Here is a 72,089-nt window from a genome sequence, read left to right as displayed (position 1 = left end):
TCAGGGCCCGGGGGTGGGGGGAGGGGCTCTCACCAGTTCATTACGTGTGTGCCCTTCCAAAGGGCCTGCCCATGGGCCATCACACCCCACAGGGGGAGGGGAGCTTTTGTAGTTTGGGATTCTGATGCTTCTAGAATTTAACCTAAAGAAATGAGATGAACACAAAGATTTGCACAAATGATTCACTGCCTCATTATTCACAAAAGCAAAAAACGGCAACAAAGAGGAGATTGATCAATTATGGTGCAAATGTGCCCTGAGTTCCTACAGAGCTCTCAATCTCATATTCCAAATACTTCTGAACAATTTAAGAAAATGCTTGTGCTTCCCTGACCAGTTAGCTCAGTTGGTTAGAGCATTGTCTGGATACACAGAGGTTGCTGGTTTGATCCCTGGTCAGGGCACATAGAAGAACAGATCAATATTTCTCTCTCTTTCTCTCTTCCTCTCTCCCTAAAATCAATCAATAAATTTTTAAAAATAAGAAAAAAAATCTTAAAAAAGAAAATGCTACGTGTTAAGTATAAAAAGGTTACAAAACAGTGCCAAGAGTTGGTCCCTATTTTGGAAAAAGTATTTTAAAAAACCCAGGAAGATATTTACCAAAATATTAACAGTAGTTATCTCTGGCTGGTAGGTAATGAGTGAATTCATTTTTGATGAATATATACTATTTTTATACTATAGTACACTTATATTACCTTGATAATCAGGGAAAAAGTGTAACTGAGAACTTTCAAAGCTGCTTGGACAGTGCTTCTCATATAGAAAGTCCCTGGAGATGATGTAAGTGCACAGTTGTGACTCAGTGGGTCGAGATCAGGGCCTGAGATTCTGCATCTCTAACTGCCACTCCATGGACCACTCTTTGAGTGGCAAGGGACTGGACCACGTCCCAACAGAGGCCAATGAGAGCTTTATCTGAGGTGGATCAGACTCAGGCTGAGACCACTCTCCAGACTCTGTGACCTTGTTTCTAGGAAAAATGAGAGAATACACCAGGCCTGAGGCACAATCCCTCTCCCAGATTTCCAACAAGAGCTGTTTCCCTGCTTGTATGTTCTCTCTTCTACGGCCCAACCAAGCCCAGGAAGAGGCAAGGGGCCAGGCCCACAGCAGAGCTGCCAGCATTCCAAGGAGGTTCTGATCATGCAGATTCAAGGTCAAGGACCTCTGACAGGAGCTTTGTCTAAGGCCTAACTCAATGGCACCCTCTCTCAGAAGCTTCCCTGATCTCCTGAGGCCAGACTCCTGGGCACCTTACCTGGACCCTGGCACTCACCCAGCTGTGGGGGGAATGCTTCTCATCTCACCTGGACCCTACGTTTCTACATGGAGATGGCTCAACGGGAGGGCAGCTTGAAGCAGTGCTCTCCTGGCCAAAGGGTGGAAACTCTGTGTATGCAGTTACTCAGCAAGTATGCAGAACCTCCAGGGACCTAGACTTTTCTTTTTTTTTTTTAGATTTTATTTATTCATTTTGAGAGAGAGAGAGAGAGAGAAGGGGGAGGCGCAAGAAGCATCAACTCCCATATGTACCTTGACCAGGCAAGCCCAGGGTTTCAAACTGGAGACCTCAGCATTCCAGCTCAACACTGTATCCACTGTGCCACCACAGGTCAGGCTGAGACCTGGATTTTAAAACTTTATAGGAATGTGAGCACACAGAATCTGACTCTGAGCTCACATGGGCACCTTCCACAAAGAGAACAGATTGAGTCATGTTTAGGAAATGGACCTGGGCATTAGCCAGATGGTTCTCCACTCAAACCCTCACACTGTCATTTCCTTATAGTAGTTGAGTGACCTTATTCAGATACCCTTTCAGTAAAACCCTCTAAAACAGGCTTCCCCAAACTACGGCCCGCGGGCCACATGTGGCCCCGAGGCCATTTATCCGGCCCCCCACCACACTTCCAGAAGGGGCTCCTCTTTCATTGGTGGTCAGTGAGAGGAGCACTGTATGTGGCGGCCCTCCAATGATCTGAGGGACAGTGAACTGGTCCCCTGTGTAAAAAGTTTGGGGACCCCTGCAAAAAGAAATTGGGAACTTAGAGAAAAAAGCTGCTACATTTGCAGATAATTGGGAGAGGTTGTTTATAGGGGTTTACGGCTGTTGGGGCAGCCCATTGTTCACATTGTGGAAACCCCTGAATATCCAATCCACAGTTGAGCTAACCTACCTTCACCACTTGTCTTCCTGGAAAAAAGAAACCGGAAAAATGTCTCCCATGTTTGAAACATGGAGCTAGTAGACAACGATCTGGTATTTTTCTTTCTAGAACACAGCTGAGAAGGACACCTTCTGCAGGGCCATGAAGGTGATTCGGCAGGTCTACAGTAACCATAGATGCTGGAGCAATAACACCCTGTACAAACTCGACAGGAACCTCAACGTCATGGCTAACAAGGTAAGCAGCGTAGTGCTGACAGCGTGGCTCTTGGCGTAGGGCACCCTCACGTCTGGATGTTCGTCCTTCTGAGGGGTGGCACCGCGTTAAATCAACCCACTCACTCACCACGGCTCTGAGTGCCAGGTGCTGTTCTAGGCACTAGGGATACAGTGCTCAAGAGCAGAAGGCAGGGTCCTTGCTCTCACAGAGTGTTCTAGTGGGGGAGACAGAGAAGCAAACTAACATGTCATATGATGTTCTGCAGTAAAAAGTGCTATGAAGAAAAATATAGAAATAAAAAACATAGGGGTGATGAGGAAGAGGGCTGATTCAGCAGCTGGGAACATCATTGGAGAAGATATATAAATGAGGTGAAGGAGCAGGCCTCGGAACTAACTGCAGAACGAATGCTCCTGGCAGAGGGAACAGCTGTGCAAAGGCCCTCTGGTAGAAATGAGCTTTGTGTGTGCAAAGATCAGCAGGAAGACCAGTGTGGCTGGGCCAGTGAGCAGGGGGTTTGAGCAGAAATGTGGTGGGAAATGGCCGAAGGGCTCTGAGCAGGGCCGAGATTTGGTCTGTCCTTGTGCTATAAAGTGACCGCTTCCCATGTGGCAAGTAGCCTGAGTGAGGACAGAGCAGAAGACAGCCTGCGAGAGGCGACTGCAGCCTCTCAGGCTGCCGGTGTCGGTGTCGGCGCTGGTGGTTTTGAAAGGTGGGAGTAGCAGAGCTGGTCAGATCTGGGACACAGTTGAAAGTACAGCCAGAAGGACTTGCTGATAGGTCCACTGTGAGGGGTGTGAGAGAATGTTAAAGGTGACCTGAGGTTCCTGGCCCGTCCCCTGGGGGGATGGTTGGTGTTTAGATATGGAAGACAAGAAAGGGGGGGGGGGGCAAGCCTGGCTAGAGGCTGAGCAGATCAGGAGTTTAATTTTCTTTTTTTTTTTTTTTATTAATTTTTAATTTATTGTGTTTACATGGATTCAAGTGTCCCCTGAATATAACTCCTGGAGTTTAATTTTCTAATAGTAAGTTTGAGGTAGTTATTGGACAGCCAAGTGGAGGTGTTGAGAAGATTGTTGCAAAAGTCTGAAGCTTAGGGGAGAGGTCAGAACTTGTGCTATAAAATGAAGAGTCCTTAGAAAGATGTCATTTAAAGTCACAAACCTGAATGACATAGAGAAAGGAGATCCAAGTTCCGAGCCTGGAGGCAGGAACAGGAGAGCTCCTGCTGGAAGGAGGCTGAGGAGCTGGAAGTAGCAGGAAACTGAGGAGGGTGTGGAGCCCCAGGAGGCATGTGAGGAAACTATTAAGAAGGAGGGAGTGACAAAGTATGTCAACTGTACTGAAGGTTATGTAAGATGAAGACAGATATGACCATTGGATGTGGCATGACATTGGGCATCGGTGATGCTGATATAAATGAAGAGGTCAGAATGAAAGGCTGACTGAAGCCTGACCTGTGGTGGCACAGTGGATGAAACGTCAGCCTGGAACGCTGAGGTTGCTGGTTCGAAACCCTGGGCTTGCCTGGTCAGGACACATACAAGAAGCAACTATGAGTTGCTCCTCCCCCCCTTCTTTCTCTCTCTAAAATTAATAAAATCTTTTAAAAAAAGAAAAGGCTGCCTGATGTGGGTTCCAGAGAGAAGGGGTTGGGGAGGAGGGAAAAGGGAGGGGCAATAAGCAAAGAAAACTCTTTTGAGGTGTCCTGCTATGCAACTGCAGAAAAATGGGCCAGCAGCTGAAGGCCAGGCATGATGTGAGGGCAGCTCTTTGAAGGCGGGGCATCCACTCAGTGTGTTACTGCACCAGTGGGAAGAGTCCTGTGGAGAGGGCTGACTGTGTGGGAGAGATGGGGAGCCATGCACGGATGCTAGCTACCACCAAGATGAACTGGGGACATCCTCCCCTCCCTGGGCTCCCTCTTTACCTCTAAGGTAACAGAATAAGAAGCTGACATTATACTCATTCTCTACATTGTTTTTAATTGATTTTAGAGAGGAGGGAGAGAGAGAGAAATATCAATCTGTTTCTGTATGTGCCCTGACCTGGGATTGAACCAGCAGCTTAAAAAAAATTTTTTTTCAAAAAGAGAGAACTGGACAGAGGATTTATTTTTTCTTGATTTTTAGAGAAACAGAGAGAAGCATTCATCTGTTGTTCCACTTAGTTGTGCATTCACTGGCTGCTGCCCACCCCTGACCAGGGCTCACACCCACCACCTTGGTGTTTGGGGACGGTGCTCTGACTGAGCTAACCCGCCAGGGCTGAAACAGCAACTTTTGTGTTAACAGGATGATGCTCTAACCCACCGACCTATCCGGCCAGGGCTACAGTCATTCTCTTTTAATTGTCTTTATCATCTTATAAAATCAACACTATCGTTCCCATTTCACAAAAGAGGAAACTGAAGCATTTTATAAATGAAGTGGTCTCTCATGAGCAAGGCAATTGTTAAATTGGTACAGCGGAGATCCACACTGAAGCAGTGGCCTGGTGGCAGGTACCTGGAATCCTTCTGCCTTCTGCTCTCCCAAGATGTCATGCTGCTATTTAACGGGCAGGACTGAACCCCTCGCAGCAGTCCGGGCAGCTCCACAGAAGGCTCAGGACAGCAGTGGACAGGTCTCAACTTCCACCTTCACGTGACGCCCCTGAGCAGCACCCAGCTGTGTGTGACACACCTTTCCAGACACTGAGGCGCCCTCAAAGGCGGACATTTAGTGATGGTACAGTAACAGTTTCTAGGAGAGGAAGCAGTATGCCCTGAAAACAGGCAAACCCTGGCGTAGTGGCAGAGCCAGAGTCCCCATCAGGTTAGACTGGAGGCCCTGATCTGATCACTGCTCAGTGGTCAGAGCCACCATAGGCTTGACTCCAGCAGACAGGCCTGACAACAAGACCCAAACATTAGCATGCAAGCTAATGCAATGTTTCTTTTGTAGAACTGTTCTGTGAACGAAGCCGAGCATAGCACATTCAAAGAATTCTTGGACAAGTTGACAACAATCATGCAAGAGAAATACTCCAAGAGTTGAAGCTGAATATTTTAATTTATGAGTTTTTTAATAGCCTTATTTTAAAAATATTTATATATTTATGACTCATCACAAAATAAAGTATATATAGAACCTGACAGCATGACTTCACTTTACTAGCATTGGTGCTTTACTTGACAACTTTGGGGGAAACCGATTTAATATACTGAGAAATGAGTATGGAAGTCAAGAAGAAAAGACTGCATTCCTCCCTCTAGTTGGGGACAAAAAGCACAAGATGATTAAAGACTATAAGTCCACATAAGATGTAGATGACAAGAGCAAACTTGCAGAGGGGACCCATGCATCCTACTGGATAGAAAGGTGCCAACTGGGTGACTAGAACATTCTTCTCCCATTGGCGCAAGAATACAGGGAAGAAAGTAATTCTGGCATACGGCATGGCTCTGCAGTAAACAATGTTTAAAGTCTTAATGTAAATTCCCTTGATTCTCAAGTCAGAACCAGCAGAAAAAGCACAGAGGAGTTATGATCACAGCACAGACTGTGACTATCAGCCCGATACTTCAAAAGGTACAGCTGAGAACGACTGAGAGGGAAGAGCAGAAGGAAAGAGAGAGGGGATCTAACATCTAGCTCACTCAGCCATGGGGTCAGCTAGCAATACTAAAGGTGATGGAATAAGCACAAGAGATCTAAGTATTTATTCAAAATTGTAAAGGTGATAGATCTTTTTTTTTTTTAAATTAAATTGAGAGGCAGGGAGATAGACTCCCACATGCGCCCCAACCGGGATCCACCTGGCAAACCCTATATTGGACGATGCTTTGCCCATTTTGGGCTGCTGCTCTGTTGCTTGGCACGAAGTTATTTTAGTGCCTGAGGTGAGGCCATAGAGCCATCCTCAGTGCCTGGGACCAACTCGCTTAAACCATTCGAGCTACGGCTGCAGGAGAGGAAAAGAGAGAGAGAAGCAAAACAGGGAGGGGTGGAGAAGCAGATGGGTGCTTCCCCTGTGTGCCCTGACTGGGAACTGAACCCAGGACATCCACATGCTGGGCTGATGCTCTACTGCTGAGCCAACTAGCCAGGGCCAATAGAAGATCTAAAAATAATTTATTACAAAACATTTAAAAAGGATAAATCAATGAGTTAAATCCTCAATTTCCAATAGGGAAATTGACACACAATATTTCAAGCTGATAAATTAAAAAAATAGTTGGCAAGAGTCACGAGTTGGTGGTGGTGGCTTGGAAATGGGGACACGGGGATTGACTGTACTACTCTGCTTTTATACATGTTTGAAAGTTATAATAAAATGTGAAAACCCAATAGCTAATGAATCAACAGATCTTTAGTCATAAAAACGAAAACTAAAAACAAAGGAAGGTGGCTTGCTGGGAATAGGACTTGGAATGAGAATGGGTGAAGGAAGGCAGGAGGCTGGTAGCTTTCCATTTTCAATCAGTGAGTGGCGGCGCACACAAATAAGGAATGTTTTTAAAAATTAAAAGAAAAAAACTGGCCTTGGTCAGCTGGCTCAGCAGTAGAGCGTCAGCCTGGAGTGTGGAAATCGCAGGTTCAATTCCCAGCCAGGGCACACAGGAGAAGTAACCATTTGCTTCTCCAGCCCTCCCCCCTTCTCAATCTTTCTTCCCCCTCTCCCTCTGCAGCAGCCATGGCTTGAATGGTTTGAGCAAGTTAGCCCCGGGCACTGAGGATGGCTCCATGGCCTGGCCCTCAGGTGCTGAAATAGCTTGGTTGCCAAGCAACAGAACATTGGCCCCAAATGGGCAGAGCATTGCCCTATATGGGGCTTGCAAGGTGGATCCCAGTCATGGCACATGCAGGAGCCTGTCTCTCTGCCTCCCTGACTCTCAATAAAAAACACAAACTAAAAAGATAGAAGATCACAAATGTCGGCAAAGATGTGGAAAAACTGGAATTCTCAGACATTGTGACTGGAAAACTGTGACGGCTCCTGAGAAGGCTAAAGGGAGTTCCTGCAGGGGCAGCAGTTCCACTGCTGAGTGTCTATCCAGAGAACTGAACAAACTGAACACATGTGTCCTCACACACACGCCTGCAGATGGCCATGGCAGCATGATAGCAAAAAAGCAGAAACCCAACTGTCAATCAACTGATGAATGGATAGTCAAATGTGGTTTATTTATATCATGAAATATTATTCAGTGATCAAAAAAAAAAAAAAAAGAAATACTGATACATGTTACAATATGGGTGAACCTTGGAAATGTTATGCTAAGTGGAAACCAGACACAAAAGGCCAAATATAGTATGATCCTATTCATACGAAATGTCTGGAAGAGGCAAATCCATAGAGGCAAAAAGTAGACTGACTATTCATTGCTAGGGAATGGGGGGATGCCAAAGGAGGGAGTGACTGCTAATGGACACAGGGTTTCCTTCGGGAATGATAAAATGCTCTGGTGTTCAATAGTGGCGACAGCTGTACAACTCTGTGACTACTATACTAAAAACCACTGAAGTGTACACTTTAAAAGGATGAATTTTATAGTATCAGTGATATCTCAATAAATCTGTCACTTAAAAAGATTAAAGGGGAAAAAAACGAGTGTCAAGTCATTGAAACATGCCTTTTGAAGCATGTTCTGTGCAAGAATACGAATCTAGTAACCGTGAATGAGCACTCTTCATCTTTGCTTACACATGTGACAAAACTTAATACTATTACTAAAATTATACCAAAACATGTAACTTCTTTTTAACCCTTTCAAAACAAGGGAACAAATCAAAAGCTTAGAGTCTCACCCTGACCACAGCCAGTTTCAGCCTGCCCACATAAAATACCAGCATGCCAAGGGCAACAGGTAACTAAGAGTCATGGAGCCTTCTAAGGCCACACCGAAAATTTTTAGTTTCCTTTCTTCTTTGATTGAGACTCATATGCATTCAATGGCTAATGTGAGCTGTTGTCTGCCACAGGATATGAGCTGTGGGTAACAGTTGGCGTATGAGGCCAGGAAGGTAAAGGAAAGGCTGTAGGGAAGAAATATTCAGAACAGGCCATAGAGGGGACATGCCGGCTCCAGGAAGATCTGTCATAAGATGAGCTTCAATGGTTAAGATGCAACTATTTACTTCCAGACAGGTGATGCTGGGCTCCTGGTGGAAACACATAACAAGCTCTTGAGTTTACCAAGGGAGTGAGACAACATGAATCCAGGTCACACATAGAACAAGTGAAGAAATTTCAGGATTAAGTGAACTTGAGATGCTTCTCATTTAAATGCATTCATTTAGGAAATGCAACCAGAGCCCGTGCCTGCTTCATGGGATGTGCCTCTTGCCACCTGTGCACGGAATGAGTGACAGTGACAGTGAAGGCCAACCCCCTCTCTCTCTGTTATCAGCTACCTCTTTTACCTAAGAATCTATTTTATCTCTAATTGGCATTAGTAGGTAATAAATGCTTACTGAATAAATGAATGAAAGAAAAAAGTTTCAATTTCACTTATATGTGGAATCTAAAGAACAAAATAAATGAGCAACATAATGCAAGACTCACAGACACAGAGAACAGACTGACGGTCGCTGGATGGAAGGGTGTTGGGGCAATGGGCAAAACAAGGTGAAGAGATTGAGAAGCACAGATTGGTAGTTACAGAGTAGTCACAGGATGTACAGTGCAGCACAGGGAATATAGTCAATAATATTGTAACATCCATCTATGATGCCGGGTGGGTTCTGGAAACACGAGGGGGGCACTTTATAAAGTTAATAACTGTCTAACCACCACGCTGTTCACCTGAAACTAATACAAAATAATATTGAATATAAACAGTAATTTAAAACTAAATAAATAAAGTCTGACCCATGTAAGTGTAAAAAAGGAAAATCATTTCACTCAAATCTTTGTCTCTTACTGAAATGTCTTTGGGCCCCAGAAATGCTAGCCTCTGACAAAAACGCAGCAAGGGCTCTCTTGCTGCTGCTACTGATTGGTGTGTCCACGCCAGCACCTGCCCTGCTTTTCTCCCACCTGCCATGACCGTTGGCCTGTCGGGATGGCCCAATCACCCGACAGGGGGGAGTTTGGGGACGGAGGGCAGCGCATAGCTGTCTCCTGCAGCAAGGCCCGGCCAGGCCTCCCAGCGCACCTGCTTAGCAGCAGAGTCCTGCCAGCTTCCTGAGGGCGAGGCAGCACTTACTCTAATCTCGAGGCTGATTGCCTGCTTCACTTTGTCACCCCCTTAGAGTCCCCATTCCTAGGCAGGAACCTCCAGTTCCTGCCAACCTCCTAGCATGGTGGCTGGGAATCAATAAATACTTGTCAAAAGGACCCATGTTAATCTCAATCCAAGCAATGTTTTAGAGATACAATACGCTCATTAACATTTTTTGAAAGAGATCATGGTATCTTTACCACTCAGCAGTACCTCCTTTCACCTTTTAGTGAAATGAGGTTTCCTGAATGGGCCTCTGCCCCAAGCACTCAGACACTCTCTCTCCAGCTCTCTGAAGTGTTTGTCTGCTAATCCACCCTTCCTGTCCACTTCTTCCTAGTTCAACTTCCAGTGTCTAATTGGTCTGTTCCTTTCTTGCTTCCAACAGCCAGTGGTTAACCAAACAGAAGTATGTGCTGACGCTCTGTGTGCGGATTGCACTCCTGGGAGCCTGCGAGGCAATACCAGTACAGAGAAGTAAAGACAGACGTTTTGTCAGTCGAAGTACTGGCCATGAGTGCAAGAGAGCCAGCTAGGGAGGGGGAGGCTGGCTCCTCTGGCTGCCAACCAGTTCAGCCTCCAGGACACAGTGTGACACCATCTGCTCCCCCCAGCACCCACCTAATCCTTCAGTCTTTCCAGTAGTCATTTCTTTAAAACACAAACAATATGAGTGACCCACTTAAAATTCTCTGTGGCTTCCCACTGCTCACAGAAAACTCACAGAGGGATTGTGGCCTCTCTTTTCTCATCAGGCTCCATGGTCCCCACCACTGCACGTGGCATCTAGAGTCAGGGTACTCCCTTCTTCCTGGAATGCCTTCCCCATGTGCTGGACTGTTTTAACACTTCCAGGGGGAGCACCCCCCGAGAAGCCATCTCTGAGCCTTGGTCGGTAGGTGCTGGGCACCATGTTAGCTGCTAGAGAAGGTGCCATGCCTTCACTACGGCCCTCAACACGCTGTGCTGTCATTCTCCACTGATGTGGCTGCCGCTCCTCATGAGGGAGGCTGTGAGCTTGGCTCAGTGCAGGGCCGGCTCACAGTAAATCTATCCACAAGACACCTACCTGATGACTGAATGGCACAACTCACGATGAAGTAGAAATCAAGGTCAGCATAGTATTTCTGTAATAACTGGGGTACTTTTAGGTTGGGTTAGGCAATATCCTCTTGCTAAAGATTGGTATCAACCCTGAGACAAAATGTATTCAGTTGAAAAGTCCCATTTAAATTCCTTTGTACAACTGGAGAAATATAGCCTTTGACTAAAAACTAAAATTTCCCCAGCCCTCAAAAAAGGGATGGGGGAGGGGAGCAGGTGTGGAAGGATGTCTGATCTATCATATTCTTTAGTCAGAGCCATAAACGTGCTTGGGTAAGACAAAGTGATGTTCTGATAACGTTGATAAAAGTAAGAAGATTGGGTCACAGGAAGCCCATATAAATGCTGAGAGGAAACAGGCTCTTTTTGAAGTAGCCTCTTCATAATCATTTTCCCACACATTTGTTAACTTCTGAAGGAGGACTGAATATCTGATTTGCTTTGCAAATGAAATGGCTTAAGAATGTGACATTCAGATAATGTTATAACAACTGTTTTGGAAGGCTCTCCAGCTTGCTGTAAGTTGTGGCTTCAGAGCCACATTCACTGTTCCCTAGGCACAGGCTAACCATGCTCCCTTCGGCTAACACTGGGGTTGTTGTTCTGAGTTAGTTTATACATGGTATTAAAAGAAGTTTCTGGAGTGTGTTCATGAGAAAATGGGATGGACAACATGTTGCCTGATGATAGTATCAGTGCTCCAAAGCTCAACTGAGAAAGGAGGCAGAGGGCGCAGGCAGCCCTGTGTACTATCTTGCTTACGCCAGGGCAGGCCTTTAATTTTGTCTCCATGTTCGACACACATGCTGGAGTTTTCCACAGCCAGCAGTTGGGAAAAGGAAGGGAATAAGCCCTGAGGTGGCCAAAGGTGTCTCCGCTCCTACGCAAAATGTGCTAAGTCCTTTGAAACCTGCCAACAAATCAAAACTTATGGTACCCCTTATGAATTGAAGACCTCCTAGCATGGTGGCTGGGAATCAATAAATACTTGTCAAAAGGACCCATGTTAACCTCAATCCAAGCAATGTTTTAGAGATACAATACGCTCGTTAACATTTTTTGAAAGAGATCATGGTATCTTTACCACTCAGCAGTACCTCCTTTCACCTTTTAGTGAGATACATTCTGCATGCACACTTCAAGTTTGTTCTCAAACATCTAATGAAAAGGATAATAAAACTTGGATAAAAATATTTTTGGTGAAAACAAATATTATCAATGAGAAACAGCACATTTAAAAACCTCTCTCCCTGGTTTCTGTTGAAAGACCCACATCAGTATGAGTTCCTGATGAAATTAAACAGGTCTCTCTTATTCACATATTCCGAGATACCAAACACAAAAAACCTGCCTATTAATATCAAGATGGATACAAACACAAATAGTTCAGTAAAGAAGCAGACCACTACTAAAGGCATTAGGTAAGCATTTTTATTTCTTCTGTAACCATGCTGCACATATATATACAATATCAATATGTACAACTTAAAACAAATACAATTTATACATAAAATATAATGGAAGTTTGGCTTTTGAAATTAATGTAACAAGCTCATGGTATAATTTGTAATTTTCGCCAGTATACAGTATTATAGTAATACTACTGAAGTTATTAATGATTTAAACTAGTCAGACTACAGAGTAAGTTCAAAGGCACTAGGAAGACCTATGTTTTCTTTTACTATTTTAAACCAAGAATAACTAAAAAGGAAAACAAGTGTGTACATTAAGAAATTGGTTAGCCCTGCTTGGCTGGCTAAGTGGTAGAGTGTCAGCCCAGTATGTGGATGTCCCAGGTTTGATTCCTAGTCAGGGCACACGGGAGAAGCGACCATCTGCTTCTCTACCTTTCCCCTTCCTCCTTCTCTCTCTCTCTCTCTTCTCCTCCCACAGCCATAGCTTGATTGTTTTGAGCAAGTTGGCCCCGGGTGCTGAAGATGGCTCCATGGCCTCACCTCATGCACTGAGATGGCTTGGTTGCCAAGCAACAAAGCAATGGCCCCAGATGGGCAGAACATTACCCGGTAGAGGGCTTGCCAGGTGGATCCCGGTCGGGGCGCATGCGGGAGTCTGTCTCTGCCTCCCTGCCTCTCACTTCGCTAAAAATAAAAATTATAAAAAGTAATTGGGAGCACTGGTGTGTTTAAATGTACATCCTACCCATTCCTTAATTCACAAGCCCGATAGGAAAGAGAGGGACTTTTCTTAAGAGATAAGGGGAAAGACAATTTCAAGAGACCAAAAGAAACAAAACAATAAAACTCCCCAAACCATATTATAATTTAAAATAAAGTGTTACAGATAAAGTGGTACCACCCCCCAATCCCAGTGACCTTAAATTTCTTGCTGCAAACAAAGGTTCCCCTTTACTAGAAAGATGACCCAGCTTATCAAATGGATTACATCTGTGGGACAAACACATAGATGCAGACCATCCCTGATTAATCTTATCCTCCACGAGAACAGAAACAATGGGACTACTGTTATATTTTAATATCCTAATTATCAATATATATAATTACAGGATTAAAGACATACAACAAACAAATAACATTCTACCAAGGTTCCCTTTAGTAAATAAATATTACTTTTTTAAATTAAAGAGAGAAGAAAATACTCATTCAAAAACCTATTTCTATGTGACACTCATTTTAAATCTATTTCATATAATGAACAAGTCTTCTCAGCTATATCCTTATATGAAATTAACACTGAAGTTATTACAAAATATTCCATTTGTGCACAAAGACATAGTAAATGTGAAGAAGCCACAGAACTGCCCTGCTGGAGCGAGCTGAGCAGCTGTCCAGTCAGTGTCCTGTGTTTCCACATGGATTATTCAGGCCTGCCTCAAATATCGAGTTTTTCTATAAAATTAAAAAATGTTATCTCATAAGACAGCAGTTCTCAACCTGTGGGTCACAACCCCGGCGGGGGTCGAACAACCAAAACACAGGGGTCGCTTCTCCTGTGCGCCCTGGATATTTGTCCATCTGGATATTTATTGTCCATAATCAGTTCTAATGTAAATGCTTTTTTAAAAAAACTGCTAAAGCAGCCTGTTTTTTAAATTTCTCAATGCTTTGACTTTTTTTTTTTTTTTTGCATTTTTCTGAAGCTGGAAACAGGGAGAGACAGTCAGACAGACTCCCGCATGCGCCCGACCGGGATCCACCCGGCACACCCACCAGGGGCGATGCTCTGCCCACCAGGGGGCGATGCTCTGCCCATCCTGGGCGTCGCCATGTTGCGACCAGAGCCACTCTAGCGCCTGAGGCAGAGGCCACAGAGCCATCCCCAGCGCCCAGGCTATCTTTGCTCCAATGGAGCCTTGGCTGCGGGAGGGGAAGAGAGAGAGAGGAAAGCGCGGCGGAGGGGTGGAGAAGCAAATGGGCGCTTCTGTGTGCCCTGGCCGGGAATCGTACCCGGGTCCTCCGCACGCTAGGCCGACGCTCTACCACTGAGCCAACCGGCCAGGGCTGACTTTTTTTTTAATGCTCTGACTTTTTATAGGTTTCTTTTTGTTACTGCAGTGGAGTAATAGAAAAAAATCTGACATACTGGCTTAAGTTTTCTGAAATCTTTTAGAGCTTAATGTAAAAGTTATTCCTTTCTTATTAACTGGATGGTGAATGGCTAAAAACATGAACTTTTAAAAAGAAGTACTAATCTTTTCTTTCTATTGGCAAAGTTAAGATTTCTTTAGAGTAATTACTAACAGAGTTAAATGTGCATTTATAATTGCCAAGATATTCTGCTCACACAAAGCTCTTACAAGACACAAGCTCACCTCAAGTCTTCACAGTATGTAACTAGTGCCTCACGGAGTCAAGTTATAAACTTCTATTTTACACATAAGAAAATGCTGCCAGTAAAATGCAGTTCTCATTACTGAGAAAATACGCACCATACACAGGACATTCAGTACACGCTCGAATACACTTTAAATCGAAGGGCACACATTTATCAGAACCTCACAAGTATACCACCTTCACTCACGTCCACTCTACATACAGCTGTATAATTATAAACCAGTATTTAACCAAACTTCTTAAAATAATGTTAAGACTAATTTATTTTAAAGTTCACAGAAGATATATTAAGTGGTGTAGGTGTAGCATAATGTTCAAAAAATAAAAAAATAAAAATTTTGTAAGCAGCCAACAAGGAAAACACAATTCTATCTAGTAAATTAATTTTACTATAAATAAAAATTATTTTTATTTTTAGAAGAAAATGGTCTAACTAGATTTGTCAATGAAAAATTCAGGGAAGAATATTTTCTTTTAATAAACTATGAAGAAAAAACAAAACAAAGTGTTTTAAAGGCAAAGGATTAAAAAATTATTTTCCTTGCTGTGGTTGTATTTTCTAGAAAATGGAGACTTGCTCAACTGGGAGATACACAACAGTTTTCACCAGACTTTAGAACTCAAAGGAAAGCATCTATTCATCACACTTCAAAATGAAGTTTTAAAAATATACACATATAGGCAAAGATTAGTGACCAGTATTTAGTTTCTTAATTTTCTGCAACTGTGACTCCTTTATAATTAGGTAAATATTCAATGTTTCAAGAGAATATGAAATCAGAACAAAAAAAGTATGTTTGACTTGAACTCAAAATAGCAAAAAAGTTCAAGTGAGGGCCACCAGAAACATATTATCAACTTACGCTTTTTAAATATGTATATATCTAAAGATTAACTGTCAAGTTATAAGTTTTCTATAGATCACCTAATACTTAAAATGAATAAAATAAAAATCAGAACATATTTAAACAAACCAGGTGGATGTGAGGATTGAATTATTTCTTAGATATGCAGTTCATACATTCATATACAATAGCACAACACAGGATAATTAGAACTGCTACTGTCTGTGTACAAAACAGGACATACACTTTTTCTATTTTGAATATCCAGTTATATAAATATACAGTAGTTGAGTAAATTCCTAGCAGATTTATGAATACATTTAAACTGCAACTCTCTGTAAGTAGGAGCTGCTCCCCCAACTTCCCTGCATAGTATAAACTGAAGAGTAGTAATATGAATATTTGAACAATTACCAGTTGTGCAATTTTAACGTTATATTAACTTAAATATAGACTAAAAGTTATTAGACAAATTACTAGTTCCAGTCTTACTCTATGATTTACAGCTTTCATTATTTGAGATTACACAAATGTCTTCAGTATTTTAATTAAATATTTTGTCCAGGCATGAGGGCATCACTAATTTTTATTGAGACTTTAAGTTCATAACATTTACTGAAGTAAAGAGTCAATTACAGTTTCAGGCTTTGCAGAACGCTTTCTGTTTGGAGAAAAGAAAAAGAAAACATGAAGACTTTCCTAAAAGACTGAAATGCCAACACTTTACATTATGTAGTAGATAAAACAAGGAGGCCATAGAGTCTAGGAATAGGCCAAGGTTTGACATGCATGATCATGAGAGACGGACTCATGTCCGTCTTTTCAGGTCACCTAGAGTAGGTGCCAGAGCGGGGAGGAGCTGAGTGGGGGATCATTTCCAGAGCTGGACTAGACCGCGCAGCCAGGCTGGGTGGGTTGCACGCTGGCCAGACTGGCCCCGCTGATGATCTCCTCCTTGGTAGGCTGATGACGCAGGTTTATTCAGTGACAATCAGAGACATCATCTGAGGCAACACTGCACAGGCCCATATAGGGACTGATGGAAATGCTATTATTACCTTACCCTGTTTGTTGCAAATTTGCTTAGTGCATTGAACTATGCTTTTCTAATGAGGAACATCACACTGAACATTATCACATAATGTAACATCAATACACCATTTATTGTGCAATAAACAGCTTATGGCTGTTTATTGTTTTCATAGTATATAGCATGCTAATTTCATGCACAGAGATGGTGTGTTTGGCTCATGATTTTTTTTTTTTTTGGTTAAACCAAAAAGATATACATTTTTAAATGAGCATTCTGAAAACTATATCCAAATAACTTATTAAACTGTTCATTTTAGGTCCACATAGTTTTTAAAGCAACTAAAAGGGAGAGAGCTCGTGTAAATAACTTGATTTCTGGTTTCTCCTTTGAAACAGAAAGATTCAGAGACCATGGCCCTCTATCCCCAACACTAGCCAGGAGCAGGACAGAGCCCCGCCTTGGACAGATCACTCTCCATCGAGCGCAGGCCCTGCCGCAGCCAGCTTTCCGCCTATACTGAGGCTACTATCTTACACTTATCATCACACTTGCACTGTTAGTTTTCTTACTAACTTCAGAGAAAAGAGGAAAATATCTCTATTAAAAGAGGCAGTGAGAGATCTAAGAGAGTTGTGTTTCTCTGAACTGCTACACTGCATTCATGAATATTACGTGCACGGCTCCCGCTGGCAGATGAAAAGTTGTTGACCCCTGGCACCTAAGCGCTAGAGCATGTAAAAGTTCTACACTTTTAATATGTTACTGGTTCCTCCTGAGTCAACTATCCCCAGTGTATGAAGGTCAGCTTATGTCTACGAGATCATGCAACACAAAATACTAAACCCATACAACCTCACCCTACATGTAACTCAAAAGTCTAAGTGCTCAAAGCAGGAGAAAAAATTAGCTTATTTTTCCCTCTGATTTCAGGAGCACTGACGTCTCACAATCAGTCTAACTATACTCACAGCACCGGATGTAAGGCAGGGAGAGAAGGAATAGCTGCAAGCTCCCATCCTGGCATCCCTGGGCTTACGTTATGCTGTGCATAAGACTACCCAACAGTAAAAGCCAGCACCCAACGGAGAGGGCAAGACGGACAGAGCTTTACTTAACTGGTGACTGACGAAATCAAGGTTTTGGGGGTGTTGATGACAGAAAAATGAATCACCTGGATACAATACTTGGGAGTATAACTGGGCAAATTAATTAGCATCTCACTAAAAGAATTAATGTGAGAATCAAGGAATTAAGACACTAAATGACTTGGAAATAATAAAATACATTAAAAATAAATTCTATTACTCAAGATAGCTAAAGATGTTGGAAGACCTTAATTCTTTAGCAGGATTTTATTTACTCAAATCATAGCTACATAAGAATTTTGATATTTAAATATATCAGCCAAAATATTTACCTTAACTAAATTCCTTTAAATGTATCTACTTAGCTTATCACACTGCCTTGATATGATGGGGTTCAAAGACAGTCCTTACCTTCTCCCTGTCTTTGGCCTTGCTTTCCCCTTGGAAGTCCGCGGCCTCTCCAATTTCATCAAGGACTGCCGTAGGCTCTCCTCAGTATAGGCAAGATACACGTGGGAAATGTCCACTTCAAAGGGCTAAGTAAAGGAAATCAATGCCAGATACTCTTAGAGGAAGAATTTAAACCAGATTTGGGGAACAATTTAAAATACTGAATCACTCTAGAAAAAAGCCACAACAGACAAGACCAAACAAATGTCTTAAATTTCCTTTAATGCCATGTATCTCAAACATATTCAGCAAGGTTGGCGAATGAGCCTTGACACAATATAAATTCCTTAGCAGTAAAGCAAAATCGTTGCTGTTTTCCCTAAAGCTGATGCTACGTCTTGGGGACCCAAGAGTAGGACTAGCTTTCTTTCTTTCTTTTTTTCTTCTTTTCCAAATGAGAGGAGGAGAGATAGAGAGACAGACTCCCACTGTGCCCCAACTGGGATCCTCCCAATAACACCCGTCTGGGGCCATGCTTGCAACCAAGCTACTACTAGTGCCTGAGGTGGAGGTTCTACAGAGCCATCCTCAGCACTCAGGGCCAGTGCACTCAAATCAATTGAGCCATGGCTGTAGGAGGAAGAGAGAGAGAGAGAGAGGTAGAGAGAGAGGGAGAGGGAGGGAAGGAGGGAGGGAGAGAGAGAAGGTGAAGGGGGATGGGTGGAGAAGCAGATGGTTGCTTCTCCTGTGTGCCCTGACCTGGAATCGAACCTGGGACTTCCACATGCAGGACCGATGTTCTACCACTATGCCAACTGGCCAGGGCCTTTTTTTTTTTTTTTAAGTAAGAGAGAGAGAAAGAGAGAGACAGGAGAGTGATGAGAAGCATCAACTTTTAGTTGCATTAACTCTTAGTTGCATCACTTAGTTGTTCATTGATTGCTTCTCATATGTGCCTTGATTGGAGGGGCTCCAGGCAAGCCAGTGACCTTGGGCTCAATCCAGCAACCTTGGGCTTCAAGCCAGCAACCTTGAGATCATGTTGATGATTCTGTGCTCAAGCCAGTAACCCAGCACTCAAGATGGCGAGCCCACGCTCAAGCCGGTGACTGGGGTTGTGAACCTGGAAACTCAGTGCCCCAGGTCAGTGTTCTATTCACAGTGCGACCATTGGTCAGGTAAGGACTAGCTTTGGAAAGGACATTCTAGTCTCTAACCATATGCCCACCACGACCCAGAAAGGTGGTGAAAATAGTCCAAAAATAATTTCATGCCACTCTCATGGCAGAAATCAGCCTGCCATCACACGGACAGGGAGCAGAACTTTCCTGACAATCACTCCATCTGGGCGCCTCTATTTCCAAAAAATCTGCCTACTTTTGGCATAGCTGATTAATAGATCACATGTTGATAACATAATTTAGTAAGCCACATTCCTATAAACATACATTGTAAATTTTAAAAAAGCAGTCTTACATCTTTCTCTTTTTTATCAGGAATTGGAGTCTGCTTCCTCATGTTATTTCCTGTATAGGCAACGCATTTCTCAAAAAAAGAAAAAAAAGGCAGAGGAGAATTATTTTAATTAGCAATTAATACTGTAAATTAGCAAATTACTGTGAGATATACTGATGTTACACTCATAAAACATGATTTGTTTGTTGGAACAGAAGGGTGACCAAGAGGTCATTCAGTCCTATGTAGCCCTGACCATGCCATTTCCACCGAATATTCTATGTGTTATAATATAGTTAATTAGAAAACTTCTTCTCCACTGTACTGGCTTCTGATCTGATTCATCTAGAGACCCCCTCTCCCTACTGGAGCCAGTGAAACCCCGAGTCTGCAGGAAGTAGATCACAAGCAGTTCCAGAAAGAAAGAAGTACTCACTAGCTGCCATTCTCCTATGTCTTCATTCCAGTGGACATAGTTTTCAATCATTTCCTTTTAAAAGAGTCAAAGAGAGTCTACTTTTAATATCTAATAACATTTAAAATATTACTAAAAATATTCATGAAACTAAAATCTTAATAATTTAAGGGGAAAATTTGTCTCAAAACATAATATACTGAATGATACACAAATTTAAAAACATATGCTTTAAAAAAATATGTGCAGATGTACTCAAACTACATAAAAATAAAAAGCAAGAAAATGAAGAACATGGGGTTCAGAATGAGGCTTGCCTTGAGTTGGAGGAAGCAAAGGGATTGAACTGGGTAGAGGAGTCATTTGATTGGAAACAGATTACTGTCATGGTCCTGACTTTTGTTTGGGTGACGAGTTCACTACAAAATAACTAACTAAATCAAGGTAGGCCATTCAAAGACCAATGAAGATAATGTACCAAGAACCAAAAATTAATTCTGTACCCCTGACATCCAAAAGAAAAAATACTAAGAGTTATTTTAACAAATTTCTTATAACTGTATAGAGATTCAAAGTCAATTTAAAAAAAATCAGTATGTTAAAGTTTACTAAAATGTACTAGAAAGATGAACATTTTGAGTAAAGAAAAATAGAAGCTGAGAGTCTTAAATTATATGAGTATTAAGAATTAGCATCCAAACCCTGGTTGAGTAAGTAGTTCAGTTGGTTAGAGCGTCCTCCTGATACACTAAGGTTGTGGGTTCTATCCCAGGTCAGGGCACATACAAGAATCAACCTATGAATGCATAAATAAATGGAACAACAAATCAATGTTCTCTCTCTCCCCCCCCCATATAAAATCAACCAATAAATATAAATTCAAAAATTTTTTTAAAAAGGATTAGCATCCATCTGAAGATGGACAATGATGATAGTTGTACAACACTGTGAATATACTTAATGTCAGTGAACTGTACCCTTTTTTTTCCTTCTTTTTCCAAGTGAAAGGAGGGGAGATAGAGACAGACTCCCACATGTGCCCTGACCAGGATACACCAAGCAACCCATCTGGGGCCATACTCACAGCTGAGTTATTGTTAGCACCTGAGGCAAAGGCTCCATGGAGCCATCCTTAGCACCCAGGGCCGATGCACTCGAACCAATTGAGTCATGGCTGCAGGAGGAGAGGGAAAGGGGTGGGGGGGCAGAAAAGGTGTAGGAGTAGAGAAGCACATGCATGATCAGTTGCTTCTTCTGTGCGCCCGTCCAGGAATCAAACCAGGACATTCATACACTGGGCCGACACTCTACCACTGAGCCAACCGGCCAGGACCAAATTGTACTCTTAAATATACTTAAGGTGGGAAATTTCATGTTATGTAGATTTTTTATTTTTTTGCATTTTTCCAAAGCTGGAAACGGGGAGGCAGTCAGACAGACTCCCACATGTGCCCGACCGGAATCCACCTGGCATGCCCACCAGGGGGCGATGCTCTGCCCCTCTGGAGCATCGCTCTGTTGCATCCAGAGCCATCCTAGCACCTGAGGCAGAGGCCACAGAGCCATCCTCAGCACCCAGGCCATCTTTGCTCCAATGGAGCCTTGGCTGCGGGAGGGGAAGAGAGAGACAGAGAGGAAGGAGAGGGGGAGGGGTGGAGAAGCAGATGGGCGCTTCTCCTGTGTGCCCTGGCCGGGAATCGAACCCGGGACTCCTGCATGCCAGGCCGACGCTCTACCACTGAGCAAACCAGCCAGGGCCCATGTTATGTAGATTTTAACACACACACACACACACACTCACTCACACACAGAGAATTAGCATCCATAAGCAGGCAAAAAAATCAGCACAGGAGTTCTGCTTATTCTAGTCCTAGGAAGGATGCTGTATGAATAAGCAGCACCTATACCTTGATTCTGGTTGCAATTACAGTAAGTCCTCACTTAAAGTCATTGACAGGATCTTGGAAACTGTGACTTAGTGAAACAACATATAATGAAACCAATTTTATCATGGAATAATTGATATAAACAACAGTTAAGTTCCTATATTTCTGGTCACAAAAACTTCACGAAACTTCTAAGTAAAGACTCAAAACTACTAATATTAAATGTTGAAATAATATGAAACATTGATGATTCCTAGTCAGGGCACACAAGAAAAGTAACCATCTGCTTCTCCCCTCCCCCTTTCTCTTGCTCTTCCTCTCTCGCAGCCAGTTGATTCGAGCATTGGCCCCAGACGGGGTTGCTAGGTGGATCCCCGTTAGGGTGCACACGGGAGTCTATCTCCCCTCTTCTCACTTAAAAAAAAAGGTGAGATATACATATATTTAAGAAACATTAAGATAATTATTTCCCAACCCGCTTCTCCAGTTCAGGGAAAAATATTTGTGGGAGGCAGAAACCAGGCCAGGGTAGGATGCCTTTCATCGCCGGGTACATCACACACACACACTCACACTCGGACAGTGCAGACACACCAGGTCACCTCACATGCACATCTCTGGGACATGGGAGGAAACCAGAGGACCCAAGGAAAACCCACGCAGACATAGGGAGAACATGCCAACTCCAAATAGACAGTGGCCATGACTGGGAATCAATTTTATTTTCTCAACAATGATATAATAAAATGACAATGACCAAAATGATGTTATTTGAGGATCTGTTATACCTGAATCCAGATTTTAATAAAGGGCTGAAAATTTTTATTTAGATACTTATAAACTTAAAGAATTATGCACTAAAAAAAAGTTAACAGCTGAAGTGTGATGGCAGTAGTTCAAGAAAATTTTATCCTAGACAACTGAAGTATAAATATTTACCAATTTTTATTTTAGGAGGAGGGAGAGAGAGGAAAACACTAACTTGTCATTCCACTTATTTGTACATTCATTAGTTTATTCTTGTATGTGTCCTGGTTGGATATTGAACCTGCAAGCCTGACGCTCAAACCAACTGAGCTACCCAGCCAGATCTTTACCAACAACTAAATGACAAATTATATATATCCTATTTCTCAACCCCAGCCAAGTGACCAAATACCCAGGTCAGAGAATCTCCCTCTTACTTGATAATCCTGAGGTATAAAGTTATCAATAATAAGCATCTGAAGTCGAAGTTCCCGGCTAAGTTGTCGAATGTTCTCCAGCAGGCCTTCAATTTCCCTCTGATGTTCTTGTTGAAGATCAGCCATCTATGAGAAAATCAATGCAAATATTTAAAACAAATAAAGACTTTAAATACAATACAAATTTCAATCTGGCCTAAGAAACCCTGGAAGAGCTTACCCCATTCTTTCACAAAAACAATGGACAAAATGATACATGAAGCTTGGAAATTTAATAGCTAGAATTAAAAATTGCACATAAAGAAGAAATATTTCTTTCTTTAAAATTAGGCCCTGGGCAGTGGCTCAGTGGATAGAACGTCAGCCCAGTGTGTGGAAGTCCCGGGTTCAATTCCCAGTCAGGGCACACAGGAGAAGCAAACATCTGCTTCCCTTCCCTCTCTCTCGCCCTTCTCCCTCTTCTCCAACTACAGCCAGTGGTTCAGTTGGTCCAAGAGTCCGCCCGGGCACTGAGGATAGTTGGGTTGATTCAAGCACTGGCCCTAGACAGGGATTGCCAGGTGGATCCCAGTCAGGGTGCATGTAGGAGATGCTGGAGTCTGCCTCAGTACCCCCTCCTCTCACCTAAAAAAAGAAAATGTAAGCACACAGGCCCAAGCCAGGGTGCTCAGTGGATAGAGCATTGTCCTAAAGGTGCCAACGTAGCAGGTTCAATCCTAAGTCAGGACATGTGTGAGAAGCACTCAATGAGTGACTCTAAATAGAACTGAGTAGAACGACGAGTTGATGCCTCCCTGTTGCCCCCTTACTTCTCCCCTCTCTTTCTCTCTCTCTCCGAAATCTATATGGAAAAGTTTTTTTAATTTAAGCACATATCATGATTCCTTTAGGATTCTTAATAATACTTAAAGAAAAAATTTTAAAAATTCAGAATTACATTTGTAGGTAATTTCTAAGAGACCGACCTCTGACTTCGCGGCCATCAGCATAGTCCAGACTTTCTTTAATTTCTTGGTCTTTCCCTGTGCTTCCTCCTGCAAACTGGTATACTTCTCTTCAATATCCAGGCGTTCTTGCTATGACAAAAATTGATAAACTTCAGAATAATTTCTTCATTAAATCAAAAATTTATTTAACAAATACTTCACAACCACTAAATTCAAAGAAACCCATGGATCTGCTTTAAAATGTTATTAAAATTATAGCTATTTAGCTTTTCACTAGAAAAGTTAGAAATCTTAGGCAAAGTGCCAACCAAAACTGAAAAAGCACATTACTTCTTTCTCTTCCAGCTCTCTGCGCAGCTGCTCAGCCCTCTTCCTCCTCTCCTCCAGCTCCATGTTCGATTCCTCAAGAAGTTTCTCTTGTTCCTCAGCTTTTGCTAACAAATCAACACCACCAACAATGACCTTCTTCTCCAGTGCAGATAATTTCTCTAGCAAAGACTGATGCTCTTGTCTATTGATTAAAATGAAAATATTCAATATCCATCAATTATCTACTTTTCTAACAATATCATTTACCAACATGTAATAAGAATTTGGATGCAAAATTTCAAAATAGGAATTATGTAACATCTCTATCAAATTATACCACTGGGTAGCTCATTAATTTAGAATTTTATCTGTAATTCAAATCCACTGATATGTTTTTTTCTCTCATATAAAGAGAAAATATCAAAATAGATGTAATTTTTAGATGAAAACTTCTAACCAAAAATAGCTTCTCTGGACACAAAAATCAAGCTCTTAATTACTATTCAATTTTCTTGCTTATTCATCCTATGAAAAATACCAGAACCTGAAGTCACGAATCCATCTTGATTCAGTAACACTCACTGGGCCTTGAGAAGATCCTTTTCTCGTTTCTCTAACTCAGCTTTCGCCTTGTTTCTTTCTTCTTCTTCCATGTCGAGCTTTGTTTCAAGTGCTTTTCTCTCTTCATCAATTTTCGCTTGCATTTCCACCATCTTATCTGGGGAAACTTTCTTTTTACCTATTTGAATCATTTAATTACAACAATCTCTTTAGAGTCAATGTTTCAAACATGTACAGGTTCATTTTATAAAAGATACATTCCTCAATAATATATCAAATATTTTATGGTCCTAGAACTTTTTAACTGAAAATTCAAATTGTTTTCCAATTGTACAATCATAACTAAAGACAAAAGTAAGAAAAAGAGAAGCAAAATAGATAAGCGAGAAAGAAAGATTAACAGGAAAGCCAAAAAGAACAAAAATCCCCACAAAGATCTGTGTCCCCAAATAACAAATAACACATATGGTCAAAAAAGCAATATGATTACTTTTTTCTGATAATGGGATATAACAATCAACTGGTCTCAAAATACCTCCCTCAAATTTATTAAAATAAATAAAAGTCACATATAAAAATATCAGTCAGAACTTAGAGCAAATAGTTTTTAATATACATCTTCAGACTGTTCAAAAAGTTTGTTTAACAAAATTACTGGGAAGTACTTAATTTCATAGTATACGTTTGAAGGAAAAATTTCTATACTAATTATGTAACAGTTACATAATTAACCAGGCACTTTATAGTTGCTAAGCTGTCATAAAATATATTTTAAATGAAAAACTAAAATAACTTGTTATTATGTCAAATGCAACATCCTAAATCTAATTCACATTAAACACAATTGTCAAATATAAGTATAAATACTACAAAATAATCAAGCTGGAAATATGGCTTCCGAATATTTTGATTATAATGTCTGTAAGTAGAGTGTTTCGTATACAAATCATACTATAAATAAAAGTGTTAAATTAAGTGTTATAAGTAGATGGTATTCAATATGTTTATTTAATGAATTTCAAATCATGAAATTAAGATGAAAAATTAAAAAAAAATAAATCCTAGCATATAAAACTGGTTATGAAACTGAATCAAAGATAGTTCATTTCTGGTAATACAATTTCTTTGAAACATAGTTCCCTTCAGAAAAACAATAAAACTTCATAGAATTGGTCTGAGGCTCTCCTGAGAGCTTTCTGTATTTCTTAACTTCCTCCCAAAGGACCACAGAAAAGTATAAATCAGAAGACTTTATAAATTGTTAATGTCTCCACCCAAAAGCTAACCCCTCCTGCTAATAAGAGAGCATAATGAAAAGAAATGATGATGGAGATATGTATGTGTATGTGTGTGTGTGTGTGTGTGTGTGTGTGTGTGTGTGTGTGTATATATATATATATATGTATATATGAATATATTCTTTCGGGAACCATGAGACAAAGAATCATGCATAGACTTTAATTCTTCAGGATAAAATTATATTAAAAACACAAGGGTTTAAAATATATTACCCTTTATTTTTTATTTTCATAGAAATATAAGTCCAAAGCAAGCCTAAGCCATGAAACAAATAAGTTAAATAAAAGAGTAAATAAAAGCACTGATCCAAATTCATGCTCTGGTGTGGTGTGATTCATTGCATTCCAAAAGTCAGGAGGTGGGCTTCTTTGGCACAGTCACCTGTATTGAATGTTCTGAATTACACTATTAAAGGATAATTTTAAAAAGTAATCTAACCCTTTCCTAATGAATTCCTAGAAAGAATCTCCCACTGGTAATGCTATTTCTTAGAAAATTGAGGGGGAAAAGTATAAGTTCAGGTGTAAAGTACATGCATGCATAATAAATTATAACTTCTTTTCCACCTCAGAATTATAAATATTTAAATTAAAAAATGGCAAATATTTAAGTTAAAACAGAAAAAAAAAAAAACCTGTATGTGTAAAGACAGGAATACTAATGATACAAAGGAAATTATCTGGTCAACATCTGTACATTCATTTTTTAGGCTTTTAGTCTTCTAACAGTTAAAAACAGAGTTTCCAAATCCATTAAGAGGCAGTGAACTAAAAAGATTTTATATGTAGAAAATATAAAAGCATATGCCTACTGATAAATTACTACTATGCTCAAATTGCACTAGTTATTCAAAACCATCAGGTAATTAATATTTTCAAACTGATGTTTTAGCAACAAAGATCTTGTGCTCTTATAACATTTTCATAAAAATGACCATGTGCACAGAGCTAGGTTCAGTTTCTTTTTTTTTTTTTTTTCTGAAGCTGGAAACGGGGAGAGACAGTCAGACAGACTCCTGCATGCGCCCAACCGGGATCCACCCGGCACGCCCACCAGGGGCGATGCTCTGCCCCTCCGGGGCGTCGCTCTGTTGCGACCAGAGCCACTCTAGCACCTGGGGCAGAGGCCAAGGAGCCATCCCCAGCGCCTGGTCCTTGGGTGCGGGAGGGGAAGAGAGAAACAGAGAGGAGGGGGGGGGGGGCTGGAGAAGCAAATGGGCGCTTCTCCCATGTGCCCTGGCCGGGAATCGAACCTGGGTCCCCCGCACGCCAAGCCGTCGCTCTACTGCTGAGCCAACCGGCCAGGGCCTAGGTTCAGTTTCAAAGTCTAGTATTTCTGTAACATATAATTGCCAGAATTATTGTGATAAATCATTTTATTTCTCCCCAAATAATATTTTAAACTACGTGTAAATATGTACCAACACTCCTAACCAGGCACTTAAAAATGTGACATTACTAAAAGTCACTTTTACATCGATTTTTTTAAAATCTTAACCAACAAAACCTACTAAACAAAAATATGATTTTTTTTTAATATTGTATGATAGAGTTCAGCACAAATTTTTAGATAAATTTTTAAAAAGTGTTAATGTTGAGTTTATTAAATCAAGGCAAAGTAAAGTTAAAGGGAAGAATCTCAGGGAAGTATTAACTGAATTAATTTCATTTTTACTACATGAGCATCCATGGGCATAAGTACTCAGGCATCTCATTCCTCACTTTTAAAAAATGCTTGAATGTGAAATCACTTATATTTGTATTTCCAAAATTTGGCTTAACAGGTCTTTAATTTAGGAAAATAGATTATGTCATCTAGTTCTGGTGATATATTTATTTTGTCTATGTTGTTGACTAGATGTAGCATATACTGTGTGTCTAACACTATTAATCTAATATTTCTGAATTGTTCCCCTAAAAAGATCATTCAGAAATAAGAATGTTCCTAATATCTCCCTCAATAAAAACTGAAATTTAAAAAGAAAAAAAATTTTAAAGGTTTTTTTTTAAAAAAAGCTAAAGTTGAATGATTTTTTAAAATACAAAAGATGGATACTTACCTTGTCAAAAAATATTAAAATTTAAAAAATGTAATGTAGTTAAATGACAAAATTTTTTATAGTTTAAATAATTGTAGCACATGGAGTGCAAATCAACCACACCAACCTGCTTGATCTTTCAATAAGAAGTAGTAAGCAAATCGTAGACAGGAAGCATATGCACAGAGATGAGGAGGAAAAAAAGAAAAACATTATTTCTTACGTAAAACAAAGAAAAACGTATAATAGCATTTATAGTATAAGCACAGAAATAACAAAATCATTATCAAAACTAAAATAGAGAAGCTTTATGTAAAAAGAAAAGCATATTTAACACAATCAGAGATATAATTTAAGCAAAGATAATAGGAAGAATAATTTAGTCTAAGATTATAATTCTAATTAATCTCAAGAGCTCATACTAATTCCCAAACTCCTGCAAATATGACATTTCAGCACCATGTGGGTATAATGACGACAGACATGGAATTGGGAAACTGCTAACACCAGGGCAGTAGTCTAAAACAGCAAACAGACAAGCCAATTTTTAAAAATTAGTAAGTTAAAAGCAGCAAAATTCACACTATCCATTTTCAAAATTTCCCAATTCAATGTTCCAATGTAAGGCTCTGTTACAGGTATGCTTCCCTTTAAGAAAATCCAACTCAAAAGCCTCAACCCCAAATTAGGTAATAGTAATTTATAGTGATTGCTTGATTAACTACAGGAGTTAAAGAAGAATTCAGCTCTCCCAGTACATTTGATTTTCCAACTTGATTTAAAAGCAACTTTTTTTTAGAAAAAAAGTTTCATAAAGTGAAGTACACCTGTATAACAAACTTGCATTCAATCTATTAGTAGTTAAGGATAATTATAATAATGATTCCGTAGAAATAAATAACCAATTGATGATTCAAGCAAAGTACGTCTAAATAAAAAGATCATTCATCTTTTTTAAAGGGACAGTACATACAAGTTACACAACAACCACATGCTGGGACAACCATCTCTCGACTTCACCCACACACCCACATTGCAGAAAAAGAACTTAACGTTATGTGCTAGGTACACAAACAATAACTAAAACTACCTGAACTGAACAAAGTACAACTCATTTCATAACACACTTTCATATAACTAGTCTTTATAGATTAAGGTAGTCTTAAAACAGAATTAAATTATGCCTCCACTCAGATATTTTCTTGTATTTCACAGCTTAGAATATAAAATCATACCTCTATATGGTTTCTAGAGCAATGTCATGTATTTTATGTTATCCTCTGAAATTCTTGTTCTGGTAAAATTTAAGAATTGTCAATAAAGAATACAATTCCTAATATTCTCAGAATTCTTCCTCTAGGAAGCTCAAAGCATAAAGAACATAACCAATGTTTTTGCTATTTGCTTCAAAAGGTAGGTATATAGATAATGCTTTAAAAGACAGTAAGCTGCAAGCTAGTACCAGAAAGCATCAACTTTCCTTTCTTCTGAAAATAAAATATAAATAAAATTAGTAATACTTCTCGATTTAATTATAATTAAGGTTTAAGAAGAAATCTTTACGTTTGAGATAAGTTGCTAGATCCTGCATAAACATTTTTTTGTGAATCTGAATTCTCTAACTATGTATTATAAAGTTTCTTAAAATCAATCAGGTAATTCAAACTTTACGTTTTATTCAGGAGCTTCCACTCTTAAGCTACCCTAGGAATAGGACACCAAAGCCTAAAACCTTTGTAACTTAAGACATGTTATAATGGGCACTGGTGTACTTCCAAATATAATTTGGACTTTTAGAAATTAAGGATTTGTTACTACCTGTCCCTTATACTGACTAGGATTAGAAATTTGTCATGAAACATGAGAAGGAACCATAAGAAGCATTCTTTCACACAGCTTACTAGCTCTTTCTACATTATCTCAATTGCAAAAGCATGAATCTCTCTTCCATTGTCTCAAACATAAGCTTATGCATATGTTTTAACAATTATGAGTTATTGGAAGCAATGAAGGGTGGTGGTGGGGGAGATCATGACATGCTTTGTTCTACTGAGAAGTCCAACACGTATTCTTTAAGTCATGACAGGTAGCAGTGCAGCATTTCTCAAATGAAGCCCAAGGGTTATGGAAAAGCCAAAGCTCTGTTAGAGAACTTAAGAGCTACCACTCACTAGGCAAGAACTTATCCAGAGGTTTTTCTATGACAGAACATGTGGAGTCTGAACTACTGCTGCTGCTACTGCCTGGAAGACAAAGAAATGAGCCCAACGGGAACCAAAGAAAAAGGAAACAGAAAAGGAACACATACACAGAGAAAATTTCAGTTCCAGAGAGAGAATTTTAAAGGACAATCAAGCTTTGTATTAAAGAATCAAAACTTACTTTCCCTTAAAACCAGTCTTGGTAGTCTAGCCAATATTTTCTAATAACAAAGCCATGCAGGCGAATTAGAAACTGTATTCCTTTAAGCATCTACTGTGGGCAAACCCCACTATTCACTTAAAACATAGTAATTCAGAGGGTTGGAATGACAAGAATAAAAAAATCAGTAAGTCATCTGGTGACATTTAAGTCTATTTAAATTATGTAGGTTGACAAGTTAAAGGAACTGAGTTTTAAGACTTGAAGTCATACACAATTAAAACTATAAAGTGATAAGTTGCCCTTCATCCATACAGGTTGATCTTTCTCCAGTTTGACTCTTTACCCTCTAAAACATCAAACTATCAGATATAATTATGTGTGTTTTATGGTTTCATGGCAAAACTTTGAAAGCTCACTGAACATTATAAAATTTCTAATCCTAAAAGGAAGGTGTTTTACTATTAACTATTTTAATAAGAAACCGTAGCACATTCTGTTATTTAAATTTTTATTTTCAATAAACCTATTATCTGCTTTAGCTTTGAATAGTTTACTCTGTGAAAAATAGGTATGAACACAAAACCGATTCTCTAAATAAGAGTTTGGCAAACATTTTCTGTAAAGACACAGGCAATAAGTGTCTAGGTTTTGTGGGCCTGCAGTCACACATGAAAGCAGCCAGCCACAGACCACACAGAAACAAACAAGCATGGCTGTTTAATAAAATTTTATTTATAAAAGCAGGTGGTAGGCTGGATTTGGCCAGCAGGTTATATTTTGCCAACTCCTGCTCTAAATCATGCTTTCCCTTGTCTTTTGAAGTTATAAAATTTTTATAGTTTATAAATTTGGGAGTCCTGATCAAGCAGTGATGGGTTTATTTTCAGCAAGATCATTTTTTTTCAATGTTCCATTTCCTTCAATGACCCCCAACTCCCTGAAGGGCAGGTGCAGGCAGTCAGGCAATGGCACGAGATGTTCACTTGAAGCTATTGCCCTGATTTTAACAAGACAAGCAAAATAAGCACCAGCTGGAAAACAAGGATCCATGTTAATGAAAGAGAGATCTGAAATAAATAAGTATTTAGGGTAAAAGATTCCAAATGTAGGCCATTACAATACGTCTCTATCTCTTGCATGTTATTTACAACTTTATCACAATAAACATAGTATTATTCCATATTTTTTAACAAATGGCACAACTGGGTGAGAATGAAAGTATATTTTATAAAGAAAAAATTAAAAAATAGAATTCTTATACAAGTTTATTTAAAAATTCAATGATTTCTAAAGTCTAATCATACTTCAGAAAAACTCCACATTATCCTAATTTCCTAAAAAGTTCAGGTTCCTAACACAGATAAAAGTCCCCACATAAAATTAACACTTTCCATGATTTTAAAATAATATACCCACTATCACTGATTTACAATTCTAAACCCTAAAAAACTCAGAGCACACAGTCTTCTAACTCAGCTATAAACAGGAGAGGAGTATAGGAGAAAAAAATAATTCAAAGTTAACCACACTTCCTCTGTTTGACTTGCTACCATAACTAAAAAGGGCAAAAAAAAAAAAAGACCATTTCATTCATTTCAACTTCCTTGAGAATGTTAGAAACCATCATTAGGTAGCAATCATAGACAATTTCTAGAACTAAAAAGAACTTACCCCTTCTTTTTTTCCTTTTCTCTCCATGTTCTCCAACCTCGCCCTCTTCATCGTCATCCTCTTCTGACCCGCTGACATCAGAGCCTGATATTTCCTCCCCTTGAACAGAAATTTAATACAATGATTTTTATTCTATACCAGATCACTGGCTGTGTACACAATGCCTGTTTCAACTTACTTTATAAGTTTTTGTTGCCCTAAACATATGTTGTGTTAAAATTCCTAGACAGTATATCAGATATTCAGACATACTAACCTTAGAAATAAGATATGATGTACAGAGAGGCTTTATTTTTAAATTTCCTAAAGAGAAGTTAAATCCTTATCCATTTGAAACTTCAAATAAAGTACAGTTCTAAATATATATAAAAATTACATGTTAGAGTTATTTGTTTTTTAAAAATGTGATCACTTAACATTTTTCTCTTCAGTTTTCTGTTTAACATTTTAAATAATGCATTCAACCTGTTTAATTATTAAGCACCATAAAACTGTCATCTAACATAGTGATTCCACGTTTAGGCCTATATCACAAAAATATTTAAAAAGAAGAACTTATTTGTACAAAACTTATGTTAACTTAAAAAAAAATCAGGCCCTGGCCGGTTGGCTCAGCGGTAGAGCGACGGCCTGGCGTGCAGGGGACCCGGGTTCGATTCCCGGCCAGGGCACATAGGAGAAGCGCCTATTTGTTTCTCCACCCCCCACCCCTCCTTCCTCTCTGTCTCTCTCTTCCCCTCCCACAGCCAAGGCTCCATTGGAGCAAAGATGGCCCGGGCGCTGGGGATGGCTCCTTGGCCTCTGCCCCAGGCACTAGAGTGGCATTGGTTGCGGCAGAGCGACGCCCCAGAGGGGCAGAGCATCGCCCCCTGGTGGGCGTGCCGGGTGGATCCCGGTCGGGTGCATGCGGGAGTCTGTCTGACTGTCTCTCCCTGTTTCCAGCTTCAGAAAAGAAAAAAAAAATCAAATATAAGGGAGTCGTTAAATATTAATGAAGGTCAGCTACATATTATCCTCAAAGTAGTTACTTACAAATACCACTGTCATATACGAAATGTTCAAGAAACAAAAGTAATTGGGAAAAAAGTAAAATATACACTAGTCACAATAAGGTAATATTTGAGCCTGTAAGTAAAGGCAGGAAAGAGACCACAGAGTCTTGGGAGAAGGAATTCATTATAAAATATTTTGTTCTTTAGACCCAGAAACAAAAAATAAGTGCTCGACAAACAAAAAAATAAACCACTTATGGAAGCATGCTGAAATGTTATAGGAACAATCCTGCAGGAGCTCCTAATGGCCAAAGCTGGAACAATTTGAGCAATAAAATAAATCATATTACTGTTATAAACCACAAATATCCTGAGTCCAGGCTGACATAGGTTAATAACTGAATAAATAAATAAGTGGGAGGAGAAGGGATGTTCTTCCATACAACAGCATTCAAACACTAAACATCAGAAGAAATGACGGAAAGAGAAAGTCACTAATGAGTAAACAGCACGCAATTACTGTTTTGGGCAAGAACCCTTGATGGGTGCTAAGAAAATATGATGAGGAACAGGACCTTTGTGTAGTCTCAAAGTAGCTCTCCACAAGATACCTATTAATTACATAGGAAAAAATAAATAGAGAAACCTTACAGAATTTTGAGAGAACTACAAACCCAAACTGAGGGAAATTCTATGACCAGTACTCTTCAAAAGTGTGAGGATGATGAAAAACAAAAAAAAAGACTAAGGAACCAGAGACTGGATGAGACTAAAAAGCCACAACTAGGTCCTGGCCGGTTGGCTCAGTGATAGAGCCTCGGCCTGGCGTGCGGGGGACCCGGGTTCGATTCCCGGCCAGGGCACATAGGAAAAGCGCCCATTTGCTTCTCCACCCCCCTCCTTCCCCTCTCTCTCTCTCTCTCTCTCTCTCTTCCCCTCCCCGCAGCCAAGGCTCCATTGGAGCAAAGATGGCCCGGGCGCTGGGATGGCTCCTTGGCCTCTGCCCCAGGCGCTAGAGTGGCTCTGGTCGCGGCAGAGTGACGCCCCGGAGGGGCAGAGCATCGCCCCCTGGTGGGCAGAGCTTCGCCCCTGGTGGGCGTGCCGGGTGGATCCCGGTTGGGCGCATGCGGGAGTCTGACTGTCTCTCCCTGTTTCCAGCTTCAGAAAAATACAAAAAAAAAAAAAAAGCCACAACTAAATTCACACTGTGATCCTGGACCAGACACCATACTAGAGAGAAAGTGCCTGAGAGGGAAACAGTCAAAATTTAAACAAGACCTTAAAATCAATGACTTTAAAAATTAAACTACTTTACTGGTATGGCCTAAAAAAGTTTAAATAGATCTATAGATTAGTTAATAAGTTTGTATCAATGTAGATTTCCTAGTTTCAATAATTGTACTATAAGATGTTAACATTAGAAGCTGGGTATGGGTATATAGGAACTCTCACTATATTTGCATGTTTTCCATAAGTCTAAAATTATTTCAAAATAAAAAGTTAAAAAAGCATTTTTTAATATTTTTGCCTACTTTTTATTGTTTATATGATCAATTCTATTAACTAGATTATAAAACTTGATCAACTGTGATATAAAAACAAATGGCCTAAAAGCATAAATAAAATGAATTTGTATTAAAAATAAGGCCAATCTTTCCATATAAACCAGCAATTCCTCTTCTGAGTATATGCCCAAAAAAACTGAAAGCAGGTACCCATGTTCACAACATCATTATTCACAATTGTCAAAAGGCAGAAGCTGCCCAAGTGCCCACTGATGAATGGATAAAAAATATACAATATATATATATATATATATATACAACAGAATATTATTCAGCCTTAAAAAGGAAAGTCTGACACATGCTACAACATGGATAAACCTTGAGGACATCATACTAAATGAAATAAGCCAGACACAAACGGACAAATATTCTATGATTTTAGTTAAATGAGGTACCTAGAATAGTCAAATTCAGAGATAGAAAGTAAAATAGTGATTACCAGGGGCTGAGGGAGAAAGAGGAATGAGGAGATAGTATTTAATAGGTATAAAGTTTCATTTTGGGATAATTAAAAAGTTCTGGAGAAGGATGATGATAATGGTTGCAGAACAATGTGAATTTAATGTCACAGAACTATACACCTAAGAATAGTTAAAATGGTAAATTTTATGTTATGGATATTTTATCACAATAAAAAATGCAAAAAAAAATAAGTCAGCAAGATAATGGTATAAACTCAACATTAACAAATCTAAGAAATTTTAAATCTTTAAACCATACTGACTATAAATACCACCTAGTGGTCACATTTAAAACACCAGATTTCATTACCTAAGAGGCAGGCCAATTACTACTGCTTTCCCTCAATAATCTTACTCAAGCTTATTGAATCAGCACTTTCTCCAAACATCTGTGATGGCAGTATCTCTAGATTTCACATCTGATCTAACCAGTTTCCCTCAGACTGAAAAGAGGCAGTTTCAGAGCCCTCTGCTCACCTGGTATGTAAGGGAGCCCTATGCCACTCAATTCTAGCATGAAGGTACAGGAGACGCTGGGCACTTACTGAGGGTAAGTTTCTCAACCTCATAAAGTCTTCAAACTTCTAACCTTCTAACACTATCTTGTTATAAAAGAATTTCCAAAAAAAATCCCATATTCAAATTTACAAATGAACACATATTTTCAAGGCCACGCAATAAACTTTTACTTATAATAAACTTGGTGCATCCATGACACTGTAATAGCTTTCCATACTTCAAACAACAGTGACTGATACGTAGCACAGACAACTCTGGTCATAGTCACCTAAATCTCTGGTAGAACTTGCTCTTATATAGACACAAATAAAAATTATTTAATAAGTACTCAAGTGAAATCTACAAAAAGTCATTGGGATTAAAATGGAGGTTTAAATCAAGTAAATTTTCTTTATCATATATACAAACATAATATAATTTTACTTGAGCTTAATATGAAGATGAAGTCTGTATCATTACCAAGCAGAAATATTCCTTTAAATATCAATGTTAAAGGTGCAAAGAATTTTTGATAGGTGGTTTTTATTAGACTACTTAGTAGTTAAGTAACATATTTTTAGCCAATATTAAGATCAACATTTTGGGAAAAAGTTACCTTCTTCAAGTTTTTTTTTCAGTTCTTCTATTTCTTTCTGAAATTGACGAAGCAAAGCATCCTTTGGATCTTCATTAATTCTAGCTTTATTTTTAATATTCTTAGCACGGTTAGCATACCGTAACGTACTGATAGTTTCATCATAATTGTAATCAGCTGGCCCAATATTTGCACACTGTTGAATCAGGAATACAAAACATTTTAACACCTGACACAGTTAAAATTAATACTACCATTTTGAAGATATCAAAAGAATTTTTGAAGCATACTTCTACTCTGGCCTTCTTGGAAAAAGAGTACTGACTCTGACAGGTTGGCTCAGTGGACAGTGTGTCATCCCTGTATAAGGACGTTTTAGGTTCGATACCTGGTCAGGGCACACAGGAGATAGACTTCTCTCCCCCTCCCTCTCCCTCTTCTCTGTCTCTTCTCCTCCCATAGCCAGTGGTTCGACTGGTTTGAGCATCAGCCCCAGGCTCTGAAGATGGCTCAGTTGGTCTAAGTCAGTGGTCGACAAACTCATTAGTCAACAGAGCCAAATATCAACAGTACAACAATTGAAATTTCTTTTGAGAGCCAAATTTTTTAAACTTAAACTATGTAGGTAGGTACATTCCTTATTGAGGTAGCACCCACACGTGGTATTTTGTGAACAGCCACACTCCAGGGCCCAAAGAGCCGCATGTGGCTCACGAGCCACAGTTTGCCGACCAGGGGTCTAAGAGCATCAGCCTCAGTCACTAAAAATAGCTCAGTTGAATCAAGCATTGGCCCCAGACAGGGGGTTGGCAGGTGGATCCCGGAAGGGGTGCATGCGGGAGTCTATCTCATTATCTCCCTTCCTCAAAAATAAAAAGAAAAAAAGAAAAAGAAATTATAACCACATGGGCTTCTAAACACCACCATATGGGCTCATACACACAGTATACTAGAAAACAAAAAACCACAAATCAAATACAGTAAAATAATCAACAGTTTTTAAGATGTTATGTATATCAATTATGGGGCTAAACAGGAATCCTAAATTTGCTTGTTGATAACTAGAAGAACATCAATTAAGTCTTACCATCATGGTCTTTGAGTTTCCTCCTAAGGAATCCTGAAGAAGACGAGTCAATTTAGAGTTACGATAAGGCACATGAGTGCTTTTTCCATCAACCAAGGCAGAAATCACATTACCAAGAGTGGAAAGTGAAAGATTGATTTTGGTAGCCTCCTTGAGGCGCTGTCCAGTAGCTCCAGTTTTTGCTTGTCTTTCTGAGCCCTAGCAGTAAACAGAGACAGAAACAGGGCTAAAATATAAAATACAGAATATTGTTTCCCAAGCTTAAAAAAAGTAATTTAACAATAAAAAAAATCTGATATGATATCTGGAATTCAAAGTAATACAGGAAGGGAATTGGAGAAAGGTAGAGATGAAACAGGATTTGCCACGAACCAGTTCATGTTGAAGGTGGGTGATCGTTATGCAAAGGATCATTATACTATTCCATCTACAGGGGGTCCTCAGGTTACAACACCTCAACATGACGTTTCAAGTTTATGATGCTCATTCCCATAAAAACTTGAAAAAATTGAGATTTTTTTTTGGCTTACACGGTTAGCATTGTACTTACAGACTATGTGGGCTAGCTAGTTAGGTTGTGTGCAGTGGAAGATCATGCAGTAATGTGACACATGAGTGAGGGAGTTGGCGTGCCCCAGTACTTACCTATGCCATTTTGGACTGTTAAAAGCGCAAGTGTTCCATTTGTGTTGCTTTGTTTGGTGACTTTTTGGCTTTATCGTGGCTCCTATGTTTATGTCCTTCTCCTTTTACTGTGGCTTAGCTTTGTTTTATGTTCTAGATTATGATTTTACAACTGTGTTAGGATAAGTGACTTAGGCTAGGGTGTGTTTCGACTTATACCGAAATTTGGGTTGTATCACTGTTGTAGGAACAGAACTATGTCGTAACCTGAGGACCTCCTGTAGTTTTGTACAGGTTCAAAATATTCCATAATAAGTTAAACATATATACAAGTTAACTTTATAATCATACGTAAATCACACCTTTTCACTTTAATTTTTATTCATAAAATAAAAAATTATGAGTTATTGTTTAAGCAGTATCCTGTTACTTACAGCAAGATCTACAAGATGGAGCTTCCCCATCCTGACATGCATGTTACCGTCAACACCTTTTTCACTGCATTCTATAGTAATTGTGAAGATGGCATGGGAACGGGAACTATGCTCATTCATATTAGTTGCACCAACAGAACCTTAAAAAAAGGAAGGACATTTTTAAGAAGTATAATAACAGGGAGTGCCTTTAAAAATTATTAACTATCCAGCCTGACCAGCAGTGGTGCACTGGATAGTGTAGACCTGGTATGCTGAATTCCCAGGTACAAAACCCCAAGGTTGCTGGCTTGAGCGCAGGCTCATCAGCTTGAGCGCAAGGTTGCTGGCTTGAGCATGGGGTCATTGACATGGTCCCATGGTCACTGGCTTGAACAAGGGTTCACTAGCTCAACCTGAGCACCCCGATCAAAGCACATATGAGACGCAATCAATGAACAACTAAAAGTGGCGCAACTACGAGTTGATGCTTCTCATTCTCATCTCTCTTCCTTCCTGTCTCTGTCTCTGCCTCCCTCTCTCTCTCACTAAAAAGAAAAAAAATTATAACTATTCAGAATGATTTAAAATATTTTTATTTAACTTCATCAGAGCCAAAAACCAGAGAGGATGGCTAAATCATAAAGGCATAGGTGTGTTTAGCAATTATAAGTTTTTGACAATTTATGTTCATAACAAAAAGAATTTGCAATGTTTCTCATATTAAAATGGTAATTTTAAGACAAAATACTTAATTTTAACCCTAAGTATTACTTGCTAAAAAAAGTAATTTACATAAAAATACATGGTAATTCAAAATATTATTGCTGTTTCTGCTGTCTCTAAAAGTATTATGTTCTAGTCTCTTCTCTCTCTAAAATCAATAAATAAAATCTTAAAAAAATTAAAAAATTAAAAAAAAAAAAAACGTTTTAAGGGCCCAACCTGTGGTGAAAGAGTGGAATAAGTATCAACCTGGAATGCTGAGATCACTGGTTCGAGGCACATACGAGAAGCACTATTACAAGTTGATGCTTCCTGCTCCTCCCCCTACCCTTTCTCTTTCTCTCTCTTTCTCCCTCTCTCTCTCTCTCTCTCCTTTCTCTCTAAAATCAATAAATAAAATCTTAAAAAAAGAAAAATAAATAAAAGTATTATGTTCTGGAAATCCACACCACAGAAATACTTGTGTATATGCATTAAAAGACGCCAGGATAATCAGTGCAGCATTGCTAACAACAAGAGACTAGAAGAAACCAACAGGACAGTGGTTGATCAATTATAAACTAGTCATACTGTGGGTTTAAAAACACAAGGTAGATCTGTATGATATGAAAAGATACCCACAACATATGGTTGAAAAAAAAAGGAATATATAATATAATCCCACTTCTATAAAACAAAAGCATCCATTCAAAATATATTATGTATTTGTGAGTGTATAAACATTGTACATAAATATATTGTGTAAACAAAGTTTATTTTTGTTTTTTTACAATAACACATATTGGGTTTTTCCTTAAATTCCAAAGTACTTTAAAAGCGGTATGTTAATTTTACCCAATGACAAAATTTCCTCCCTACTATATATTCATGCAGAAGTTCTCCATGGAAGCTTGATTTTAGACTTTAAACATTAAAATATAAACATTATTCATTATTATCATAAAATTGCACTAAGAAAGAAAAGTAAAGCCTAAATAAGTCAGTGAGAGAAAGACAAATACCATATGATTTCACTTATATGTGGAATCTAAGGAACAAAAGAAATAAAACTGAAACAGAGTCAGGCCGAGAGAGCAGACTGGCTGCCAGAGGGAGGGGCAGTGAGGGACTGGGCGAAAGAGGTGAAGGGATTGAGAAGTACAAATTGGCAGTTATGAAACAGTCATGAGGATGTAAAGCATAGGGAATATAGTCAATAATATTGCAATAACTATGTATGGTGTCATTTGGGTGCTGAAATATTGGGGGTGGAAAACTATGGAAAGTATGCAATTGTCTAACCCAGGGGTCCCCAAACTTTTTACACAGGGGGCCAGTTCACTGTCCCTCAGACCATTGGAGGGCCAGACTATAAAAAAAAAACTATGAACAAATCCCTATGCACACTGCACATATCTTATTTTAAAGTAAAAAAAAACAAAACAGGAACAAATACAATATTTAAAATAAAGAACAAGTAAATTTAAATCAACAAACTGACCAGTATTTCAATGAGAACTATGCTCCTCTCACTGACCACCAATGAAAGAGGTGCTCCTTCTGGAAGTGCGGCAGGGGCCGGATAAATGGCCTCAGGGGGCCGCATGCGGCCCGCGGGCCGTAATTTGGGGACCCCTGGTCTAACCACTATGCTGTATACCCGAAACCAATATAAAATAATATTGAAAGTAAACTATAATTGAAAAAAAATAGTAAGCCTGATGAAAACGTAGTGAAAGAAAATGCAAGGATTTGTGAATTCATACTATATTTTTCTATTTTCTTATAATCAAATTATGAATTTATGAATTTTTTCCAGAAATATAAAAAGTGATTAAGCCTTGATTTTGCCACTCCCTGACTGAGTGAGACCGGGATGGTTTCCCATTGCAGTCCTCCTAAGGAGCAGCACTAAGATGAGCAGCTCTGAGCAGGTACTTTCCTTTAGGATTACTTCCATGGGATGCATTTTCCAAACTGGAATTACCAGGTCAAAGAGTAGGAATTGTTTCATAGCAATGTGATACCAAATTACACTGTAGCAGTGTTATTCGATTTTGATGGGGAGGTATGTAATTTGAAAAACTCATATTAATTCTTTTTTTGCAATGTAATTAAATCATGCTATTTATGATTGTAATTTTTCTGTATTTCTGTTATGAAAACAAAGAAACACAACAGACACATTGTTAAATGTGCCCTACAGTGAATTTGACAAACTTGAGGCAATCAAGTAAACTTGATGCTCTAGTTAACCTACTGACATGTCACATATGGAAATAAAACAAAAAATACTTCCATAGCTATATTTGTCAAATATTTATTTTAGAATAAAAAAATTAAATTTTAGCCCTGGCCCATTGGCTCAGTGGAAGAGCGTCAGCCTGGCATGCAGGAGTCCCAGGTTCAATTCCCGGCCAGGGCACACAGAAGAAGCACCCATCTGCTTCTCCACCCCTCCCCCTCTCCTTCTTCTCTCTCTCTTCCCCTCCCGCAACCAAGGCTCCATTGGAGCAAAGTGGCCCGGGCGCTGAGGATGGCTCCATGGCCTCCGCCTCAGGCGCTAGAATGGCTCTGGTTTCAACAGAGTGACGCCCCAGATGGACAGAGCATCGCCCCCTGGTGGGCATGCCTAGTGGATCCCGGTCGGGTGCATGCGGGAGTCTTTCTGACTGCCTCCCTGTTTCCAATTTCAGAAAAATACAAAAAAAAAAAAAAAATTAAATTTTTATGTTTTTCAAGAGGGCATGAAAAAATGTATCCAGTAAATATGCCTGCATGTATATAAACTCACATATATATAAGAATATTTATTGCTGTATTATTCATAATAGCAAAATTGAAAACAACCCAAAAGTCCATCAATAAAAGACTGGGTAAAAAAATTATGGAGATCCACCGAATGAAATGCTAAATCATTCTTTTTAAATGCTTATATACACACTAGTATGTATTAATATGAAGTGATCTCTAAGATAATATTAAGTGAATTAAGTATGCTATTATCAGACTCATAAAGGAAGAGGACAAGCACTTTCTCTAAAATCACACACGAGTAGACACACAGACTACATTAGAAAGGGCACATTAGAAACTAACAAAGGTTGCCACCAGGGATGGAAACTAGGAGACTGACACACAAGGGTAGGAGAGACTTGTTTTTCAATGTATACTTTTATGCCTTTGAACTTTATACCGTATGTATGGATTACCTGTTCCAAAAAATAATTTTTTAAAAAGGACTTTGTTTTAAAGGCTGAAAACACTATTGTACAAAAATATTAACCAATTTGCATATGCCTTTTGCAGCAACATGGATAGAGGGCATATTATTTTGAGTTGGGTATTTGGACAGAGAGGGACAGGTGCCACATGGTTTCACTTGTGTGTGGAATCTAGAAGAAACAAAATTAACAGGCAGAACAGAGACAGACTCATAGAGAACATTTTGATGGTTGACAGATGGGAGCCGAGTTGGAGGGATGGGTGAAGGGGGAAGGGATTAGGAGGTACAGATTGGTAGTTACAGAGTAGTCATGCACTGAACAGGAGTACTGGGCGTAGCGTGGGGAATATGGTCAATAGCATCATAGTGACTATGGTGTCAGATGGGTACTATATTTATAGGGTGACATCTTCATGAGTTGTGTAGATGTTTGAACACTGTGTTGTATACCTGAAATTAATACTGTATGTCAACTGTAAAAAAATAATTATTTAAAAAAATATTAACCAATTACAAGAATGCTCACAATGTAAATGTACTAGAATAGTTTAAATTTGCATTTTAGTTGCTAGGCAGGCTGTTTACTTATTCGTGAGATGACCGACTTATTTTCTTAAGTATAAAATTAACTATTTTTATACTATGACCACCTGTACAAAATGGGTGCTAATTTTATATTTGTGTTAATTTTTCATCTATTTAGAAAAGCAGCATTTGCTGTTTTTTGGGGTTTTTTTTTCATTTTTAAGAGTTTGTTTGATCAAATTGAGGAAATGCCGAGGAGCAAGATGTCAAATGCTCCCAGAATAGCAGCTTTTATTGTCCCATTTCCCCTCTGCTATTTCCCTCTTAATCATTATTTTACTAATTATTTTACAATATAATAAAATTTATACTTTTATGTTGAAACTTTTGTACTAATATTTGTACTAAATGTTTAATTCTTAGATTCAATCATTTATTAAATTTTCCTCTCTGCTATCTTAGGATTTCAAGTCCCTTTATCTCTGTTTCATTTGATTTCTCTCATTAGAATTCTTTAGTTCTCCTTGAACATATCTCACATACCAAGTTAAATTAATTCTTCAGGTAGTTAATGGGAGGTTTCGGTCACTACTGTGAATGGCATCCTATGTTAAAAAGTTTTTAAAATAAGCAGTACATGAACATATTCCTGATATAAAAAAACTAAAAATACATTAAAAAAACAAAAAACAGTGAAAGCTCCTGAGATTCCTTTTTCCCAATCTTACTTCCCCTTCCCTAGAGTGAAACACTATTAAATGTCCTTTCATTTTGTATTTCACATGCACACATTGGGTATACACACATACACACTATGTCCAGATATACAGTTTAATCGTTTGACTTTTTTACACATATATTAATGGGATGATGCAGTAATACTATTCTGTAATTTGCTTTCATTTACTAATATATCCTGAGAATCCTCCAAGTCTCTACATGTAGATTAAACTCATTTTTTTTTGTTCAGAGCTTCATTATAGTCCACAGTACTTTTGTACCATAATTTATGTAATCAATGTTTTCTGTTCGTGTGTTTTTGTTGTTGTTTTAAATGAGAGGAGGGGAGATAGACTCCTGCATGTCTCCCGACAGGGATCCACCTAGAAACCCCATCTAGGGCTGATGCTCGAATCAACCGAGCCACCAGCCATGAGAGAGAGAGAAAGAAATGGAGAAGGAGGGGGAGAGCTGCAGATGCTTGCTTCTCATTTGTGCCCTGACTAGGAACTGAACCTGGGATGACTGCACGCTGGGCTGACACTACCATGAGCCAACCAGCCAGGGCCCAATGTTGTTTATAGTTATTTAAGTTGTATGAAACTTTATTACAAATAATGTTTCAATAAAGCACTTTTTGTTTACACTTAAAAATATATTTCTAGAACATGTATCTAGAATTAGAAACACCAGTTCAAAAGAAATGCATTTCTTTTCAGTGAGAGAGAGAGAGAGAGAGAGAGAGAGAGAAAGAGGGAGAGAGGATCAGACAGGAACAGATAGGAAGGAGAGAGATGAGAGATATCAACTCATACTTGCAGCACCTCAGTTGCTAATTGACTGCTTTCTCATATGTTCCTTGGTGGGTAGGGGGGCTCCAGCCGAGCCAGTGGTCCCTTGCTTAAGTCAGCAACCTTGGGATCATGTCTAAGAACCCATGCTCAAGCCAGCAACTTTACACACTCAAGCTGGATGGGCTCACATTCAAGCTGGTGACCTTGAGATTTTGAACCTGGATCCTCAGCATCCCAGGTTGATGTTCTGTCTACTGCGCCACATTCTGGTCAGGCAGAAATGCATTTTAAAAATTTCAATGGCTTCTATTATACCACCCTCATCAAAAAAGCCATTCTGGGTGATGGACAGACAACACAATCAACAATTCAAATGCTATAAAAATGTTTGCTTGGGACCTATGTACTCTTATTAATCAATGTCACCCCATTAAATTTAATTTTCTAAATAAAATTTAAAAGGAAAAAAAAATTTTCTCCATAATCTATCACCAGTGCCCATTTCTTCAGAGCCTCACCAACCTTGTTCTCTTTTCATCCAAACTGATGGGTACAATAGCTCCCACTGGTGTTTTAACTGCATTTTCCAGAGTATTTATATATAAAGTTGAACATCCTTTCCTATGCTGCATATTGCTGTTTAGTTCTGTGAATAATGTTTTTGTATATATTTTTGTTCATTTTCCTGTTAAAATTTGGTCTTTTTCTTTCTCCTACTTGGTTTTTAAGAATGCAATTGATTATTTATTTATTTTTGTGACAGAGACAGAGAGAGGGACAGATAGACAGGAAGGGAGAGAGATGAGAAGCATCAACTCTTCGCTGTGGTACCTTAGTTATTCATTGATTTTCTCATACGTGCCTTGACCAGCAGCTACAGCAGACCGAGTGACCCCTTGCTCAAGCCAGTGACCTTAGGCTTAAATTGGTGAGCCTTGTTCAAACCAGATGAGCCTGTGCTCAAGCCAGCAACCTCAGGGTTTCGAACCTGAGTCTTCTGTGTCCCAGTCCGATGCTCTATCCCAGGGGTCCCCAAACTGCAGTCCCCTGAGGCCATTTATCCGGCCCCCGCCGCACTTCCGGAAGGGGAACCTCTTTCATTGGTGGTCAGTGAGAGGAGCACATTGACCATCTCATTAGCCAAAAGCAGGCCCATAATTCCCATTGAAATACTGGTCAGTTTGTTGATTTAAATTTACTTGTTCTTTATTTTAAATATTCTATTTGTTCCTGTTTTGTTTTTTTACTTTAAAATAAGATATGTGCAGTGTGCATAGGGATTTGTTCATAGTTCATAGTTTTTTTATAGTCCAGCCCTCCAACAGTCTGAGAGACAGTGAACTGGCCCCCTGTGTAAAAATTTTGGGGACCCCTACTCTATTCACTGCGTCACCACCTGGTCAGGCAAGAGTGCAATTGATTTTTAAAATTTTTGGTTTAATTGCCTTGAGTTTGCTTGATTTATAGTCTAGTCATAAAATCTGTGAAAAAAATGTTTACTTCCACTGTTCTTATCTTTCACCTCTAATCTCTAATCACTATTAGCAACATCACTGGTAATGTATATTAAATATTGCTTAAGTTCTTTATTATCTAGACAAAATTGGAAACAATTACCTTAAAAAATGCCACCTTATTTTTGTTTTGATTTTCTTGTCAATAAAAGGGAGACAGTAGAGTGCCTGGACATGCTGGTTCATGACCAAGGCTAAAATATTCCCTCTGCCACTTAATAAGGACTATAGAACCTTGGACAAGTTACTTAAATTGTCTTGGTTTCCTCAATCATAAAATAAGGATTTACATAGTCATAATCTATTGTGAGGATTAAAAGATCATTCTTATAAAGCAGTTTGTATAAGCATGTACCACATAGTAAGGGCTCAAAAAGTGTTGTTATAGCTAACAAGAGACAGCTATAGGAGAGCTTCAAAGACATAGCACTATTTCTAAGAAACAAAATTTTGATCAGTACAGAAAGCAATCTATAATACCTTTCATCCATATATCCTCTCTATCTAATAAATAATCAGAGAGAGTTTTCAAGAAACTTAAAAATCCAGTCTTTTTGAGACAAAATGCCATACCAATTTTGCTTCCAAACCAGTCTACTCAGCACATAAATATCTAATCACAATTATGTACTACTTACGATTTTTGTGGCCTAGTGTCATAATTCTATCCATATCATCAGCATTATTTACCACATAAGCTGATAAGTCTTTGATATAAACTCCCACATCAGGTCTTTCTTTAACCTAAAAAAAATAAAAATCATAAGACTTTACACAAATACCCATAATTCTTCCACAACTATTCACTGAATAGTTACTCTGTGTTAGTTATTGAACACCTACTATATATAAACAATATGTAAATAAATGTGTTATTGAACACAATTATTTACTGAATATCTACTATGAGACACTGCTAAATACTGAATGTACAGGTGAACAAGGTAGACGTAGTCTCTACACTTCTTGAAATAAAAATCTATGGGGAGAATATACAAATAATTACACACAAAAATTATTTTATTTCAATTGTGATAATGCCATGAATTAAAAAAAATATAAGAGTATGAAAATACAATAAAGAGAAGGTTAAGCTAATGAAGGAGGAACAGAATAAGCTTCCTTAAGATGATGTTTAAGCTAACACTTAAAGAAAAAGGAGCCAATCTGGGTTGGGGCAGAAGGAAAAGAGTATACACAAGGACCCTGAAATGAGAAAATATTTATACTAGGCAGTTAGAAAAAAATAAAAAGTCATGGTGCCTGGAAACAGTAGGAAGCAGGACAGGGACGGGGAGGGCAGTGGTGGTGGTAACACTTGGCTACAGAGGCAGGCAGAGATAAGGTTAAGCCTTTCTAGGTCTCACCAGCAACTTGAAGCTCTAGACAACTTCAAATAGTTGTATGAAATACTTAGATCTATGGCATCCATGTAAAAATATTACCTTTCTGTGAGTAGCCTTGTGAGAAATTTTACCAAATTTAAAGGATATATTTAGGGAAGATCTATATAAAATACAAATAGTATTAAAAATACAAAGTTCACTTTGGAAAACCCAGAAGTCACCTCCACAAGTCAACACAAAAGCATGAAGGCAAAGGCCCATGACTGCCCATAAGGAAAGCCATTCCACAGGGAGTAAGACCTCATAGACAAAGACAATAAACAAAAGTTTAAAAAACAGTCCCAAAGACAAAAGTCATAGGGTAGACACTCCAAAGTCCAGGTGTAGATTTCAGATCTAGTTGGGGTTTTGGGGTTTTTTTTTGTCTTTTATAAAAATTTATAAGATATATAAATATTTATACATTAGGAAAAATAACCCTTTTTCTGTAATGGGATATAAATAAAACCCTAATTTTATTAGTAGTAAAGGAGGGTGTTGGCTTCTATAAACCAGTGGATTTCAAACTGCTCCGAAAAGCCCTAAAGCAGCGATTTTCCACTGGTGTGTCACAAGATTTTTTCTTCTTTTCCAAATGAGAGGAGGGGAGATAGACAGACTCCTGCATGCACCTTGACCGGGATCCACCTGGCAACCCCCATCTGGGGTCAGTGCTCTGCCCAGCTGGGGCCATGCTCACATCCGAACTATTTTCAGCACCTAAAGGGGAGGCTCCATGGAGCCATCCTCAGCGCCTGGGGCTGATATGCTTAAACCAATCAAGCCATGGCTGTGGAAGGGGGAGAGAAAGAGAGAGAAAAAGAGAGAAGGGGGAGGGTTAGAGAAGCAGACAGTTGCTTCTCCTGTGTGCCCTGGCTGGGAATCAAATCTGGGACACCCACACACCAGGCCAACGTTCTACCACTGAGCTAACTGGTTAGGGCCAGGAATTTTTGTATTTAGTTAGGGGCACTGACCTTTTTTCTCTTAGGATTGTCAAATAAAAAAATAACAGCAGCCAACACAATAGGTATCTAGTGTGAATGAATCAAAATTATAACTATGTTTTTGTCAGACAGCCTAAAATTATATTTTTTGGTGTGCTGCAGAATTTTAGTAATTATCAATAGTTTATGTGTGCCATGAGATGAAAAATAGTTGAAAACTGCTGTCATAGCAGGTCGGCAGTAACAGTAACGGTCCCCACGGGGTCTGGGGGTCTTCAGGCTCAGACAAGTTCTTCCTCAGACAAGTTCTCCCTAACTCTATTTTACAAATAAAAACATACTGCTTGTCCATGGTAATAGTACTATAGGAATGAAAGAAATCTGAGAAAAGAATTACTTTATTTTGCTCAGAACTCTACCAAGAGCTAATCACTGTTTTAAAGCCCATGTCATTGACAGTAATACCAATCAAGGTGTTATCAATTCAACATACCTGTAAGTCTGTTGCAGCTGATGTAATTATGATGATTAAATATGCATCAGACTCCTGTATTATGTCAGAGTGTCACCTCTGAAGTATTAACTAAAATACTGAAGTGCTAACATTTTATTTTTTAAGTCCTTTTATTCTTTTTTACATTACAATTAGTATGTTATGTGTGTAGGTTTATTTTTACCATCTGATTTTTATTTCAAGATAATGAAAGAAGCATTAAAAAATATAAAAAAGGGATATTGGGTCTAATATAGTTGAAAACCATTGATAAGACTGTTGCTGAGAGTAAATCTGAGCTATGATTATTGGCGTAAAAATGGAAATGTTCTTTCCAAATGATTTACATTCTGATAATTTGTGTAATAAACTTTCAAAAAAAAAAGCACAGAACTAACAAAGTATCCATCAAAACTAAAGATGGCAACTAGCAAAAAAAAATTTTAAATACATCACATTTGCTATGTTCACATAATAATTATAGAATAAGCTTGCATTAAGGTCCAACAGTCTCTGACAATCCCTAACCTGTAACATAACACATTGCTCCAAAGTTCAGTTTGTATAGTAAACTTAAAAAAGAAAAACCTAATGTTTACATTGAATATTATGTGTCAAGCACTGATTTAAACACTTTGTATTAATTTACTAATGTTGGCAATAATCCTATGAAGTAGATACTATTACTATTTCCATTTTTATATGGCAAAACTAAGGCTAATAGAGGTGAAGTAACTTGCTCACACAAGGTCAGAGCCAGAATTAAAACTAAAAGATAGGACCTCAGAAACTGCTCTCTTAATCTTAGAAGATACCATCATTCACCTGCTACATGACCTTGAACAAATCAGGTAACTCCTCTAGGTTTCATTTTTCACATCAGCGAAACTGCTGGGGAAGAGTAAATGAAATAAAGTGTGTACTACTACCACAACTTGCTGTGCTGACTGCCTCCTACCACATTATAAGAGTTCAGTAATAGTAGCTGCTGCTACTCTACATGTATTCCACACCACTATACAATAGTGGCTACTCTTATGCTACATACATTACTCTAATCATTTTACCAACAATGCAATTCCAATCAAAATTTTAATATTAATATTTTAAAGGCTATTATTTCCTTACGTTTATTTCCTAAAATATTAAAATACCTCATAATATTTATAAATATTTATCACTTGACTCAGCAGTACTGCTTCAAAAATGTAGCCTAAGATATGCCTGTATATGTAGTATATTTACCACAGAACTGTTTGTGACAGCAAGGTCAGAAACAATCCAAGAGTTCACCAACAGAGGGCTGTCTAAATAAATTTTATTTCTGTCCAAAGGATATTATGCAGCTTTTAAAAAAGGCAAATAAGTAAATAAATGAGGACACTTTCTCTGTAATGCTTTTGAAAGATTGCCACAATCCATTATTCAGTGAAAAAAGCAAACTACAATGGGGGAAATAATCTTTTCAATAAGCTGCTGAGACAACTGAATATTTACAGGCAAAACAATTAGTTGGTTGGTCCTTTACCTTACAATGTTTACAGAAGTTAACTCAAAATGGATCAACAACCTAAATATAAGAGCTAAAACTATCTAGAACTCTTAGAAGAAAACAGAGGCATAAACTTTCATAAACATGGATTAAGCAATAGTTTCTTAGATATTAACACCAAAAGCATAAGCAACAAAACTAAATATAGAAAAATTAGGACTGATCAAAATTCCAAACTTCTGTGCTATAAAAGATACCATCAAGAAAGTAAAAAGACAAATCACAGACTGGAGAAATTTTTTTCAAATTAATATATCTGATATGGAAATTCTATCTACATTATATAAAAAACTATTACAACTGAATAACATAAAAATAATCCATTTAAAAATGGGCAAAGGATCTGAACATTCTTCCAAAGGTTTACAAATAGCCAATAGCATGTGAAAAGATACTCAACATCATTAGCCTTTGGGGAAATGGAAATCAAGCCCACAAGTGCTCACCGACTATAATGGCTATAATAAAAGACAATATAAAAAAAGAAAATGACAAGAGTTAACAAGGATGTGGAAAAACTGGACACCTCATACACTGCTGATGGAAACGTAAATGGTACAGCCATTGCAGAAAACACTCTGACAGTTCCTCAAATAGTGAAAAATAGTGTTACCACATGATCCACAATTACACTGATACATAACCAAGAAAACTGGAAACATGTTCACACAAAACTTTGAACAAGAATGTTCATGACAGCATTATTTATAATATACAAAAAGTAGAAGCCACCTAAATGTTCAACTGGTGAAGGAATAAATAAAGTGTGGTATATCCATATAACAGATTATTCAGCAACAAAGAGAAACGAAACACTGATGATACCTGCTAAAACATGGATGTGCCATGGAAGATTATGCCAAGTTAAAGAACCCAGTCACAAAGTACCACATACTATATCATTCCTCTGTGGGACATATCCAAACTAGGAAAATTTACATGGGCAGAAAGGAGATTAATCATTGACTAGGGTAGGGGAGAATGAAGGGGCTTAAAAGGGTGAATAGCCTGACCAGGCGGTGGCGCAGTGAATAGAGCATCAGACTGGGATGCGGAGGACCCAGGTTTGAGACCCTGAGGTTGCCAGCTTGAGCGTGGGCTCATCTGGTTTGAGCAAAGCTCACCAGCTTGGACCCAAGGTCGCTGGCTCGAACAAGGGGTTACTCGGTCTGCTGAAGGCCCACGGTCAAGGCACATATGAGAAAGCAATCAATGAACAACTAGGTGCCGCAATGAAGAATTGATGCTTCTCATACCTCTCCTTTCCTGTCTGTCTGTCCCTATCTGTCTCTGTCACACAAAAAAAGAGAAAACACTAATATTTGTGACTACATTCATTAGTCTTAATACCTGTATTCTTGATACTTTAAAAATTCCTGACTTAAAATATACTGCTCACAAAAATTAGGGGATATTTCAAAATGAATATGAAGCGATAAAATATCCCCTAATTTTTGTGAGCAGTGTAAATTCTGGAGTAGTCTCAGGAATTCATAAGAGAGAATGAAAATTTAGATTTGCATATAAACCTCTGTGTGAATGTTCCTTGTTGCTTTATTCATAATAGCCAAGAACTGTAAACAACCTAGATGTCTTTGAATGGATGAATGGTTAAACAAACTATGGTACATATGTCAGGTGTTAGAGATGGGGACAGAGGAAGCAGTAGATGTTGTTATAAAAGGGTAACATAAGGCATCTTTCTGATGAACTTTATTAGTACCTTGATATGATAATGGACATACCCACATATATATATCAATAGAACACAAAAGAGTGCAAGAAAAACCAAGGGCATTTAATTAGATGTGTGGAGCCTGACCAGGCGGTGGCGCAGTGGATAGAGCGTTGGACTGGGATGCAGAGGACCCAGGTTCGAGACCCCGAGGTCGCCAGTTTGAGCGCGAGCTCATCTGGTTTGAGCAAAGCTCACAAACTTGGACCCAAGATCGCTGGCTCAAGCAAGGGGTTACTCGGTCAGCTGTAGCCCCACGGTCAAGGCACATATGAGAAAGCAAGCAATGAACAACTAAGGTGTCACAAAGTGCAACGAAAAACTGATGATTGATGCTTCTCATCTCTCCATTCCTGTCTGTCTGTCCCTGTCTATCCCTCTCTCTGACTCTGTCTCTGTAATTAGATGTGTGGATTATATCTATGTAATATCTTGATTGTAACACTGTACTGTAACTTTATAAAATGTTACCATTGGAGAAAACTGTGTAAAGGGAGCATCTATATAAATAGTATCTCTCTGTATTACTTCTTACAACTGCATGTGAATCTACATGCAGATCATTGTATATAGCAGGGGTCCCTAAACAACTGCATGTGAATCTACATGCAGATCATTGTATATAGCAGGGGTCCCTAAACTACGTCCCGCAGGCCGCATGCAGCCCCCTCAGGCCATTTATCTGGCCCCCACCGCACTTCCAGAAGGGGCACCTCTTTCATTGGTGGTCAGTGAGAGGAGCACATTGACCATCTCATTAGCCAAAAGCAGGCCCATAGTTCCCATTGAAATACTGGTCAGTTTGTTGATTTAAATTTACTTGTTATTTATTTTAAATATTGTATTTGTTCCCATTTTGTTTTTTTACTTTAAAATAAAATAAAAAGGATAGGGATTTGTTCATACTTTTCTTTATAGTCCGGCCCTCCAACGGTCTGAGGGACAGTAAACTGGCCCCCTGTGTAAAAAGTTTGGGGACCCCTGGTATATAGTATGCTACTTTTGGAGTAAAAATAAAATTGTATTTGTTTGTATTTACATAGAAACACTAAAGGGATACTGAAAGTGATTATGGGGCATATGCAACAGGAACAAGACTTTGATGCATGAATTTTTACAATATTTTTCTTTCTGAACCATGTGACCATATTACCTGGTCAAAAATAAGTGAAATAGTAAAATTACCTTTTCTACAAAAAGGACTTTAATTTAGTAAACATTCTACTGTTTTGGAAAGTACTCCGATTTCAAGTATCCTTACCTCTAATCTCTGTGTCTGATCCTTGCCCAAAAGGTCACGAACTTCTTCATTATATATTTCCAAATAAGATACTCGAACCAAAAATCTATAAATAAATCATTTTAAAAACATCAAAAGTGGAATTTTCATAAGAACAGTTTTAAAATGTGTTTATAAAATTTTGAACCTACACACCTTTCTGTTTGTACTTCTCAATATTAGAAAATAAAAGAATTCTTTTACCTTGTATCACCCTCTGCTTTTGCAATATGACCAAATATGTGAGCAAATGAATTTGGAATGATTCCTCTCAGTTCAGGAACAGCTCGAACACCTTCCATGGTGAAAGTTTTGCCTGTTCCAGTTTGTCCATATGCAAAAATAGTCCCTGAAAATAAAGAGAATCCATTTCTTTTTAGTCTAATGATACATAACAATAGCTCTTACAATTAATTCCTTTGACACTGTGATGCAATTCCTTCCCTGAATTCTAGTACAATTTTCACCTTTATTACCAACAATTATAATACATACTCTGCACCATATGGGCAAAGCTCACTATTAAAGTATCAGAGTCAATGACAGATTCCTAATTATATATTAATAAAAAGAATCCCAAACTCTAAATGTGAAGTCTTATATTATAGATCTTTTTTAATTTTTGTTTACTGATTTTTAGAGAGAGAGGAATACAGGGAGAGAAACATCAGTTTGTTGTTCCATTTATTTATACATTTGTTGGTTGATTCTAGTATGTGCCCTGACCAGGATCAAACCACAACCTTGATGTATTGAGACAATGCTCTAACCAACTGAGCTACCTGGCCAGGGCTAGATCATTTTAAAACATTCCTTGTAACATGTACATTAATTACTCAATGTGGACATTAAATTGGAGAAGGTAGTATAATTACAGTGAAAGAATATAGGTTGTAGAGCAGAAAGACGTCAGTGTGAATCCATGTAGCTGCCACATTTTATCCACTTGTCCTTAAAAAAGTTTCTACCCAGAAATTGTCTCAAAGGTAAAATGGGAATAAAAATTTAACTACCATTAGGCCCTGGCCGGTTGGCTCAGCGGTAGAGCGTCGGCCTGGCGTGCGGGGAACCCGGGTTCGATTCCCGACCCGGGCACATAGGAGAAGCGCCCATTTGCTTCTCCACCCCCCCCCTTCCTCTCTGTCTCTCTCTTCCCCTCCCGCAGCCAAGGCTCCATTGGAGCAAAGATGGCCCGGGGATGGCTCCTTGGCCTCTGCCCCAGGCGCTAGAGTGGCTCTGGTCGCAGCAGAGCATCGCCCCCTGGTGGGCAGAGCCTCGCCCCTGGTGGGCGTGCCGGGTGGATCCCGGTTGGGCGCATGCGGGAGTCTGTCTGACTGTCTCTCCCCGTTTCCAGCTTCAGAAAAATACAAAAAAAAAAAAAAAAAATTAACTACCATTAATAGTAAAAACCAAATGAAACACTACTTTAAGTGACCAACATGATGTCTGGTAGAGTACATTAAACAGTAGTTATTTTCTTCATAATCTTAAAGTAACTACATCCCAGAGCAAAGCTCATGAATATTTACAAGAATAAAAAAAAAATCTAAGGCCCAAGATCAAATTCACTGTCTGGCATCCAACAAAAAATATTGCCAGGTTCTGGCCAGGTGGTTCAGTGGATAGAGAATTGGCCCGGCATGCAGATGTCCTGGGTTCCATCTGTGGTCAGGGCACACAGGAGAAACAACCATTTGCTTCTCTTCCCCTCTAGCAGCCAGTGGCTCGACTGGTTCAAGCACTGGCCCCAGGTGCTGAGGATGGTTCAGTTGATTTGAACATCAGACCCAGACAGAGGTTGCCAGGTGGGTTCCAGTTGGGGTGCATGTGGGAACCTATCTCCTCTCCTCTCATTTAAAAAATAAAAGAGAAAAACAATTGCCAAGCTTGCAAAAAGGAAAACGTTATGACTCATAATGAAATAAATAAATAAAAATCAACTCAAACTGACACAAATATTAGAATAAGCAAACAAAAATATTAAAAGTTATAAAAAACTGTATTCTATGTTAAAACATTCAGTGGAAAGTTAGAATGGATGTTTGAAAGAACTTGGATGGGAGATATAACAAAGACCCAAATCAAACTTTCAGAGATGAAAACCACAATATGTGAGATGAAAAATACAATAGTGTCAACGGTAGATTAGACACTGCAGAAAAAAAAGATCACAAAGTAAACATACAGGCCCTGGCCGGTTGGCTCAGCGGTAGTGTCGGCCTGGCGTATCAATTTCCGGTCAGGGCACACAAGAGAAGCGCCCATCTGCTTCTCTACCCTTCCCTCTCTCCTTCCTCTCTGTCTCTCTCTTCCCCTCCTGCAGCCAAGGCTCCACTGGAGCGGAGTTGGCCTGGGCGCTGAGGATGACTCCACGGCCTCTGCCTCAGGTGCTAGAATGGCTCCAGCAACAGTGGAGCTTCGTCCCCTGGTGGGCATGCCGGGTGAATCCCGGTAGGGCGCATGCAGGAGTCTGTCTGACTGCCTTCCCACTACTGACTTCGGAGAAATGGGGGGGAGAAGGACCATACAAAAACAATACAAAAAAAATTTTTTTAATCAATAAGCTATGAACTACAAAAAAAAAAAAGATTCAGTGAGCTCTGAAACATTTTCAAGTAGTCTAATATATACTTCAATGTAATCCCCCAAAAAGTGAAGAGCAGAGACAGAAAAAATATTTGAATAATGCCTGAAAGTTCTCCAAGTTTTATAAAAAACTACAAACCCACAGATCCAAGAATATTAATGAACCATAATCACAGAAACATGAAGAAAAACACACCAAGGCACATATCAAATTGCTCAAAACCAGTAATAAAGAAGAAAATGTTAAAAGCAACCAGAGAAAGACATGTTATATATAGAAGAAGCAAGAAGAGAATGAAAGATTCCTGATCAGAAAAAATACAAATGAGACTACAGCAATATCTTTAAAGTATCAAAAGAAACTATGTACCTAGAATCACATGTCCAGTGAAAATACTTAAAAAAAAAAAAAAGACAATATGAATATTTTTTCTAGACTACAAAAGCTAGAAGAATTCATCAGCAGCTGACCTGCACTCTAAGGAGTGTTAAAGGAAGTTTTGTAATGCACAAGAAAAATGATACGAGATGGAAAAATGAATCTACAGAAAAGAATAGAGTGCCAGAAATGGTAATATGTGGGTAAATAAGTATTTTTTCTTATTATTTAAATCTCTTTAAAAGACAACTGATGGTTTAAACAACAAAAAAACAACAACGTGTTTTGCAGTTTATAATACGTAAAGAAGTAAAATATATGATAACAGCACAAAGCTTGGGAGGAGAGAAAAGGAATATGGTGTAAAATTTTTATATTATGCATGAAGTTGTACACCACTTGAAGGTAAACTATAATATATTTAAGATTTAAACTATAAACCTTAAAACAACCACTAAAATAAAACAAAAAGATGTATTGCTATAAGCCAACAGGGAAGATAAAAGAGAATAAAAATACTTAATAATCCAAAAAAAGGCATAAAAAAGAGGAAAGGAAAAGGGACAAAAAATAGCAAAATGATATTACACCTAACTACCATCTAATCACATTAAATGTATCAATTTTTTGTGTGTGTGTGGCAGAGAGAGGGACAGATAGGGACAGACAGACAGGAAGGAAGGGAGAGAGATGAGAAACATCAATTCTTCATTGCGGTTCCTTAGTTGTTCATATGTGCCTTGACGGGGGGTTGGGGTACAGCAGACCGAGTGACCCCTCAAGCTGGTAAGCCTTGCTCGGGGTCTCGAACCTGGGTCCTCCATGTCCCAGTCCGACGCTCTGTCTACTGCGCCACCGCCTGGTCAGGCTAAATGTATCTATTAAAGAAGTAAACCTGTAGTTAACCTTCCCCGCAACCCCTCCAAAAAAAAAAGACAAACCTCCAGTTGGCTTCACTGATGAATTCTTAGGGAAGATATAATACTAATTCTAGACAAATTTTTCCATATAATTAAAAAGGAGGAAATATTTTCCAACTCATTCAAGAACAAGTACTATCCTGATAACAAAACCATATAAAGACATTACAAGAACGCTATATACTTACGTCCCTCATGAACATAGATACAAAAAAATTAAACAAAATTTTATCAAATCTAACAACATACAAAAGGATGAACAACATGACCAAGTGGCATGTCTGGTTTCACATTTAAAAATAAATCAATGCTGACCACATTAACATTTTTTTAAAATCATTTCAAGAGGTGCAGAAAAAAATTGTATTTGACAAAATATACATTCCTGAAAAAAAATCTCTACAAACTAGGAACAAAGGGAAACATCCTCAATCTGATAAAGAATGTCTATGAAAAATCTAGCAATAACATCACACTTACTGGTAAAACAGTAAATGTTTTCTCCCTAAGATTAGGAGAGAGACAAAAATGTCCACTCCCACCACTTCTCTGCAACACTGTATTGGAGGTTTTAGCCAGTGCAATTCAGGTAATAGAAAGAAATTATGTAACTACAGTGCCATTCAGGTAGCAAAAGAATAGGAAAGAAAGAAATTAGTTGAATTATCTTTATTTGCATACAACATACTCTTGTCTATAGAAAATCCAAGGGAATTTACCTAAAACAAAATAATAATAAAAGCCTACTAGAAATAATAAGCAAGTTTAGCAAGGCTGCAGGATACAACATTTTTATTTTACTTAAAAATCACTGCAAAATATACTGAGATACCACTTCACACTCATTAGGATGGTGATAGTCAGAAAGACAAATAATAAGTTTTGGCAAATGTGGGGAAAAATCTGGCGCTTAACCTTCTGACGTAGCAATTCCCTCCCAGGTATATACCTAAGAGAACTGAAAACATTGCTCACACAAAACCTTGTTCAAGAATGTTCCTAGTAACATTATTCATAATAGACAAAGAATGGAATTAATTGTTCATCAAGTGATGAATAAACAAATTATACTATATCCATACAATGAATATTATTTTGCCATAAAAAAGAATGGAGTACTGATACACGCTACAAAGATGAACACTGAAAACATCATGTTAAGTAGCCAGACACAAAAGATGACACAGTATATGATTCTATTTATATAAAATGCCCAAAGAGGCAAACTCATATACACTTAAAGTAAATAAGTTGCCACAGTAGGAGGAAACAGATTGGGTGTAACTACTAATATGGGTATAAAGTTTCTTTTGCAGGGTGATGGAAATGTTCTGGAAAAGATAAGGGTGATAGTAGCACAACACTATAAATGTACAAAAACCCGACTAGTACACTGTAAAGTGGTTAAATCAATGAATTTTATGTTATTTAAATTGTGTCACCTGACCTGTGGTGGCGCAGTGGATAAAGCGTCGACCTGGAAATGCTGAGGTCGCTGGTTCGAAACCCTGGGCTTGCCTGGTCAAGGCACATATGGGAGTTGATGCTTCGAGCTCCTCCCCCCTGTCTCTCTCTCCTCTCTCTCTCTGTCTCTCTCTCTCCTCTCTAAAATGAATAAATAAAAATTTAAAAAAAATTTTTTTAGAAGTGTTTAAAAAAAATAAAAATAGTAAAAAAAAATTGTGTCACCTGACCAGGTGGTGGCGCAGTGGATAGAGCATTGGACTGAGATGCGGGGGGACCCAGGTTCGAGACCCTGAGGTCGCCAGCTTGAACGCTCATCTGGTTTGAGCAAAGCTCACCAGTTTGGACCCAAGGTCTCTGGCTCGAGCAAGGGGTTGGTTACTCGGTCTGCTGAAGGCCCACGTTCAAGGCACATGAGAAAGCAATCAATGAACAACTAAGGTGTCGCAACAAAAAATTAATAATTGATGCTTCTCAGCTCTCTCCGTTCCTGTCTGTCTATCCCTCTCTCTGACTCTTGCTCTCTGTAAAAAAATAATAAAAAAATAAATAATAAAAAAATAATAGTGTCACAATAAAAAAACTACTAAAATAGTTTTTCACTTCTATATGTTCATATTACACAATTCCAAAACTGAAATTATAAAAACAATTCTATTCACAAAAGCAGAAAAAATATTTAAAAATAAATTTATGAAAAGACATACAAGATCTATAAACTAAACACTATTAAAATTCTAATGATAAAAATTAAGACATAATAGATGGAGGGATGTATCATATTCCTGGATTGGAAGACTAAATATTGCCAGAAAAACAATTCAACAAAAACCCAGGGTTTTTTTGGTGAAAATTGACACGTGATCTTAAAATTTATATGAAAATTCAATAAAACTACAGTAATCAAAACAGGATAGACATGGAATAGACAATCCAGAAATCACTGCCTGTCAAAAGTGATCAAATTTTGAATATAATCAACAAGATTGTAATAACTATGTATGGTAGCTGGTGGGTACTAGAAATACCAGGGAAACACTTTGTAAAGTATATGTCTAACCACTGTGTTACACACCTGAAACTAATACAAAATAACATTGTATGTAAACGGTAACTGAAAAATAAAACTTAAATTTTAAAAAAAGGAGAAAATCTTTGTGGTCTTGGTTTAGGCAAAAATTTCTTAGCTATGTCACCAAATGCATGATGATAAAAGAAAAAGACTGACAAACTGGACTTAAGCAAAATTCAAAACTTTTTCTCTTTGAAAAACACCATGTAGAGAATAAAAAGACAAGACACAGACTGGGATTAAATATTTTCAAAATTCCATATTTTTCACTCCAAAAGATGTACTTGACCATAAGACAAATCTCCGATTTTAAGGAGAAAAATAAGAAAAAAAAATATTCTGAACCAAGTGGTGTGTTAAAATATTTAATAAAATACCGTATTTTTCACTCCATATGATGCATGGGCATTTTCCCCTCCACTTTTGGGGGAAACCAGTGTGTCTTATGGAGCGAAAAATACGGTACTTGAATCCAGAGTATACAAAGAGCAGGACTCAATAAGACCAGCAACCACATTTAAAAGGGGGTAAAATATTTTAAGAGATATTTCACCAAAGAACATATATAAATGACTAACATGTAATAATCATATGCAGATTTTTGACTGTGTAATAGGTCAATGCCCCTGATCCCTGTGTTGTTCAAGGGTCAACAGTCTTCAACATTGTTAATCATTAAGGAAATACAAGTTAAAGCAATGATGTACCACTGCAGATCCTCTATAATGGCTATAATTAAGAAGACTGATAATCTAAATCAGGGGTCAGGAAACTTTTTGACTGAGAGAGCCATGAACACCACATATTTTAAAATGTAATTCTGTAAGAGCCATACAACGACCCGTGACCTGTGTACCTTACGCATTATCCAATAAAAATTTGGTGTTGTCCTGAAGGACAGCTGTGATTGGCTCCAGCCACCTGCAACCATGAACATGAACGGTAGGAAATGAATGGATTGTAATACATGAGAATGTTTTATATTTTTAACATTATTTTTTTTATTAAAGATTTGTCTGCGAGCCAGATGCAGTCTGATGAGGCATCAAAAGAGCCTCATCTGGCTCGCGAGCCATAGGTTCCCAACCCTTGATCTTAATGTAGACAAGAATGTGAAGAAAGTGGGAACCCTTCATACCATGCTGGTGGGGGGGGGGGGAAGGTAGTACATTTACCACTGTGGAAAAGTTTGGCAGTTTCTTCAAAAAATAAACATACATTAACCATACGACCCAGCATTTCCACTCCTAGGTTTCTACCCAAGAAAAATCTTAAAATAGCCTGACCAGGTGGTGGCACAGTGGATAGAGCGTCGGACTGGGATGCGGAAGGACCCAGGTTCGAGACCCTAAGGTCGCCAGCTTGAGCGCGGGCTCATCTGGCTTGAGCAAAGAGCTCACCAGCTTGGACCCAAGGTCGCTGGCTCCAGCAGGGGGTTACTCGGTCTGCTGAAGGCCCACGGTCAAGGCACATGTGAGAAAGCAATCAATGAACAACTAAGAAGTCGCAACGCGCAACGAGAAACTGATGATTGATGCTTCTCATCTCTCTCCGTTCCTGTCTGTCTGTCCCTGTCTATCTCTGCCTCTGTAAAAAAAAAAAAAAAAAAAAAAAAAAAGATTTCAAAAATCTTAAAACATATCTGTACAAAGACTTAAGAAAAATGTTCACAGCAGCATTATTTATGATAGTAAAAAAACTACAACAGCCTGACCAGGCAGTGGTGCAGTGGATAGAGTGTCAGACTGGGATGCTGAGGACTCAGGTTCGAGACCCCGAGGTCACCAGCTTGAGCGCGGGCTCATCGGGTTTGAGCAAAGCTCACCAAGGTCGCTGGCTTGAGCAAGGGGTTACTCGGTCTGCTGAAGGCCCATGGTCAAGGCACATATGAAAAAGCAATCAAAGAACAACTAAGGTGTCGCAATGAAAAACTGATCATTGATGCTTCTCATCTCTCTACGTTCCTGTCTGTCTGTCCCTATCTATCCCTCTCTATGGCTCTCTCTGTCTCTGTTAAAAAAACAAACAAACAAACAAACAAACTACAACAATCCAGATTTCTATCAAAGATCATAAAAGGTGGTATATTTATACAATGGAATACAACTCAGCAATGAAAAGGAACAAACTACTGATAGATGCTACAATGTAGATACCCTCAAAAACATTATGCTAAGTGAAAGAAAGCAGATAAGAAAGATGAGATAGTGTATGATTTGATCTACCTGAAATTTTGAGGAAAGTCAAAACCATAAACCACAAGCAAGTCAATGGTTGTGTGTGGGTGGGACTGCAAAGGGACATAAAAGAATTTGGGAGACGTGATAAACTAAATTGTGGTGACAGTTTCACAACTGTATGTATTTACTAAAACTCATCAAACTATAATTACAATGTGTAAATTTATGGGGTACTAATAAGACCTCGATAAAGTGTTAATTTTTTTTTAACGTGAACTGCCTGACCAGGTGGTGGCACAGTGAATAGAGCATCGAACTAGGATGCTGAAGACTCAGGTTTGAAACCCCAAGGTTGCTGGCTTGAGCGTGGGCTCACCAGCTTAAGTGCAGGGTCACCAGCTTGAGTGTGGTATCACACATGACCCCATGGTCTCTGGCTTGAGCCCAAAGGTCACTGACTTGAAACCCAAAGTCACTGACTTGAGCTCAAGGTCGCTGGCTTGAGCAAGGCATCACTGGCTCAGCTGGAGCCCTCCAGTCAAGGCACATATGAGAAAGCAATCAATAAACAACTCAGATGCCCCAATCAAGAATTGATGCTTCTCATCTCTCTCCTTTCCTGTCTGTCCCTGTCTATTCCTTTGTCTCTCTCTCACTAAAAAAATAAGTGAACTATATAAAGTACTCACCATTGTAGCCTTCAAGAACAGAATCAATAATAGGTCTTGCAGTTAAGTTATAAACATCAAGTTGTTTACTCTCTGGCCCAAAAACTGTATCAAAAGTAAATGTCTTTGGAGGTTCATTGGAAGAATCAGTCTTATGTACAGTGATAGTTCCCCTCATTTCATCCACACTGACAGCCTGCTTGTAGCACATGGATTTCTCTCTCTCATTGAGGGGTCGGCACCTAACAACCACCTTCACATTATCACAGCTTTCGGGCTTCTCTGATTTATTGATCTGGTGGAGAAAATATTTACAAATTACGAAAAGAACATTTACTTTTACCTTCAACAGATTAATCTTAAAATTTGAAAAGGCTACTTTGCCATCTCAATGCCTTGCACACATAAGCATTCCATAACATTTGTCAAATGCAATTAAAGATCTTGGCGCTACATAGAAAGTTTGTTAAAAGATAAGAAAAAGTTTCTTTTACAATACAAATGGGGGAGGGAAAATCTAATTTACATTGCTAGTAAATGCCATTCAAGCAGAAATAAACCAGCATATTATTGTCATTCTGCACAAAAATTTGACTTCCTGAGTTCCCTATCTATAGGAAAACATATGGAAATATAATTAACTTCAATAAAAAAAATAGTAGGTCCTGTGTTCTCCTGAGACTTTAATTTTTATAATGAATTAGTAAAATATTTTTTATCATATAATACATCCACATATAGTCTACCTTCTTTCTAGAAGACAATAAATGAAAGACAGAAAGGGAAGTCCAAAGGCAGCAGAGAAAAATATTTTAATATGACTTCTAAAGCATTAGAGAAATAACTATAAGCCACTGTCATTGACAAGGAACCAATTATAGCAATACAATACACTTCTCTCCATCTCTACTGTCTCCACCTGAGTTGAAGTCACCATTATTTCATCTTGGATTATAATAGACTCCTAACAGCACTCTGCATCTAATTACGTTCCCCTACAGCAGTGGTCCCCAACCTTTTTTTGGGCCATGGACCAGTTTAATGTCAGAAAATATTTTCACGGACCAGCCTTTAGGGTGGGATGGATAAATTTATCACATGACCAAGACAAGCGTCAAGAGTAAGTCTTAGATGGATGTAACAGAGGGAACCTGGTCATTTTTTAAAAATAAAACGTTCAGACTTAAATATAAATAAAACGGAAATAATGTAAGTTATTTATTCTTTCTCTGTGGACCGGTACCAAATGGCCCACGGACCGGGGGTTGGGGACCACTGCCCTACAGTACATGGCAGTCAGCTTCATCACAAATCTAATCTTGTCACTCCCCTACTTAATACTCTTCAATGGTTTCCTGCAGACCTTAGGATAAAAATCCAACTCCTCAAGGTGGTCTATAAGATCTGCCTCTGGCCCATGTCTACTTCTGTCTTATCTCACAAGTTACTCGGCTTAGCCTTCTTAGCCACAGCCACAATGGCTTTCTTTTAGGCCTTTTCTTGTCATCATGCTCCTCACCACAGGCCTTTTCGTGTGCTGTTTCTTGCCTGGAACATTCCTCACTATCCTCTTCATTTATAATGCAGATCTCAGCTCAACAGCCACTTCACCTGGGCAGGCTTCCCTGAGTGGATTAAATCCTTATATAGGCATACTTTGGAGATAGTGTGGGTTCAGTTCCAGACCACAACAATAAATAGAGTAATGTAATAATTAAAGTAAGCATTGCAGTAGACGGAATCATACTCTTTTTGCTGGTGGAAGATCTTGCTTTCAATTTGTAAAAAACAAACATCTGTGAAACACAATAAAGCAAAAAGCAATAAAATGAGGTCTGCCTGTATCGACCCTGAGTGCACCCTTCTCGCTCTTTCTGCATCTGGTTACAATTCCACTTTTGATAGCTCATTATTTAATTAATGTCTGTCATTCTCTCTACAACAGTGGTTGCAAACAGGTAGCCAAGGGGCTAAATTCAACCACAAATGTCTTTTGTTGACTAACATATTTAAAAATCTTTTAAATTAGTTGCCAAAATTTTTTAATTGAAAAATTTCACAATATAACAATTTCGGGTTTCTCTTGGAAAAAATAGATTACCTGACATCTGTAAGCCAGCCTACATGGCACTTTACAATTCACTATAATCAACATCTATCTATTGTATGCCTCTGACTGACCCAGTTCAAGTTAAGTTTCTTATCTCTGTAAACACCTATGGCTTTCACCTCTGCCCAAGAAGGCAAGCTTCTCTCAAGTTCAAGAACCATGCTGCTTTTGCTCAATATTGTATCTCCAGTGTCTAACACATGGTTGGTGCCCAATATTTGTTGAATGAATTGATAAACAACTTTAAAGGAACGACAAGGAACAAATATTGTTTAACGTTAAATGTCAAGTACTGTCCTTCAGCTCTCCTGAGCAATATCTTATTTCATCCTGAAAACAATCCCATAAGGAAAAGTTAAATTATGTGGGAACTAAGAGCCCAAAAAGATTAAATAACTGCCCAAGGCCTCATAACAAGCAAATAAACGGCCTGCTCAGATGTTCCCCATGACCCTATATTGGAAGACTGACGCCCCCTTACTAAGTGCACGATAACAATCTGAGAAATCCAACAAGACAGACATACCACCACCCACTCCCCACCCCTTCACACACAAAGACTCTACTGGTTACATTCTTGCATTGTAAGCTAAGGCGCCCCGTGAGGAATGACAGCTTGAGTCAGGGGCCTGGCAAAGGGGTAGGAACCTCTCTCTTTCTTGCCTTCCAAAGCCTGACTCCGCTGCGTGGGGATCCTACGAAGTGTGGAGCATTCAAACCCGACCCTCTGCGGCCGCTTCCAGACGCCCAACCCAGCGGGCAGGGCTGCGAGCGAGAATGCGTCCTCGGGCACAGCGCCTTTGTCAAGCAGCGCGGCCCTGCGGGATGCAGCAGCGACGCAAACAACAGAGCTTGCCCCAGGTCCCTCGCAATGCCAGCGGCACCCCCACGCGCCCCACACCCACCCACCAGTCTCCCCAACCGCCAGGACCGCAGTGCCCGGTCCTGCCCCTTCCCACCCTGGCCGCCCGCCTGCTCCGCGCCTCCATGGCAACGCCGCGCCCCCCGGCCAGGCCGCTGAGAGGAGGAGAAACCACAGTGGTTGAGCCACTCTTCTTACCGGCATTGTGGCTCCCTCGCGTGCCCGGTGGACGTCCCTGCCCAGGGTGCAGTCCCACCACGCCGGGTTCGCGAGAGAGGTTGGCCAAAGACCACCAAAACACCGACCGCTTCGGCGCTCCGAGACTGCGGCTCTTCGGAGCAAGAGTGCGCTCTACGCAGGCGCACTACGAGCTCGCTCCGCCCCACCACCGGGCCTCAGGCTTCCTCCGCCCTTGAATTACGCCTGCGCCGAGGCTTTCGGGGTCCGTCTCCTAGGACGCCGGACTAAAACCGCGCCTGCGCAATGCTGCCATACTGCCCAGTTAAAAATCTGGCGGGTATTAGGGCGGAGATACCTGGCTGTCACCTGTTGGATAAAGGAGGCGTTCCTATTGCAAGCCCCATCTTCTGACCCTTGCAATACTCCAATATTAAAAAAAAAAAAAGGAAAAGAGAAAGGAGAAAGGAGAAAGAGAGAGAGAGAGAGAGGAAGGAAGGAAGGAAGGAAGGAAGGAAGGAAGGAAGGAAGGAAGGAAGGAAGGGAGGGAGGGAGGGAGGGAGGGAGGGAGGGAGGAAGGAAGAGCGGGCAAATGTACATTGTGCCATTGTGCCCCATCTGGAAAGCTAAAGACTTTACATACATTACTGAGCTTGATTGCTGACTTCTTCATGGCCTTTTTCACTGTTAGAAGGTGAAGGGAGCTTTGTGGACATTCTCACAGTATCTCCAAAACCTAGAATGGGACTTAGAATAGGACCTGGCACAGGAGAGGTTTTCGATAAATATTTGTGAAAGAACGAATGATCTACACATCATCTCTCCCCTGAATATCACTCCACTTCTATGTGTAATAGGCACAACAAGTTTATCATGTCCAAAATTAAAACGCTGATTTCCATCCCTTCCTAATCCCCATCCCTATCCCCCTACCCTCCATTAAATGTCAAAAAACTCACCTCATCACAATAAATGTAACCTGAATTCTGACAATTGCTTGGGTCAAAACCAGTCTCTTGCTCCCATACCCAATACCCACTCTTTCTATAGAGCTCGTTGTCTCTATCTTCAAAGAACCAGAATCTGACCACTTTTCACCACTACCAGCATTCCTTATCTCTTACTACAACAGCTCAGAAAATGCTTTTCTTACATATATTCTTGTCCCCTCTTAGTCTGTTTTCAGCATAGGAGCCAGAGTGATGATGTTAAAACATGAATCAGATAATGTCTTTTCTAATCAAAACTTGTCAATGATTTCCCATCACACAGAGTAAAAGGCATAAACCCTCCCCCCATGTCCTACAATCTTCCCCCTTGCTCAGCATTCTGCACCAACCTTAGCTAGTCTCCTTCTTTCTTTTTTCTTTTTTTGTTTGTTTTGGTTTTTTGTATTTTTGCTGAAGCTGGAAACGGGGAGAGACAGTCAGACAGACTCCCGCATGCGCCCGATCGGGATCCACCGGGCACGCCCACCAGGGGCGACGCTCTGCCCACCAGGGGGCGATGCTCTGCCCACCAGGAGCGACGCTCTGCCCACCAGGGGGCGATGCTCTGCCGCAACCAGAGCCACTCCAGTGTCTGGGGCAGAGGCCAAGGAGCCATCCCCAGCTCCCGGGCCATCTTTGCTCCAATGGAGCCTCGGCTGCGGGAGGGGAAGAGAGAGACAGAGAGGAAGGAGGGGGGGGGGGTGGAGAGGCAAATGGGCGCCTCTCCTATGTGCCCTGGCCGGGAATCGAACCCGGGTCCCCCGCACGCCAGGCCGACGCTCTACCGCTGAGCCAACCGGCCAGGGCCTCTCCTTCTTTCTTGACATCACAGGCATGTTTTAATCTTAGGATGCAAGAGCTTTTGTGCTTGCAGTAGGAGCTAGTAAAAAAATAACTATAAAGCATTTTACTTACTGCCGGTGTACTGTTCTAAGTGCTTTACTTTTTAAAATTAATTTCATTCACATAATAACCTTCTGCAATAGGTACTATTGGTCATTTTAATAGAAAATAGGAATAATTATTTTACAGATAAAGAAACTGAGGCACAGAGCCATTAAGTAACTTGTCCAAGGCCATACATATGGGCTGTGACAAAGCCCAGATTCAAACACAGGCCCTGGAAATCTCTCCCCCTAGATATCTGCCTGACCCCCTTAACTCCTTCAGAATGTCTTTGTTCATATATCACCTTCTCAGTGAGTTCTACTATGACCTATTAAAAATTCCAACCTTCAACCCCAGTCATATCTCCCCTTCCTACTTTTCCATACTACTTACATATTCTGATGTACCATACATATACCCAGGTTAATTGAGATATAATGACATATTATACAGATCACCAATTTAAAATGTACAACTCCATGTTTTTTGTTTTTGTTTTTGTTTTTTGTTTTTGTATTTTTCTGAAGCTGGAAACGGGGAGAGACAGTCAGACAGACTCCCGCATGCGCCCGACCGGGATCCACCAGGCACGCCCACCAGGGGGCGACGCTCTGCCCACCAGGGGGCGATGCTCTGCCCCTCCGGGGCGTCGCTCTGTTGCGACCAGAGCCACTCTAGCGCCTGGGGCAGAGGCCAAGGAGCCATCCCCAGCGCCGGGGCCATCTTTGCTCTAATGGAGCCTCGCTGCGGGAGGGGAAGAGAAAGAGAGGAAGGAGAGGGGGAGGGGTGGAGAAGCAGATGGGCGCTTCTCCTGTGTGCCCTGGCCGGGAATCGAACCTGGGACTTCTGCACGCCAGGCCGACGCTCTACCACTGAGCCAACCGGCCAGGGCCTCCATGGTTTTTGCTATACTTAGAGCTGTGTAACCATAACCACAATCAATTTTAATCCTTTTCATCACCCAGGAAGAAACTCTATACTCGTAGCAGTCACTCTCCCTTGTTCTGCCGCCCCCCCCACACACACACCAACATCTCAGCCCTAGGCAAACACTATTCCACTTACTGTCTCTATAAATTTGCCTATTCTGGACATTTCATATAAATGAAATTATATAATATATAGCCTTTTGTAAATGGCTTCTATCACTTAGAAGAATGTTTTCAAGCTTCATCCCTGTTGTAGCATATATCAGTCAGTCCTTAATTTTTATGGCTGAATAATATCCCACTGTATGGGTATACCATTGTGGAATATACCACAATTTTATCTCATTCACTTATTGATGGACATTTGGGTTGTATCTGGCTTGTGGCTATTACAAACAGTGCTGCTCTGAACATTATTAGGTGTCTTTTGGTGCACACATATGCATTTCAGTTGGGCGTATACATACTTAGGAGTGGAATTGTGGGGTTCCCATGTATTCTTCACATGTTTATTGTCTGTCTTGACTAGAATGTAAGTTCATGTCTATTTTATTCACTGTTACGTCCCAGAGCCTAAGTAAGGCATTGTAGACCTTCAATAAATACTGCTGAATGGAATTAAAAGGTATGCATGAATGAACGATTTCATGAGAGAGATTATTATTATTTTTTTTTTTAAAGACAGAGTTGGTCATCGAGATTCTGGGAGGTCAGTCGCCTGCATGAGATCACACAGGGAGTCAGGAACTCCTCCCAAGCCTGTCTAAGGAAAGAAGCAGGGTCTGTAGCCAGGGTCTCCAGGGCCCGCGTCACCGTCCGCTCCATCCCGGATTGAGATTCAGCACAGGGCGCGGGCTTCAGGCGCGGAAAAGGAGCGCAGCGGGAAAGCGCCAGGACGGAGCGAGGTAGAAAGGATCCGTCACCCACCTGTGTACTCTGTCCAGCCGCGTCCCAGGTCAAGGAGGGGCGGGCCTGCACCACGGGCATCTCGGGGCCAGGCTGAGGTGGACCCGCCGAGCCCGCCTGCCCCGCCCCGGGGCCGCCCAGCGCCGAAGCCGGGCGCTGGGTTATATAAAAAGCCGGGCCAAGCCGCGCCCAGACCTGGGAATCCCACGCTCGCAATTGCCTCAGAGCTTGCAGTCTCCGCGGCAGCCGGCGGCCTCGGGAGAGGTGAGGTCTGCCCCGCGTCCGGGCTGGCGTCCTGGACCAGCGCCGGCTGGTCGCCCACCTGAAACTGATCCTGGGCCGCGAGGCACGCCTTTGGCGGGGCGGCCACCCCCGGTACAGGTCCCCGGGTCGGGGCCCTGCCGGGAACGCCTGCATCCCCCACGTCACGCGCGCACGGGACGCGGCGGAGCCCCTCCCTCTCGGCCCCCACGCTCGGGGGAACCGCGCCCTGGAGGCCGGGACCTTCCCCAGGTGTGTCCCCGTACAGGGCCCCAGGGGACTCGCCGGTTCTCTCGCTGGGGGTGCCTTTCGAGCAGGTGCTTGGGAAAGAGGCTCGGTGAAGGTCGGGGAGCTCCGCTAGGACTGGACACGGGCACGGGACGGGGGCCGCATCGCTGAGCCGACGGGCGACAGGTAGGCGGGCGCTTCGTCCCACCGCGGTATTAGGTGAAGGGGCTGCTCAACTTAAACAAGCGGCTCCCGCCACTGGTGGACCGAGACCGCCACCGACCACTTTCCCTGACATCCCTACTCGCCCTTTTCCGCAGATGGAGTTCGGCGACCCTTTTCAGGAAGTCGTGTTGTAGCTCCTATGGCTGGAGAACACCCTTTACTTCCCCAGGCCACCTTTACCCTGGCTCTCACTAGCTTCTGCCGTCTCCTGGTTTCAGTAAAGGCGGGAACCCTCTGAGGGAAGGTGACCTCTGCTCTGTATTGCTGTTGGAGATGTGAGCTATCTCGGATGCTCAAAACTAAGCAACTGGAACTCGAACCTCTCCACACCCCCACCCCTGTGCCTGTGCCTCAGGGCTGTGTGGCTGTCAGGGGTGAACTTGGGGAGCTTGAGAGGACTTAGTTGGTAAAGGACTTCCTGTGAGATGAGGTGAGGTGTCTTGTTGGGACCTGTCCAGCTGGGCCTGAGTCAGGACAGGACTGTCCCCTGAGAAGGTGTCATATTTTCCCCTCCAGGCAGTCCTCTAAAGACTGACTAAATCAGATGTGGTTCTGATATCTGAAGCATTCAGATCTAAAGCTGGCACTAACTTATTCATGGAGGAATACAATCAGTCTTTTAAAAAAATGAAAAACAAATTTTTAAGGAAAAAAATGCTTTACTATTTGTTTCTGGCATTCATATTCTACTCAATTGTTTGTACCATACTGCGCTAAAAGACAGGCTACTGCACATTGTCACAATCACTTCCCCGAGGCTTGCTGCAAAGGTTGAGGAAGAAGAGGAGGTATGCACCCATTGAAGTCCACTCTGGGCTGCTTTGGAGGTGTAAGGCTATAATACTGGGTCACTCCACTTTCCTGTGTACCTGGGAATGGTGTGCATTTGGAAAAAGTGACTAACTCCCCAGGATCTCTACTGTCCCTTCCTTAGGCTTGTTGGACTGTAGGAACCTACAAATGGAGAATTAGAACAGCTGAATTCTCCTGGCCCAGGAAACCCAGAGGCCTGATCTCCTGGCAACTAGATTTTGGTTGATGCCAGATGCCACCTCCCACTAAGCAGAGACATCTGTTGTTGAGCTAGGGAAAAGGCCTCCCAAACCATGTGGCCTAATGTCCACCCCTGAAAACTGAGTAAACATTTGGTGGGGCAGCCAACCCCAGGCCTTCCCGGAAATGCCTGCATCCCCCACATCATGCGTGCACATGATGTGTCCAAGCCCCCCACCCTGGCACCTGTGCCTGAGCTGGGTAGAGGGAGCCGCACCCTTGAGGCTGGGATCTTCCCAGGTGCATCCCAGCACGGCACCAGGTGGACTTGCCAGTTCTCTCTCTGGGGGATGCCTTCCAAGCAGCTGCTTGAGATTATAAGACTTGGCTGTGTCCATGAAACTGGTCCTCAGGGACTCTGGGACCCTTTTTGGAGAGGAGCAGAGGGTAGAGGAGAAGCCACCACAAGTGCTTCAGGCTTGCTTGAACTTCTTTCACTGTGGCTTCTGTTCAGAAGATCCTCTCACCCACAGTTCCCAGACCTCCCTCCCTCTCTTTGGAGATAGTAGAACCACCACCATTTCCACAGGGTCTCCCTTACCTGATCTTATGATCTGAGGGGGCAGAAAAAATCACTTGTGCCCACTTCCAAACCTCAATAAAAATGCTTTTAACTCTTATTCATTAGAATACAACTTGTGCCCCCCAAAATTGTTTTTGTCCAACTAAAAAGCTAGTAAATAACATTTAAAAGAAGTATTTCTAGAAGTTATAGTAATACTTGATCTTAAAAAATATAGAACCAAGTCTTTCATTCACTTGGTACTTGAAAAGTTCACTCAGAGACAAGCCTTATTAGTTCCTCTGGGAAAAAGTTAGACTTTTTCCAAAACTGAACTGCCTTAAATCAAGGTTAAAGTGAATGTGTTCGCAGTCAGGGTGTTGCCAAAACTGAGGCGGTCTGATGCATACCAGGAAACTCAAAAGCCTACTTTTTCTCTCCACCACAAGTAAGCATAATAGGGCTCAGGAACAGGAATTGGTAGAGCCCACAGATCCTAGAAAGCTTTGGGTGAGTTCCTGCAGCTGAACAGGGAAGATGGCATAGCCCCTGTCTCCAGAGCATCTTTGGAGTATGAGCTAC

At 40.0% G+C, this 72,089-nt stretch overlaps 2 protein-coding genes across 4 annotated transcripts in view; one reads left to right on the top strand and one right to left on the bottom strand.

Annotated features, from left to right (window-relative positions):
• IL4 (interleukin 4) overlaps positions 1-5,431 on the top strand; it is an 8,918-nt gene extending 3,487 nt beyond the window's left edge. The window contains exons 3-4 of the mRNA XM_066273723.1: positions 2,283-2,411; positions 5,339-5,431. Of these exons, the coding sequence (XP_066129820.1) occupies positions 2,283-2,411; positions 5,339-5,431 (222 nt within the window). The remainder of the gene's footprint in view (positions 1-2,282; positions 2,412-5,338) is intronic.
• Positions 5,432-15,929: 10,498 nt separating this feature from the next.
• On the bottom strand, positions 15,930-65,726 carry KIF3A (kinesin family member 3A). Of its 3 annotated transcripts, XM_066278368.1 has the most exons (19): positions 65,548-65,726; positions 62,399-62,672; positions 53,313-53,457; positions 53,091-53,175; positions 46,356-46,461; positions 38,255-38,394; positions 37,197-37,394; positions 36,131-36,305; positions 31,999-32,097; positions 30,135-30,206; positions 28,091-28,099; positions 24,648-24,804; positions 24,087-24,267; positions 23,775-23,885; positions 22,810-22,935; positions 19,761-19,814; positions 19,346-19,414; positions 17,891-18,015; positions 15,930-16,022 (listed from the first exon to the last, which is right to left on the bottom strand). In XM_066278368.1, exons 1-19 carry the CDS (start codon positions 65,551-65,553, stop codon positions 15,974-15,976), a joined length of 2,181 nt encoding a protein of 726 aa, XP_066134465.1. In that variant the 5' UTR covers positions 65,554-65,726; the 3' UTR covers positions 15,930-15,973. The 3 variants fall into 3 exon arrangements, with proteins under 3 accessions (XP_066134465.1, XP_066134463.1, XP_066134464.1); XM_066278366.1 differs by lacking the exons at positions 28,091-28,099; positions 30,135-30,206; XM_066278367.1 differs by lacking the exons at positions 28,091-28,099; positions 30,135-30,206; positions 62,399-62,672.
• Between the last annotated feature and the right edge of the window lie 6,363 nt (positions 65,727-72,089).

Source organism: Saccopteryx bilineata, chromosome 4 (assembly GCF_036850765.1).
Source record: "Saccopteryx bilineata isolate mSacBil1 chromosome 4, mSacBil1_pri_phased_curated, whole genome shotgun sequence".
Classification (NCBI taxonomy): Eukaryota; Metazoa; Chordata; class Mammalia; order Chiroptera; family Emballonuridae; genus Saccopteryx; species Saccopteryx bilineata.
The sequence above is the reverse complement of the archived record's forward strand: the minus strand, read 5'-3'. Positions and strand labels throughout refer to the sequence as shown.

Excerpts from the sequence above, each read along its gene's own strand:
- KIF3A (XM_066278368.1), bottom strand. Across the intron at positions 53,458-62,398 it reads TGTTCTTGAAGGCTACAATG|GGACTATTTTTGCATATGGA; the intron begins GTGAGTACTTTA and ends CTTTATTTTCAG. Across the intron at positions 46,462-53,090 it reads ATCAGACACAGAGATTAGAG|GTTAAAGAAAGACCTGATGT; the intron begins GTAAGGATACTT and ends TATTTTTTTTAG.